Raw genomic sequence first — 72,089 nt, 5'->3', positions numbered from 1 at the left:
ATCACTAACTTACCAAAGCCAGTTGGGCACTAGTACTGGGGCAGGCGGGCAGGCGGGCAGGCAGAAGCTGGTGGGCTGGTGCGGTGGTGGCTCCAGTCCAGTCCCGCTCTTCAACATTCAAACTAGGCGGCTGCGTAGCGTAACGTGCCGTCACTCACTACGTCACGTCGCACGCTCCTCCCTCTTTATTAATGAAGGCGGAGCAGGCGCGTGACGTCTGAGTGACGTTACGCTGCCGGCCGCCGGAAGATGGAGTCACAGAGGCCGGGCACAGGAGGCGGAGCAGTGGGGGTGGACTCACACAGTGAGTAAGTATGAGTGTGCGGCCGGGGCTGGCAGGAGGCGGAGCACAGGGAGGGGTGTGATTAGGCCATACCGGCACACCCACTCGAGCCCTGAGGCGGCCCGGCCCTGATCAGACAGATTATTAAGATGTGCGGCCGGGACTGAGCAGGAGGCGGAGCACAGACAGACAGGGGTGTGATTAGGCACACCCACTCGAGCCCTGAGGCGGCCCGGCCCACCGGGCAAATGCCCGGTCTGCCCTATGGCCAGTCCGGCCCTGCACAGGACATTTCTTGAAATAACTGTGCTTTCTAGAAGGTCAGGTACAACATCTTCACTTTACCTGTCTGCTAATTTGGAATACCTTCAGACCATCTCTTCTTCACCAAAGTGGCAATTGTGTTATCTGCAGCCCTAAGATTAACAGAAATATTTGTAACTCCATACATCGAAGAATAGCTGGCCTGAACTCCATCCTTTGAAATTCTACAGGCTCATCGTCAGGTTTTCCTCGCTCTGTTGATTTAGGGATACCGGGGTAGGACCCCGTCACACCATCTTATCAGCATTATACTGTGTTATAACCTCACAGACACCATCTTATCAGCATTATACTGTGTTATGACCTCACAGACACCATCTTATCAGCATTACACTGTGTTATTACCTCACAGACGCCATCTTATCAGCATTACACTGTGTTATTACCTCACAGACGCCATCTTATCAGCATTATACTATGTTATTACCTCACAGACACCATCTTATCAGCATTACACTGTGTTATTACCTCACAGACGCCATCTTATCAGCATTATACTATGTTATTACCTCACAGGCACCATCCTATCAGCATTATACTGTGCTATTACCTCACAGACGCCATCTTATCAGCATTATACTATGTTATTACCTCACAGACACCATCTTATCAGCATTATACTATGTTATTACCTCACAGACACCATCTTATCAGCATTATACTGTGTTATTACCTCACAGGCACCATCTTATCAGCATTACACTGTGTTATTTCCTCACAGACACCATCTTATCAGCATTATACTATGTTATTACCTCACAGACACCATCTTATCAGCATTATACTGTGTTATAACCTCACAGACACCATCTTATCAGCATTATACTGTTATTACCTCACAGACACCATCTTATCAGCATTATACTGTGTTATTACCTCACAGACACCATCTTATCAGCATTATACTATGTTATAACCTCACTGACACCATCTTATCAGCATTATACTGTGTTATTACCTCACAGACACCATCTTATCAGCATTATACTGTGATATTACCTCACAGACGCCATCTTATCGGCATTATACTGTGTTATTACCTCACAGATGCCATCTTATCAGCATTATACTGTGTTATAACCTCACAGACGCCATCTTATCAGCATTATACTGTGTTATAACCTCACAGACACCATCTTATCGGCATTATACTGTGTTATAACCTCACAGACGCCATCTTATCAGCATTATACTGTGTTACTACCTCACAGACACCATCTTATCAGCATTATACTGTGTTATTACCTCACAGACACCATCTTATCAGCATTACACTGTTATTACCTCACAGACACCATCTTATCAGCATTATACTATGTTATTACCTCACAGACACCATCTTATCAGCATTATACTGTGTTATAACCTCACAGACGCCATCTTATCGGCATTATACTGTGATATTACCTCACAGACGCCATCTTATCAGCATTATACTGTGTTATTACCTCACAGACAACATCTTATCAGCATTACACTGTGTTACTACCTCATAGACACCATGTTATCAGCATTAGGCCTCATGCACACGACCATTGTTTTATTCCGAGTCCGTTGCGCCGTTTTTCGTGATTTTCAGCGGACCCATTGATTTTCAATAGGTCCGTTGAAAACTCGGCTAATGCACCGTTTGCCATCCGCGTCCGTGATCCGTGGTTCCAGTCCGTCAAAAAAATATAACATGTTCTATTATTTTTGCGGAAAACAGTTCGCGGACCCATTTAAGTCAATGGGACTGTGAAAAAACGCGGAGGCACACCCGACTGACATCCGTGTCCGTTTTATTTCTATCTTTTGCCATGGCAAAACTGTCTGCCAAAACTTGTGCCAATAAAATGAAAAATATATATATATATATACAGGAAGTTTGAGGTCACAGGTTATGCTAATTGCTAGCCACCTGTGCAGAAAATCAGTAGTGCGGTGTTGCAGTCAGTGCTGATCGTTAACATTCAAAATGCCACGCTGGAATGTTGAGAAATTAATAAATTTGGTTCAGGAGAGGCCCGAACTGTGGGACACCCGGTCCAATTCCTATCAGGACCGAGCCCGTATGGAGGCTGCGTGGGAACAAGTGGCCCGTGGCATGAGGCGGGCCGAATGGGCCAAAGCAGATAGCCGAGGCCGGGCAGATTTAGGTAAGTGCTAGCAATGTAGTTGTACTGTCCTTGCCCCGTGTGTGCCAAAATGATGTAGCTATAAATTCCATGAGGTCAGAATACTGCATATTTTGTGGGCCAGCTTCATTTTGCATAAGGCCTGTACATGGTTTTTAACCCCCTCAGCCCCCCTAGCTGAAACCCCCTTAATGACCAGACCACTTTTTACACTTCTGCACTACACTACTTTCACCGTTTATTGCTCGGTCATGCAACTCACCACCCAAATGAATTTTACCTCCTTTTCTTCTCACTAATAGAGCTTTCATTTGGTGGTATTTCATTGCTGCTGACAGTTTTACTTTTTTTGTTATTAATCGAAATTTAATAACATTTTTGCAAAAAAATTAAATTTTTCACTTTCAGTTGTAAAATTTTTCAAAAAAAACAACACCCATATATAAAATTTCCGCTAAATTTATTGTTCTACATGTCCTTGATAAAAAAAAAATGTTTGGGTAAAAAAAAAAAAAATGGTTTGGGTACAAAAATGTAAATTTCTGCTTTTTGAAGCAGCTCTGACTTTCTGAGCACCTGTCATGTTTCCTGAGGTTCTACAATGCCCAGACAGTAGAAACACCCCACAAATGACCCCATTTCGGAAAGGAGACACCCTAAGGTATTCGCTGATGGGTATAGTGAGTTCATAGAACTTTTTATTTTTTGTCACAAGTTAGCGGAAAATGATGATTTAAAAAAAAAAAAATTTCTCCTTACAAAGTCTTATATTCCACTAACTTGTGACAAAATATAAAAACTTCCATGAACTCACTATGCCCATCATGAAATACCTTGGGGAGTCTTTTTTCCAAAATGGGGTCACTTGTGGGGTAGTTATACTGCCCTGGCATTTTAGGGGCCCATATGCGTGCAAAGTAGTTTGAAATCAAAATCTGTAAAAAATGGCCTGTGAAATCCGAAAGGTGCTCTTTGGAATGTGTGCCCCTTTGCCCACCTAGTCTGCAAAAAGTGTCACACATCTGGTATCGCCGTACTCAGGAGAAGTTGAGGAATGTGTTTTGGGGTGTCATTTTACATATACCCATGCTAGGTGAGATGAATATCTTGGTCAAATGCCAACTTTGTATAAAAAAAAAGGGAAAAGTTATCTTTTGCCGAGATATTTCTCTCACCCAGCATGGGTATATGTAAAATGACACCCCAAAACACATTCCCCAACTTCTCCTGAGTACGGCGATACCACATGTGTGACACTTTTTTGCAGCCTAGATGCGCAAAGGGGCCCAAATTCCTTTTAGGAGGGCATTTTTAGACATTTGGATCCCAGACTTCTTCTCACGCTTTAGGGCCCCTAAAAAGCCAGGGCAGTATAAATACCCCACATGTGACCCCATTTTGGAAAGAAGACACCCCAAGGTATTGAATGAGGGGCATGCCGAGTTCATAGAAAAAATAATAATTTGACACAAGTTAGCGGAAATTGATTTTTATTTTTTTTTTCTCACAAAGTCTCACTTTCCGCTAACTTGAGACAAAAATTTCAATCTTTCATGGACTCAATATGCCCCTCAGCGAATACATTGGGGTGTCTTCTTTCCAAAATGGGGTCAGTTGTGGGGTGTTTGTACTGCCCTGGCATTTGAGGATCTCCACAGTCATTACATGTATGGCCAGCATTAGGAGTTTCTGCTATTCTCCTTATATTGAGCATACGGGTAATGAGATTTTTTTTTCCGATCAGCCTCTGGGCTGAAAGAAAAAATGAACGGCACAGATTTCTTCATTCGCATCGATCAATGTGGATGAAAAAATCTCTGCCCAAAAAAAAAAAAAAAGGAGGGGAAAGGCGTCTGCCAGGACATAGGATCTCCGCCCAACATCCATACCCACTTAGCTCGTATGCCCTGGCAAACCCGATTGCTCCATTCTCATCAATCGATGTGGAAGAATAAATCATTGCCGGGATTTTTTTTTTCCATATATATACAAAGTGTTTGCCATGAAAACCGCCACCTCCTCAGCTCATATGCCTCGGCAAACGTATCTTTTACTGCAGAGGAGAAATCTCGTCTTGCAGCGCCGCATACACCGCCTTCTGTCTAATCTGACAGCAGCGCAATGCTTCTGTCAGAATGCACATCAGTGCTGCAGCTAGTCGATCGGTTGGTCCACCTGGAAGGTAAAAAAACAAAACAAAAAAGAAAAAACCAGGCCGCAACGCAATAAATTTATTAACTTTATAATAGCTTTTGAACAGAACATATAAACTTTAACTTTTTGAACTGAACGTTATCTTTTTTGCTTACTGGTGATTTTTTTTTTTTTTTTTTACCTTTATAGAACAAACCTCTCCTTCCCCATGGGACAATGTGCAAAGCGCAAATCGCCCAAAGATGTGGCGAAGTACATTATGCACTTTGTTCCAGGTAAAAGGAGAGGTTTGCAGCAGCTGTGTGTGAATGGGCCCTAATAGCCCTGTGTGCCTGTCCTGTGTAACGCAATCCCTATACTAAGTGTACCTGTGTGTGGTACTTCCGGAAACACTCTCCAAAGCATAGGGCAGGGTGGTCAGGACAGTCAGGACAGAAATAGCAGGTGTCACACCTTATTCCACTCCTGCTACAGACACAACATCTTTTTCTTCTTATACCAGCGTCTGGTGCGTCAGGAAACTAAATACGGAGCCAACATCTGGTCATTGAAGTCCACCCCTCCCATGTGAAGGTTATAGTCGTGGACTGAGAGGGGCTTTTCAATGACACGGGTTGCTCGCTCAATTTGTATTGTCGTGTCTGCGTGCATGGAGGAGAGCATGTAAACGTCACGCTTGTCTCTCCATTTCACCGCGAGCAGTTCTTCGTTACACAAGGCAGCCCTCTCCCCCCTTGCAAGACGGGTGGTAACGAGCCGTTGGGGGAAGCCCGCGCGGTGCCACAGCAGCCAATCTGTTCTAGAAACAAATGCCTGAAGAGGGGCACACTTGTGTAGAAATTGTCCACATAAAGATAGTACCCCTTGCCAAATAAGGGTGACACCAAGTCCCAGACTGTCTTCCCACTGCTCCCCAGGTAGTCAGGGCAACCGACCTTGATCTTTTCCCTCATAGATCCGAAATTTGTGGGTATAGCCTGTGGCCCTTTCACAGAGCTTATACAATTTGACCCCATACCGGGCACGCTTGCTTGGGATGTATTGTTTGAAGCCAAGGCGCCCGGTAAAATGTATTAGGGACTCGTCTACGCAGATGTTTTGCTCTGGGGTATACAAATCTGCAAATTTCTGGTTGAAGTGGTCTATGAGGGGCCGAATTTTGTGGAGACGGTCAAAAGCTGGGTGGCCTCTGGGACGGGAGGTGGTGTTGTCGCTAAAGTGCAGGAAACGCAGGATGGCCTCAAATCGTGCCCTGGACATGGCAGCAGAGAACATGGGCATGTGATGAATTGGGTTCGTGGACCAATATGACCGCAATTCATGCTTTTTGGTTAGACCCATGTTGAGGAGAAGGCCCAGAATTTTTTTTAATTCAGAAACTTGGACTGGTTTCCACCGGAAAGGCTGGGCATAATAGCTTCCCGGGTTGGCGGTTATAAATTGTGTGGCATAACGCTTTGTTTCTGCCACGACTATGTCCAAGAGCTCCGCAGTCAAGAACAGCTCAAAAAATCCCAGGGCCGAACCGATCTGAGCTGTCTCAACCCGAACTCCAGACTGGGCGGTGAAAGGGGGAACTAATGGTGCGGCTGAAGTTGGGGACTGCCAATCAGGGCTTGCCAGCACCTCTGGGATTCTAGGGGCTCTACGGGCACGTCTTTGCGGTGGCTGCGACGGGGTCACTACTGCACGTGCCACCGTACCAGCTTCAACTGCCCTTCTGGTGCTCGCCACTTCACCATGTTGTACGGCAGTGCTGGTACTAGGTCCAGGATGGGCTGCGCTGCTGGTGTATGCCTCACCACGTAATCCGACAGCACCAGCCCCACTCTGCTGCCCTTGAAGCGGATCCTGCGCAACCTGCGATCTAGCGACACGGGGCCGGGTACGCCTGGTGCTATCAGGGACCTCAGCCTCCTCGTCCGAACTTTGGGTCAGAGAGCCACTGCTTTCTACAGGTTCGTATTCTGACCCGCTAGATTCGTCAGACGAGGGTTCCCACTCCTCATCCGACTGGGTCAGAAGCCTGTAGGCCTCTTCAGAAGAATACCCCCTGTTTGACATTTGGGCAACTAAATTTAGGGGTATTCCCTGAGACTACCCAAGAAAAAAAGCAAGCCTGTCTTACAAAGGGGAGGCTAGCGAAGTACCGGAGGCCGCTGCGGTTGATAAAAAATATCAAAACTGATTTCTTTTTTATCGCTGCAGCGCTTGGAAAGTGATTGTGCAGTGATCAAAAAAAATAAAAAAATTGTCACTGCGGCGGGGCGGGCGTGGGTGAACGCACGTGTGGGCGACCGATCAGGCCTGATCGGGCAAACACTGCGTTTTGGGTGGAGGGCGAACTAAAGTGACACTAATACTATTATAGATCTGACTGTGATCAGTTTTGATCACTTACAGATACTATAAAAATGCAAATGCTGATTAGCGATACGCTAATCAGCGAATCAGTGACTGCGGTGCGGTGGGCTGGGCGCTAACCGATCCCTAAACTACCTAACCAAGGGGCCTAAACTATCCTAAAACCTAACGGTCAATACCAGTGAAAAAAAAAAGTGACAGTTTACACTGATCACTTTTTTCCTTTCACTAGGTGATTGACAGGGGCGATCAAGGGGTTAATTGGGGTGCAGGGGGGTGATCTGGGGCTATGTGTGGTGTTTGGTGCTACTCACTGTGATGCCTACTCCTCTGCTGAGACCAACCGACCAAAAGGACCAGCAGAGGAGCAGGCAGCCATATAACACCTTATATTTACTAATATGATCTGCTATCTGGCTTCTGATTCGTTTTTTTTAAATCATCAGCCTGCCAGCCGCGATCATTGGCTGGCAAGCTGGTGACGTGACCCCCCTCAAACTTTTGCCGGCCCGCGATGCGCATGCGCGGGCCGGCTAAGCGCGTCATCTCGCGTCTCGCGAGATGACGCATATATGCGTGACTCTGCCTGGGACTGCCGCCTCCGGACCGCGATCCTGCGTTAGGCGGTCCCGAGGCGGTTAAATGAGTCGTGCACTAAATACCATACCCCACCATTTCTAACTTTAAATGGCTGTCCCTCCCTTCTTCTACAGCATACAGTAGTCATGTATAATAACATGTATGCGCACTTTTTATTTGGTGACACGTGCCGCTGTTGTAATTGAGCATCTTATAGTTGTCACCCTCAGATATTCTAAAGTATTTTAGTACAAATGGCTTGCACGACTAGTCTCCTCCTTCCTGAACTTGCACATTAGTGTCCACACACCTGCAGTACTGTACCATGTGCTGTATGATCCGGCCAATTCAGACATTTAGGAGATTTGTCTCCTTGATCTAGGTTAACATTTGCACCTTGTTATTTGTCTAGATTTTTAATTTTGTTTTTGATTCAATATAATTTTTAGTCATTTGTATATTATGTCATTTATTTACAGTCAAACAGACTAAAACCCGGTGGTCTAGTTGCCGGGATCAATTCCGCCGGGAGCTTACGAATAAAGGCCGGAGTGGGGAAGGAACCTCCCAAAAAAGGCCCTATCTCTACACTGCCCAGTAAGAGTTTTTGCGACCAGTTATGGATTTGAGGCCGTAAGTATTTTTGATGTTTTTTTTTTTTTTTTAAATGATTGTTAAAAAATTTTCAACATACCTGCTGTCTGAGGGTACTTACACACTTGCGGCAGGACGGATCCGACAGGCTGTTCACCATGTCGGATCCGTCCTGCGGCTATTTCGCCGCTCCGTCCCCATTGACTATAATGGGGACGGGGGCGGAGCTCCGGCGCAGCACGTCGGTGCACGGAGAAAGGCCACCGGACTAAAATTACTGCATGTCAGGCTTTTTAGTCCGGTGGCTTTCTCCGTGCTGCGCCGGAGCTCCGCCCCCGTCCCCATTATAGTCAATGGGGACAGAGCGGCAGTCTGCGGGCACGGCGAAATAGCCGCAGGACGGATCCGACATGGTGAACAGCCTGTCGGATCCGTCCTGCCGCAAGTGTGAAACTAGCCTTACTTTTGTCTGCTTTAGAATTTGATACCCGTTCTGTACTGTCATTGTCATTTACATAGGTTAAATGTTATATTACAAACCACAAGATGGATTCCTAAAAGTTCCCATATAAAATGACAATTACCTAATCCGATGATAATCGAGTATAATGATGCTCCAACTACGTCCGACCAGCTGATTTTAAACTACTACTCCCACCATGGGCAAGTGTTGCCTGGTACATGTTGTTTCTCAGGTTTACTTTACATAAAGGATGTTTTGATGGTGGAAGCAGGCCACATACAGACGAGATGGACTAAATATCAGCACTGGTTTTGGTCCTTGAATGAGTAAACCTCTTTTGGTGACTCAGAGACGGCGGGAAGTGAGACACCGGCAGTTTTTTCTCCCGCAACAAGTCCTGCCCTAACGCCAGCAGAGGAGCCTGAAGAGCCATCACTGGCCCAGCCCACCCTAGCAATGGCGACCCCAGAGAGAGGCCAGCAGCCCAGGCCTCGCCGCCATGTCCCTCCTTTTTCCTCTGGGCAAGTGAATCGTGAAATGATTGATGCACGAGTCATAGAATTCCTTGCCCAGAGGAGGAGTGATGGCATGGAGGAGGCAATGTTAAATACCCACCCACCGAGGTACAGTCCTGATCAAAAGTTTAAGACCACTTGAAAAATGGCAAAAAATCTTATTTTAAATTGTTGGATCTTAACAAGGTTCCAAGTGGAGCTTCAACCTGCAACAAGAAGACATGGGAGTGAGACAGGACATTTTTTGAGCATTCAATTAATTAAAAATAACGATTAAACTGAAACAGGCTGTTTTTCAGCTGATCCAAAGTTTAGGACCACATGTCTTTAGGCCTCTTTCACACGGGCGTTGCGGGAACATGCGCGATTTTTCCGCGCGAGTGCAAAACATTGTAATGCGTTTTGCACACACGTGAGAAAAATCGGCATGTTTGGTACCCAATGGTTTCGGATCGGTGTTCTGTAGATTGTATTATTTTCCCTTATAACAATGTTATAAGGGAAATAATACATTCTTAATACAGAACACATAGTACAATAGCGCTGGAGGGGTTCAAAAAAATAATTTAACTCACCTTAACCCACTCGTTCGCGCAGCCCGGCTTCTATTCCGTCTTCTTTTTTACTGTGTGCAGGAAAAGGACCTGTGGTGACGTCACTGCGGTCATCACATGGTCCGTCACATGATCTTTTACCATGGTGATGGATCATGTGATGACCGGAGTGAAGTCACCACAGGTCCTTTTCCTGCACACAGCAAAGAAGACAGACGAGAAGCCGCGCTGCGCGATCAAGTGGATTAAGGTGAGTAATTTTTTTTTCGTTTTTTAACCCCTCCAGCCCTATTGTACTATGCATTCTGTATTCAGAATGCTATTATTTTCCCTTATAACCATGGTATAAGGGAAAATAATAATGATCGGGTCTCCATCCCGATCGTCTCCTAGCAACCGTGCGTGAAAATCGCACCGCATCCGCACCTGCTTGCGATTTTCACGCAGCCCCATTCACTTCTATGGGGCCTGCGTTGCGTGGAAAACGCACAATATAGAGCATGCTGCGATTTTCACGCAACGCACAAGTGATGCGTGAAAATCACTGTTCGTGTGCACAGCCCCATAGAAATGAATGGGTCAGGATTCAGTGCGTGAGGTGAACGTATTGCACCCGGGCGGAAATCTCACCCGTGTGAAAGGGGCCTTAAAAGGCTAAATCTGTGCAGAGATGTGGATTCATTGTCATTTTCTGTCAGGTAGTCACACGTTGTGATGGCAAAAACACTCTCCCTTTTTGAATGTGGTCGGGTTGTTGAGCTGCATAAGCAGGGTCTCTCACAGCGCGCCATCGCTGCTGAGGTGGGACGCAGTAAGACAGTCATTTGGAATTTTTTTAAATGATCCTGAGGGTTATGGAGCAAAAAAGTCAAGTGTTAGACCCAAAAGTATTTCATCAGCACTGAGCCGGAAGATTCAATTTGCTGTCCGTCAAGACACTGGACGATCCTCGACCCAAATTAAGGCCCTTACTGGTGCTGACTGCAGCCCCATAACCATCAGACGGCATCTGAGACTGAAGGGCTTCAAAAACAAAAAACATCCTCAAAGACCTCGTCTCCTTGAACGCCACAGAACTGCTCGTTTGGACTTTGCAAGAGAGCGCCAAACATGGGACATTCAAAGGTGGAAGAAAGTTTATTCTCTGATGAGAAAAATGTAACCTTGATGGTCCTGATGGTTTCCAACGTTACTGGCATGACCAGCAGATCCCACCGAGATGTTTTCTACGCGCCACAGTGGAGGGGGCGCCATAATGGTCTGGGGGGCTTTTTCCTTCAGTGGAACAATGGAGCTTCAGGAAGTGCAGGGGCGTCAAACGGCCGCTGGCTATGTCCAGATGTTGTAGGGAGCATTCCTCATGACTGAGGGCCCTCGTCTGTGTGGTAATGACTGGGTTTTTGAACAGGACAAGGCTACAGTACACAATGCCCGCAGGACAAGGGACTTCTTCCAGGAGAATAACATCACTCTTTTGCCCCATCCTGCGTGTTCCCCTGATCTAAATCCAATTGAGAACCTTTGGGGATGGATGGCAAGGGAAGTTTACAAAAATGGACAACAGTTCCAGACAGTAGATGGCCTTCGTGCGGCCGTCTTCACCACTTGGAGAAATGTCCCCACTCACCTCATGGAAATGCTCGCATCAAGCATGCCGAAACAAATTTTAAAAATGATAAACAATAACGGCGGAGCTACTCATTACTGAGTTCATGTTTGGAAGTTGGATTTCCGTTTTAGTTTTTTTTTTTTTTTTTGGAGGTGTGGTCCTAAACTTTTAATCAGCTGAAAAACAGCCCGTTTCAGTTTATTCGTTGTTTTCATTAAATTGAATGCTCAAAAAATGTTTTGTCTCACTCCCATCTCTTCTTGTTGCATGTTGGAGCTCTACTTGGAACCTTGGTAAGATCCAGCCATGCTACATATGATTTTTTGCCATTTTTCAAGTGGTCTTAAACTTTTGATCAGTACTGTATACTTACGTTAGGTGGTCAGAAAGGGGTTAAAGTGTTGTACAGGGAGTCCCCTTGTAGCGGTAAATGCTGCTCCTCACAGATCCGCGGGGTGGTGTAATGTGCGAGTCCGTTAGGCCATTGTCGGTGTCAAGCACAGTGAGTGTTGGAGGCTTCATCCGAAGGCGCTTCGTTTAAAACTTCGGATTAATACTGTACAGTGATTAGACTACATACAGTCTTAGAATGTATGGGCTCCGAGGAGCCGAAGTCAGTTATTCACGAAGTTGCGCGAGACTCCATTGAATAACTCAGGTAGTTGATTTTTAAAGTGGAAAAACACTTGAAACCGAACTCGGCTTCGGTCCCGTCTAGGACCTCTGAACCGAAGCAGAGTTCTGTTTAAAGTTTTAAAGTGTTTTTCCACTTTAAAAATCCACTACCCGAGTTATTCAATGGGGTCTCGCGCAACTTCGTGAATAACTTACTTCGGCTCCTCGGAGCCCATACATTCTAAGACTGTACAGAGACGAATCTCTGTACAGTGTTACTCTCATCTGAAGCTTCACTCAACACTGACCATTACAGACGTCTGCGCCCGTCTCTAGGCACAGCTACAAGCGCCGAGACACAGAAGAGCGCCAATAAAATATAGAGAAAGGAACATCAATATATAGAATACATTTTTTGGGGTTCAACAATAAGTTTTTATTAAAAACCGTAAAACCTGCAGCTTTCACTTCGACTTGTACAGTAGAAAATATATAAGAATAAATATCGGGTGCGGAGAAGATGGAAACCTGTTCTATTCAGTAAAACATGTGACATACACCGTGGCCCCCCAGAGAGCAGCCCGCAAACAGAATCACACAGCGCCCCCCCCCCTCTGCGCAATATTACAATGCCCCCCCCGCATACAATATTAAAGGCCGCCTCCCCCCCCCGCATACAATTTTAAAGGCCCCCTCCCCCCCGCATACAATATTAAAGGCCCCCTCTCCCCCCGCATACAATATTAAAGGCCCCCTCCCCCCCGCATACAATATTATACGGGGCCCCCCCCGCATACAATATTAAAGGCCGCCCCTCCCCCCCCCCGCATACAATATTAAAGGCCGCCTCCCCCCCGCATACAATATTAAAGGCCCCCTCCCCCCCGCATACAATATTAAAGGCCCCCTCTCCCCCCCGCATACAATATTAAAGGCCCCCTCTCCCCCCCGCATACAATATTAAAGGCCCCCTCTCCCCCCCGCATACAATATTAAAGGCCCCCTCCCCCCCGCATACAATATTAAAGGCCCCCTCCCCCCCGCATACAATATTAAAGGCCCCCCCCCCCCGCATACAATATTATACGGGGCCCCCCCCGCATACAATATTAAAGGCCCCCTCCCCCCGCATACAATATTAAACGCGCCCCCCGCATATAATATTATATATTAAACGCGCCCCCCGCATACAATATTATATATTAAACGCGCCCCCCCGCATACAACATTACACAACCCCTCCGCATACAATATTACACAACCCCCCCATCATATAATCCCACACGGCAGCGCCCCCATCATATAATCCCACACGGCAGCGCCCCCATCATACAATCCCACATGGCAGACCCCCCATCATACAATCCCACACCATAGTCCCCCCATCATACAATCCCACCCCATAGTCCCCCCCATCATACAATCCCACACCATAGTCCCCCCATCATACAATCCCACACCATAGTCCCCCCATCATACAATCCCACACCATAGTCCCCCCATCATACAATCCCACACCATAGTCCCCCCATCATACAATCCCACACCATAGTCCCCCCATCATACAATCCCACACCATAGTCCCCCCATCATACAATCCCACACCATAGTCCCCCCATCATACAATCCCACACCATAGTCCCCCCATCATACAATCCCACACCATAGTCCCCCCATCATACAATCCCACACCATAGTCCCCCCATCATACAATCCCACACCATAGTCCCCCCATCATACAATCCCACACCATAGTCCCCCCATCATACAATCCCACACCATAGTCCCCCCATCATACAATCCCACACCATAGTCCCCCATCATACAATCCCACACCATAGTCCCCCCATCATACAATCCCACACCATAGTCCCCCCCATCAAACAATCCCACACTGTAGTCCCCCCCATCCCACATGGCAGCCCCCCCATATGGCAGCCCCCCCCCTCATCATACAATCCCACACCATAGTCCCCCCATCATACAATCCCACACCATAGTCCCCCCCATCCCACATGGCAGCCCCCCCATCATACAATCCCACACCGTAGTCCCCCCCATCCCACATGGCAGCCCCCCCATCATACAATCCCACACCATAGTCCCCCCATCATACAATCCCACACCATAGTCCCCCCATTATACAATCCCACACCATAGTCCCCCCATTATACAATCCCACACCATAGTCCCCCATTATACAATCCCACACCATAGTCCCCCTGATTATACAATCCCACACCATAGTCCCCACATTATACAAGCGTTTGTGAGGTAATAACCAGTACATAATACAGATAATACAGTGTCTGTGAGGTAATAACCAGTACATAATACAGGATCTGTGAGGTAATAACCAGTACATAATACAGTGTCTGTGAGGTACTAACCAGTACATAATACAGATAATACAGCGTCTTTGAGGTAATAACCAGTACATAATACAGATAATACAGCGTATGTGAGGTAATAACCAGTACATAATACAGTATCTGTGAGGTAATAACCGGTACATAATACAGATAATGCAGTGTCTGTGAGGTAATAACCGGTAGATAATACAGATAATGCAGGGTCTGTGAGGTAATAACCAGTACATAATACAGTGTCTGTGAGGTAATAACCAGTACATAATACAGTGTCTGTGAGGTAATAACCAGTACATAATACAGTATCTGTGAGGTAATAACCAGTACATAATACAGCGTCTGTGAGGTAATAACCAGTACATAATACAGCGTCTGTGAGGTAATAACCAGTACATAATACAGCGTCTGTAAGGTAATAACCGGTAGATAATACAGCGTCTGTGAGGTAATAACCAGTACATAATACAGATAATACAGCGTCTGTGAGGTAATAACCAGTACATAATACAGATAATGCAGTGTCTGTGAGGTAATAAGCGGTACATAATACAGATAATACAGCGTCTGTGAGGTAAAAACCATTACATAATACAGATAATACAGCGTCTGTGAGGTAATAACCAGTACATAATACAGATAATACAGTGTCTATGAGGTAATAACCAGTACATAATACAGGATCTATGAGGTAGTAACCAGTACATAATACAGATAATACAGCGTCTGTGAGGTAATAACCAGTACATAATACAGATAATACAGTGTCTGTGAGGTAATAACTAGTACATAATACAGATAATAGTGTCTGTGAGGTAATAACAAGTACATAATACAGATAATACAGCGTCTGTGAGGTAATAACCAGTACATAATACAGTATCTGTGAGGTAATAACCAGTACATAATACAGTATCTGTGAGGTAATAACCGGTACATAATACAGATAATGCAGGGTCTGTGAGGTAAAAACCGGTACATAATACAGGATCTGTGAGGTAATAACCAGTACATAATACAGATAATGCAGTGTCTGTGAGGTAATAACCGGTAGATAATACAGATAATGCAGGGTCTATGAGGTAAAAACCGGTACATAATACAGATAATACAGTGTCTGTGAGGTAATAACCAGTACATAATACAGTGTCTGTGAGGTAATAACCAGTACATAATACAGATAATGCAGTGTCTGTGAGGTAATAACCGGTAGATAATACAGATAATGCAGTGTCTGTGAGGTAAAAACCGGTACATAATACAGATAATACAGCATCTGTGAGGTAATAACCAGTACATAATACAGCGTCTGTGAGGTAATAACCAGTACATAATACAGTATCTGTGAGGTAATAACCAGTACATAATACAGTGTCTGTGAGGTAATAACCAGTACATAATACAGTGTCTGTGAGGTAATAACCAGTACATAATACAGATAATACAGCGTCTGTGAGGTAATAACCAGTACATAATACAGATAATACAGTGTCTGTGAGGAAATAACAAGTACATAATACAGATAATACAGCGTCTGTGAGGTAATAACAGTACATAATACAGCGTCTGTGAGGTAATAACCAGTACATAATACAGCATCTGTGAGGTAATAACCAGTACATAATACAGCGTCTGTGAGGTAATAACCAGTACATAATACAGATAATACAGCGTCTGTGAGGTAATAACCAGTACATAATACAGATAATGCAGTGTCTGTGAGGTAATAAGCGGTACATAATACAGATAATACAGCGTCTGTGAGGTAAAAACCAGTACATAATAGAGTATCTGTGAGGTAATAACCGGTAGATACTACAGCGTCTGTGAGGTAATAACCAGTACATAATACAGATAATACAGTTTCTGTGAGGTAATAACCAGTACATAATACAGGATTTGTGAGGTAGTAACCAGTACATAATACAAATAATACAGCGTCTGTGAGGTAATAACCAGTACATAATACAGATAATACAGTGTCTGTGAGGTAATAACCAGTACATAATACAGCGTCTGTGAGGTAATAACAAGTACATAATACAGATAATACAGCGTCTGTGAGGTAATAACCAGTACATAATACAGCGTCTGTGAGGTAATAACCAGTACATAATACAGCGTCTGTGAGGTAATAACCAGTACATAATACAGCGTCTGTGAGATAATAACCAGTACATAATACAGATAATACAGCGTCTGTGAGGTAATAACCAGTACATAATACAGATAATGCAGCGTCTGTGAGGTAATAACCAGTACATAATACAGCGTCTGTGAGGTAATAACCAGTACATAATACAGCGTCTGTGAGATAATAACCAGTACATAATATAGATAATACAGCGTCTGTGAGGTAATAACCAGTACATAATACAGATAATGCAGCGTCTGTGAGGTAAAAACCAGTACATAATAGAGTATCTGTGAGGTAATAACCGGTAGATACTACAGCGTCTGTGAGGTAATAACCAGTACATAATACAGATAATACAGTGTCTGTGAGGTAATAACCAGTACATAATACAGGATTTGTGAGGTAGTAACCAGTAAATAATACAAATAATACAGCGTCTGTGAGGTAATAACCAGTACATAATACAGATAATACAGTGTCTGTGAGGTAATAACCAGTACATAATACAGGATCTGTGAGGTAATAACCAGTACATAATACAGGATCTGTGAGGTAATAACCAGTACATAATACAGATAATACAGCGTTTGTGAGGTACTAACCAGTACATAATACAGATAATACAGTGTCTGTAAGGTAATAACCAGTACATAATACAGATAATGCAGTGTCTGTGAGGTAATAACAAGTACATAATAGAGTATCTGTGAGGTAATAACCAGTACATAATACAGTGTCTGTGAGGTAATAACCAGTACATAATACAGCGTCTGTGAGGTAATAACCAGTACATAATACAGTATCTGTGAGGTAATAACCGGTACATAATGGTCCATAAGTTAATGAGATTTAAGTATTTATTCAATTATTTATATTTTATGGTTGGATTATTTATTGATATTTATTAATTCAGTATTTTGATAAATTGGTAAAACCCCAAATAAAGCAACACGGCCTATTTATTCCACACTGAATTGTCTCGTGTTTTAATTATCTATTAAGTAAGGTTATACGGTTTCAAGAAATGTGTCCTCTGCCACCCATGCTGATAAGATGGTGTCTGTGAGGTAATAACACAGTATAATGCTGATAAGATGGTGTCTATGAGGTTATAACACAGTATAATGCTGATAAGATGGTGTCTGTGAGGTTATAACACAGTATAATGCTGATAAGATGGTGTCTGTGAGGTAATAACACAGTATAATGCTGATAAGATGGTGTCTGTGAGGTAATAACATAGTATAATGCTGATAAGATGGTGTCTGTGATGTAATAACACAGTATAATGCTGATAAGATGGTGTCTGTGAGGTAATAACACATTATAATGCTGATTAGATGGTGTCTGTGAGGTAATAACATAGTATAATGCTGATATGATGGTGTCTGTGAGGTAATAACAGTATAATGCTGATAAGATGGTGTCTGTGAGATTATAACACAGTATAATGCTGATAAGATGGTGTATGTGAGGTAATAACAGTATAATGCTGATAAGATGGTGTCTGTGAGGTTATAACACAGTATAATGCTGATAAGATGACGTCTGTGAGGTAATAACAGTATAATGCTGATAAGATGGTGTCTGTGAGTGTAATGACCGGCGTCACGCACAGGGAGGAAAAAGGGAAAGCCCTGCCCAAGGGAGAGGGAAAGGTGGTGACCCCTGACTCACCTTGCGGCTGACACCTGACTGCCCTGACGTCCCTAGACGGGTTCCTCACCCGTGCGGCGATCACGTGCCTAAACCCTGGCTTTCCCTGAAATGAGCCCTAGATAATGAACGGGCCGGTGGGATTGCTAGTCCTCACCACTGCACTAAGAGGGAAACACCAGGGAGAGGACAGACAAACACAAACACCCAGGTGGACGACAACAACTGTCCACAAAGGTCCAACAGGGATCCGGAGGGTAGCGTTCTAAAGCAACAATCATAGAACGCAGCAACACAGCTCCAGTGGGTCAGAATAGATGTCCAGGCAGGAAGCTCTATATCTGGCAACCAGAGAAGTGTGAGAGGGGAATATAAGGAGGATTGGGAGTGCTGGACAAGGAACAGCTGAGAGAAGGAGCTACGGATCCCTGAGTGAGCCAAAAAGGGTTTGCAAAGCAAACCCAGAAAGCTACAATAAGGAAACATCCCTATCTTACATAGAGCGTGCAGCCAACCGCTGCGACCCCCTGACCCCGGGTACAACGGAGTCAGGCGTGGCTCTTGACACCCTCGTGACAGTACCCCCCTCTCTACGAGGGGCCTCTGGACACTCAGGACCAGGTCTCTCAGGATGAGAAGCATGAAAAATCCGAACTAGCCTGTCGGCGTTTACCTCAGACGCAGGAACCCACATTCTTTCCTCGGGACCGTAACCTCTCCAGTGCACCAGATATTGGAGAGAGCGGCGGACCCGACGAGAATTAATAATTTTGGATATCTGAAATTCTAAATTACCATCCACGACAACAGGAGGGGGTGGCAGCGGTGACGGTTCTAGAGGTGGAACATATTTTAAAAGTCTGAGGTAACTCCAGGCGAAAAGCCACGGGGTTGATGATGGCTACAATCTTGTAAGGACCAATAAACCTAGGACCCAGTTTCCAAGAGGGAACCTTCAATTTGATATTCCTAGTAGACAACCACACATAGTCATTCACTCCTAGGTCCGGACCTGGCGACCGTCTCTTATCAGCCATGCATTTGTATTTACCTCCCATATTTTTCAAGTTAGCTTGCACCTTCTGCCATACCGATGAAAGAGATGACGAAAACCGTTCCTCTTCGGGAACCCCAGAAGACCCCCCCTCTTTGAAAGTACAGAATTGGGGATGAAAACCATATGCACCAAGAAATGGTGACTTGCCAGTGGATTCCTGACGGTGATTATTTATGGCAAACTCAGCTACGGGTAAATATGACGACCACAACTCTTGGTTTTCAGACACAAAACATCTTAGATATGTCTCCAGGTTTTGGTTGGTACGCTCAGTCTGTCCATTCGACTGAGGATGGAAAGCTGAGGAAAAGGACAAGTGAACCCCCAAACGGGAACAAAAAGCTTTCCAAAATTTAGAAATAAACTGGGTTCCCCGATCCGAAACAACATCGGAGGGGACCCCGTGAAGCTTCACGATCTCACTGACGAATACCTGAGCAAGAGTTTTAGCATTAGGTAGTGCGGGTAACGCAATGAAGTGTGCCATTTTGCTAAACCTGTCGACTACTACCAAAATAACAGTTTTACCCGCAGACAAAGGTAAGTCAGTGATAAAATCCATAGACAGATGTGTCCATGGTCTATTGGGAATGACGAGTGGTAATAGAGACCCTGCAGGACGTGTATGTGAAACTTTTGCGCGCGCACAGGTAGAACAAGAAGACACAAAATCGAATACATCCTGACGCAACCTTGGCCACCAAAAACGACGAGACAATAGCTCCAAGGTTGCTTTACCACCCGGGTGCCCAGCAAGTGCCGAATTATGATGTTCCTTTAATAATTCGAGACGTAGGTTCAACGGTACAAACAATTTCTCTGAGGGGCAGGAGACCGGGGCGTCCCCCTGGGCCTCTAACACCTTCCCCTCCAAAGCAGAGTGTACTGCAGAGACAACCACTCCTCTTTGAAGAATGGGCACCGGATCACTCACATTACCCCCTCCAGGGAAACTACGAGATAGTGCATCAGCCTTGGTATTTTTTGCCCCAGGACGATAGGTAATCACAAAGTTAAACCTGGTAAAAAATAGCGACCACCTAGCCTGTCTAGGGGTGAGACGCTTAGCTGATTCGAGGTACAGCAGATTTTTGTGGTCCGTAAACACAGTGACGGGGTGGACTGCCCCCTCTAAGAAGTGACGCCACTAACAGTTCCCTATTGCCAATATCGTAGTTCTGTTCTGCTGCAGATAGTTTTTTAGAAAAGAAAGCACAAGGACGCCATTTGCCAGGAGACGGACCCTGAGACAGTACAGCCCCCACTCCCACCTCTGATGCATCGACTTCAACAATAAAAGGCTGGGAGACATCAGGTTGGACTAGTACAGGTGCTGAGGTAAACCTCTCTTTTAGAGAGGAAAAAGCAACTTTAGCGGCGTCAGACCATTTAGAAAAATCAGTCCCCTTCCTAGTCATGTCAGTAAGGGGTTTTACGATCACCGAATAATTTTTAATGAATTTCCTATAGAAATTCGCGAAGCACAAGAACCGTTGTAGTGCTTTGAGGTTCTCAGGAAGATCCCAATCCAAAATTGCCTGGACCTTCCTGGGATCCATACGGAAACCTGACGCCGATAAATAATAACCTAGGAATTGTATCTCCTGAATGGCAAAAACACATTTTTCAATTTTAGCATATAATTCATTCGTCCGTAGGACCTGTAGTACTTGTCTGACATGCTCCTCATGTGTTCTCAGATCAGACGAATAAATTAAGATATCATCTAGGTATATTACCACAAACCTGCCGATTAGATGACTAAAAATGTCATTAACGAAATGTTGAAAGACGGCAGGAGCATTGGTCAGGCCGAAAGGCATAACTAGATTTTCATAATGCCCCTCAGGGGTGTTAAAAGCTGTTTTCCACTCATCCCCCTCTCTAATACGAATCAGATTGTAGGCCCCCCTAAGATCGAGTTTGGAGAACCACCTAGCACCCGCAATCTGGTTAAACAGGTCAGGAATGAGAGGAAGAGGGTATGGGTCTCGGATGGTTATCCGATTTAATTCACGAAAATCTAGGCAAGGACGCAGGCCCCCATCTTTCTTTTTATCGAAGAAAAACCCTGCAGCCACGGGTGAAGAAGAGGGTCTGATGTGTCCCTTAGCCAAACTCTCAGAGATATAATCCTTCATGGCTTGTCTCTCTGGACCAGAAAGATTATATAACCTGGTCTTGGGTAATCTTGCGCCGGGAATAAGGTTAACCGGGCAATCATAAGGACGATGAGGTGGTAACTTCTGACAACCCTTTTCAGAAAAAACGTCCTCAAAGTCCGAAACAAATGTAGGTAGGGTAGCTATGGAGGCGACTAAGCAATTGCTATTTAAGCAACTTTCTCTGCACGGCTCACTCCACTCCAATACCTCCCTGGCCTGCCAATCCACTACTGGATTGTGCGCTACCAACCAGGGAAGACCCAGCACTACCGGAGCGGGAAGCCCCTCCAGAACATAACATGAGAGCATCTCGTTATGGTGATCCCCTACCCGAAGGTGTAAATTATGGACAATGTGGGTGAGATTTCTCTGAGACAAAGGAGCAGAATCAATAGCAAATATGGGAATAGGTCTCTGTAGTGTACAGAGACAAACCCATAGTGCGGGCAAAATGGGCATCTATCAAATTTACCCCTGCTCCACTGTCTAGAAAGAAAGAAATAGTCTCTGTCTTATCACCAAAAACAATAACCGCTGGCAACACAAATTGTGATGTACGTATGGAGGAAACGTATACCCCCCGGCTGACATCCTCCACACAGCCTGGGGTTAGTAGTTTTCCGACGGTTTTTTGTTTCTGAGGAAAGAAGGACAGACATTAATGAAATGACCCCTCTCCCCACAAAAAAAACAAACCCCACGCCTACGGCGAACCACAGGAGGACGGACCTGACGAGTAGTTCCTCCTAGCTGCATAGGCTCGTCTAGGTCCGTACAGACTAACTGCTGCTTGAGAGGGGTTACCAATGGCTCCGGTTTTTTCAACCTGTCCCTAAGGAGTCTATCTATACGGATAGAAAGGGACATAACTGCATCAAGGGAAAAGGGGGTCTCATACAATGCAAGCGCAGTTCCTGAGAGCCGGGTCGTTCCATTGGGTATCCGTAGCCCACCTACGGAAGTCAGCGCAATACTCCTCTACCGGCCGCTCTCCTTGTAGGAGTCTCCGTAATTTTGATTCAGCCAGTGCGACTCGGTCAGGGTCGTCATATATGAGACCCAAGGCCCCGAAAAACTCATCCACTGACCGAAGCGCCTGAGAATCAGTAGGTAAAGAGAACGCCCAGGACTGCGGGTCCCCCTGCAGCAGGGAAATAACCACACCCTCCCGCTGTTCTTCATTACCAGAGGAGTAAGGGCGCAGTTTAAAGTATAACTTACAGGCCTCACGGAAAGTCAAAAACTTGTCCCTTCCCCCAGAAAATCTGTCAGGGAGAGGGACCTTGGGTTCTGCAACAACCTGGTTACCAGTAGCAACCGCTGGGCTTGCGGTCTGTTGTAATTGCTGCTGTTGCTGGAGGACCGACGCCTTCAATCCTGCCACCTCCAAAGACAGGCCATGAAATTGTTCGGACAGAGCAGCAATTTGATCCATACTGGATTCTAAGTAGGTAAAAAAAAATATATATTTTTTTTTACCTACACAAAAATAAGGGCCAGATATAATGTAATGACCGGCAACACGTACAGGGAGGTAAAAGGGAAAGCCCTGCCCAAGGGAGAGGGAAAGGTGGTGACCCCTGACTCACCTTGCGGCTGGCACCTGACTGCCCTGACGTCCCTAGACGGGTTCCTCACCCGTACGCCGATCACGTTCCTAAACCCTGGCTTTCCCTGAAATGAACCCTAGATAATGAACGGGCCGGTGGGATCGCTAGTCCGCACCACTGACACTAAGAGGGAAAACACCCGGGAAAGGACAGACAAATACAGACAAACACAAACACCCAGGTGGACGACAACAACTGTCCACAAAGGTCCAACAGGGATCCGGAGGGTAGCGTTCTGGACCAACAACCAGAGAACGCAGCAACACAGCTCCAGTGGGTCAGTATAGAAGTCCAGGCAGGAAGCTCTATCTCTGGCAACCAGAGAAGTGTGAGAGGGGAATATAAGGAGGATTGGGAGTGCTGGACAAGGAACAGCTGAGAGAAGGAGCTACGGATCCCTGAGTGAGACAAAAAGGGTTTGCAAAGCAAACCCAGAAAGCTACCATAAGGAAAACAGCCCTATCTTACATAGAGCGTGCAGCCAACCGCTGCGACCTCCTGACCCCGGGTACAACGGAGTCAGGCGTGGCTCTTGACACCCTCGTGACAGTGAGGTAGTAACAGTATAATGCTGATAAGATGGTGTCTGTGAGGTAATAACACAGTATAATGCTGATAAGATGGTGTCTGTGAGGTAATAACACAGTATAATGCTGATAAGATGTTGTCTGTGAGGTAATAACAGTATAATGCTGATAAGATGGCGTCTGTGAGGTTATAACACAGTATAATGCTGATAAGATGGTGTCTGTGAGGTAATAACAGTATAATGCTGATAAGATGCTGTCTGTGAGGTAATAACAGTATAATGCTGATAAGATAGTGTCTGTGAGGTAATAACAGTATAATGCTGATAAGATGGTGTCTGTGAGGTAATAACAGTATAATGTTGATAAGATGGTGTCTTCGAGGTAATAACACAGTGTAATGCTGATAAGATGGTGTCTGTGAGGTAATAACAGTATAATGTTGATAAGATGGTGTCTGTGAGGTAATAACACAGTATAATGCTGATAAGATGGCGTCTGTGAGGTAATAACAGTATAATGCTGATAAGATGGTGTCTGTGAGGTAATAACAGTATAATGCTGATAAGATGGCGTCTGTGAGGTAATAACAGTATAATGCTGATTAGATGGTGTCTGTGAGGTAATAACACAGTATAATGCTGATAAGATGGCGTCTGTGAGGTAATAACAGTATAATGCTGATAAGATGGTGTCTGTGAGGTAATAACAGTATAATGCTGATTAGATGGTGTCTGTGAGGTAATAACACAGTATAATGCTGATAAGATGGTGTCTGTGAGGTAATAACAGTATAATGCTGATTAGATGGTGTCTGTGAGGTAATAACACAGTATAATGCTGATAAGATGGCGTCTGTGAGGTAATAACAGTATAATGCTGATAAGATGGTGTCTGTGAGGTAATAACAGTATAATGCTGATAAGATGGCGTCTGTGAGGTAATATCACAGTATAATGCTGATAAGATGGCGTCTGTGAGGTAATAACATAGTATAATGCTGATAAGATGGTGTCTGTGAGGTAATAACACAGTATAATGTTGATAAGATGGTGTCTGTGAGGTAATAACAGTATAATGCTGATAAGATGGCGTCTGTGAGGTAATATCACAGTATAATGCTGATAAGATGGAGTCTGTGAGGTAATAACAGTATAATGTTGATAAGATGGTGTCTGTGAGGTAATAACACAGTGTAATGCTGATAAGATGGCGTCTGTGAGGTAATAACACAGTATAATGCTGATAAGATGGCGTCTGTGAGGTAATAACAGTATAATGCTGATAAGATGTTGTCTGTGAGGTAATAACAGTATAATGCTGATAAGATGGTGTCTGTGAGGTAATAACAGTATAATGCTGATAAGATGCTGTCTGTGAGGTAATAACAGTATAATGCTGATAAGATGGTGTCTGTGAGGTAATAACAGTATAATGCTGATAAGATGGTGTCTGTGAGGTAATAACAGTATAATGTTGATAAGATGGTGTCTGTGAGGTAATAACACAGTGTAATGCTGATAAGATGGTGTCTGTGAGGTAATAACAGTATAATGTTGATAAGATGGTGTCTGTGAGGTTATAACACAGTATAATGCTGATAAGATGGTGTCTGTGAGGTAATAACAGTATAATGCTGATTAGATGGTGTCTGTGAGGTAATAACACAGTATAATGCTGATAAGATGGCGTCTGTGAGGTAATAACAGTATAATGCTGATAAGATGGTGTCTGTGAGGTAATAACAGTATAATGCTGATAAGATGGCGTCTGTGAGGTAATATCACAGTATAATGCTGATAAGATGGCGTCTGTGAGGTAATAACAGTATAATGCTGATTAGATGGTGTCTGTGAGGTAATAACACATTATAATGCTGATAAGATGGTGTCTGTGAGGTAATAACAGTATAATGCTGATAAGATGGCGTCTGTGAGGTAATATCACAGTATAATGCTGATAAGATGGCGTCTGTGAGGTAATAACAGTATAATGTTGATAAGATGGTGTCTGTGAGGTAATAACACAGTGTAATGCTGATAAGATGGCGTCTGTGAGGTAATAACACAGTATAATGCTGATAAGATGGCGTCTGTGAGGTAATAACAGTATAATGTTGATAAGATGGTGTCTGTGAGGTAATAACAGTATAATGCTGATAAGATGGCGTCTGTGAGGTAATATCACAGTATAATGCTGATAAGATGGCGTCTGTGAGGTAATAACAGTATAATGTTGATAAGATGGTGTCTGTGAGGTAATATCACAGTATAATGCTGATAAGATGGTGTCTGTGAGGTAATAACAGTATAATGAAGGGGCCCCCCAGAGCGTACAGCTTGGGGGACACATGGTGGCAGGGGCACTGACTTTATTGGAGTTAATTATATGGGTTTTTGGTTAATGGTGTTGGTTTGTAGGATTTCTCTCCCCCTCCCTCCCTTTTTTTTCTTAATTCAATTCTAGGGTTTTTGCTGACAGGAATCTGGTTTTGGCTGGTTCCCCTAGTGATCTGCCTGGAAACGGGACGCTCTGATCAGCTGTCAGGATTGGCCAGCTGTTTCTGAAGCGGGAAATGCTGGACAGCTGATTGGCAGCTGTCATTTTGAGCGGGAATCCTGGTGAATAAAGGTGTCAGCGCACAGGTGCCCAGCTGTCAGTTCCAGTGGAGCACCCTTCAAGGAGCAGCGCCTGTCAAGACCAAGATGGAAGACTTACTGCGGAGCCTGATCCTGAGAGCGGAGTCATCGGGAGGAGAAGAGTGGCTGAGGCGCTGCCTCGCTCAGCCCGTACCCGGCGGCGGAGAAGCGGCGGCGGATCCGGAGGAGGAAGAAGCGCTGGAGCCAGGAGAAGAGGAGGAAGCCGTCTTTCAAGTGGCCAGTGGGGAAGCGGTGGTGGCGGCGCCGCGCAGCAAAAGAGCTAAGAGACATGCGTGCGCCGACACCCCGCCCCCTGAAGACGTCACCGCTGCTGCATCATCCCCATGCGCCGGGCCGGCAAGGCGACGTCATCAAAAAGCGCCGGCCGGCAAGGCTCTTAGGAATAGCCGGCGGCGCTCCACCGCAGCAACAGGCAGCTATGGCGCCGAGTGCCCCCTTGCAGCAGGGCATGAAGAGGGCGACGGGGGACAGGCTGGCACATCCGTGCAGCATCCATTTGCGGTATCCGGCCAATATCCTGGGAAGATCCGGATGAAGATTCCTCAGTCCGGTTCTGAGCAGGAGGTCCATTCCAGTGGTGAGCATGCAAACATTGATGTCATGTTTAACAATGAGAAGTTAAACATGAGGGCAATCATCCTTTATTGCGTTGTTTTAAGAAAAACCAGCCTTCCTTTCTTGCTACCAAGGAGAAATTATCAAAAAGCATGGACGCCAGTGAGATTAATAGAATTGGTGCCGTGGCTAAACAAGTACCCAGACAGGGAGAGAGCTAGTTTGCTTTTTAACGTTTTTTTATCTGGTTTTGATATTCCGCAGTTTAAGGGTTCTGGTTGTATATTTGTTGATAATTTGAAGTCTGTTTATGTTTTTCCTGATGTAGTAAATGTAGTGATGTAAAGAATTAGATTATGGTAGGTTGGCGGGTCCATTTCAGCACCCACCTTTTAAAAATTTCAGATTATCCCCTCTGGGTGTAGTCCCAAAGAAGAATCCGGGGGAATTTAGGTTGATACACCACTTATCGTACCCCAAGGATTCTTCTTTGAATGACGAAATTGCCAAGGAAGAGGCGGCTGTTTTGTATGCTTCCTTTGATGAAGCGGTAGAGTTATTAAGGAGGTACGGTCATAGAGCATTGTTACCTAAGGCAGATATTAAAGCTCCGTTTAGATTGCTCCCCGTAAAACCGTCTGGTTTTAATTCGCTTGGTTTTAGCTTTGAAGGAGAATTTTTCTTTGATAAATGCCTACCTATGGGTTTTTCTAAATCGGGTCTATTTTGAAGCCTTTTCTTCCTTTTTACATTGGGTGATTCAAGAATCTTTTCCTGATGGTGGAATTTTGCACTATTTAGATGACTTTTTGTTTCTAGGTTTTGCGGATTCAGTGGGTTGTGAGCAGTTATTGCAGGGTTTTCTAAGCATGTGTTTGAAATTTGGCATTCCAATAGCTCAAGAGAAGACTATATACCCGTGCTGTTGTTTGGAATTTTTGGGTATTGAGTTGGACAGCATCAGGATGGAATTTCGTTTGCCTGAGAAGAAGTTGCTTGATCTCAGATTGTATATTTCAAGGTTATTGGCAAAAGATAAATGTACGTTGAGGGAGCTTCAGTCTCTTTTGGGTTCTTTAAACTTTGCTTGTAGGATCATTCCTATGGGGAGAGTATTTTCAAAGCGGTTATACTTTGCCACAAGAGGTTTGAAGTCCCCTAAGGCACATATTAGACTCTCTAGACCTTTAAAGGACGACTTATTGTTGTGGTTAGAATTCCTGGAAAAATTTAATGCTATAATTTGTTTTCAGGAAGAGTTTGTTGATTCGGATGCGTTACAATTGTTTACAGATGCAGCGGGTAGCGTAGGTTTTGGGGCCTTTTGGAATAATAAGTGGAGCGCTGGGGCATGGCCTGAGTCTTGGATTGTAAATAAGTTTGTATCGAATCTAGTTTTATTGGAGTTATTCCCAGTAGTTGTAGCTATTGTTATCTGGGGTTCATATTTTAGTAATAGGCAGATTCTTTTGTTCACGGATAATCAAGGGGTTGTTTTTGCGGTGAATACGTTATCCTCAAAGTGTGAGAGAACGGTGCGTTTATTGAGACATTTAGTATTATGCTGTATGAAGTTTAATATTTGGTTGAAGGCTAGATACATTCCAGGTAAAAAGAATGACATTGCAGATGCGTTATCTCGATTTCAGTGGAAAAGATTCCGGGAGCTCGCGCCAGAAGCAGACTTGGAAGGCGTTCCGTGCCCGGAGCATCTGTGGGATCTAGTTCTGATCTAATAATTAAAAGTCTCCAAAGGTCTCTGGCACCTAGAACATGGGATGCTTATTCATCAGCTTGGAATAGGTGGCTTTCTTTTAATCAAAGGGAAGGTGGGACTAGGAATATCAACACTGAGAATGAAGGTTTAGCCTTCATTTCATCTATGTTAGAGGATGATTGCTCCTTTTCTCACATTTCAAAGACAGTTGCGGGAGTTTCCTTTTTTCCAAAAGTTGTACGGTCAGCCATGCTTAGCGAATTCTTTTATTATTAAGCAGGTCTTGAAGGGTGTAAAGAGGAGCAATCAAAAGAAGGATAAGCGATGTCCAGTATCTCTAAGCCTTCTATTAAAACTAGTCAATGTGCTAAGTATGGTTACAAAGAATATGTTTGAATCATCATTATTTAAAACTGCGTTCACTCTTGCCTTTTTTGGAGCTTTTAGGATAGGTGAGTTAGTGGCTGACTCAAGAATAGCGGATCCGAGTCTTCTCTTTTCTGATGTATCCTTGGGTCAAGAGAATGTTAGAATTAGAATTAGTAAGTCAAAAACCGATCAAATGGGCTGTGGTCAGATAATCACATTAAACAAATGGTTCAATTCTCCGCTTTGTCCTGTCGGTGCAGTGTCTTCATGGTTGGAAGTCCGGCCAAAAGTTAATGGGGCTTTCTTATTCCATGAAGACCACAGTCCATTGACAAAATTTCAATTTAATTCCATTTTTAAGAAATGCTTGAAGGCAATCAAGATGGATCATTTGCATCTATCCTCGCATTCATTCCGTATCGGGGCTGCCACTGAGGCTGCAAATTTTGGCCTTGAAGATGCAGTCATAAAAAGAATTGGCAGATGGGCTTCTAATAGGTTTAGATTATATGTTAGACCACAGTTATTATCGTTCTAAAAATATCTTGTTTTTCAGGTTCCCGTACGGTTATTTGGTTAGTGGGACATTCTTTTATTTATTGGGCTCGGAAGAGAGCTTTGAAGAGGCAATATACGGAAAATCTCTCATTTGATGTTAAAAAATGTTTAGTTTTATGGTTTGGTGTACGGGGCTTACAGTGGAATGACTTACTTACTGTAACGCAGAAGTTATGTTCAAGGTGGCCTTTGCCTAACGTCATTGTCTTTCATTTAGGTGGCAATGATGTTGGGAGGGTCAAGACGGTAGATTTATTATCAAGAATGAAGCAGGACTTAGCCTTAATTAAAGGCATATTTCCCGATACATTCTTGATTTTCTCCGAAATTGTTCAAAGGATGGTACTGAACAACGGAAATTAGAAAAAATAAGGATAAGAGTTAATAGAGCTATAAGTAAGTTCATGCCATCAATTGGGGGTCAGAGCTACCGTCACATTGATTTGGAAGGTTTCGTCCCAGGGCTGTTCAGATCTGATAATGTACACCTATCAGATATTGGTCTGGACATTTTCAATCTAGGGCTGCAAAGTAGTATAGAAGTTGGTCTGTGTTGCTTGTTTGGGTGGGGGGGCCATGAATTGTCTATCACAATTTCAGTTAGTGGCAGTTAATTAGATACATACATATATGTCTATCTCAATTTCAGTTAGTGGCAGTTAGTTAGATACATATATATATGTCTATCGCAATTTCAGTTAGTGGCAGTTTAGATTTCAGCACGAACGCACCATCAGCGGACGTGCATTTTGCAACCACTGAGCACCGATCAGTAGTGTCCGTTACTGATCGCGTCTGCTCAGTTTGCGCTGCAAGTAATTTTTTATTTTTTTTTGCAGAAAATTGTTTTTTTTAGAACTTTTCTTCTAAATTTAAATTTCAAATTTATTACAAGCCCCTTCACGTGTGAAAACACTACATACACTCCCCACACTAAATAAAGGTTTACACGTTTCACACCCCAATAAAATAAAAATGTCCCATCCATCCCAACGACTATACTCAGCTGAAGGGGCACACGCCATGCTTGCCTCCGATACAGAGTCTGCCAGTGAGGAAGAAGAGGAGGCCACTTTCCTCTACCCCCTCATCCGCTGATGAGGGACCCTTTAGAACAGGCATGCTCAACCTGCGGCCCTCCAGCTGTTGTAAAACTACAACTCCCACAATGCCCTCCTGTAGGCTGTTTGGGCATGCTGGGAGTTGTAGTTTTGCAACAGCTGGAGGGCTGCAGGTTGAGCATGCCTGCTTTAGAAGGTGCCCCAGGGTAGCAGCGGAGGCAGCCCCCCAGAGTGAGCCCACATGGACCCCACCCCCTGACCATTATCAGCCCCAAATTCCGGAGTTCTTGGGCCACTCAGGAATTCTGATAAGACTGTGCGGACTTCACTGAGCTAGATTTTCTTCTCTGAAGATTTTGTAAATCTAATGGTGACCAAACCAACTTATACGCCCAACAATTCATTGCTCAGAACCCGAGTTCGCCATACGCTAGACCCCTAGGTTGGACCCCAGTAGATGCAGCAGAGATGATGAAGTTTTGGGGACTCGTGCTGCATATGGGCGCAGTAAAGAAGCCAAACGTTAGACAATATTGGAGTTCGGACATCTTCTACCAGACTCCAGTTTACAGTCAGACCATGACCCCGAAGCGGTTTGAATGGCAGCTAAAACCCATGTCTGCCAATTCAGGCCTGCAAAAACCGTATTTTGCACTTTGCCTGTAGAGGCCTGCTGTGCGCCAATACTGCAGACTACGAGCACATATGGGGTGTTCGCAAAATGGGGAACATATACTGGGGTGCATTTTCTCCTTTAACCCCTTGTGTAAGTGAAAAATTGGGGTCTGCTAGTAATTTTTCATTTTTACAAATATGTGCTTTGAAATCCTCTCTCTAGTATTTCTTCCTTCTGTGAGACACCTGTTTGGTAAAAAGTACCCTTTCCACCACTTAAAATGTCCGTACGGGGGTGTAGTTTCTGAAATGGGGTCACTTTTGGGGGTTTCCACTCTAGGGCCACCTCTGGGTGTCTTCAATTTAGCTCCCAATTACCATTCCAGCTAAATCCTCTCTCCTAACCGCCATATGGTGCTCCTTCCCCTCTGAAGCCTGCCGTGCGCCCATACATCATGTGGGTGCATTCTGTCCTGTTACCCCCTTGTGAAAGTGAAAAATGTGGGTGTAAAGCAACTGTTTCCTGAAAAAATTGTGTGTGGTAGACAGAGGTAGATTTGGTTAGCAAATGTTTGGCAAAAGAAAATCATTTCTAGGTTCGTCCACTAGTAACATGTCCGCTCCTGCCGCCACTGCAAACCCACCACAGCCAGACATCATCTCCTGCACCTTGTCCATCATGTTCCACACCGTCACTGCTGCAACCAACTGCTACTACAACTGCAAAGCCAGACATCTTCTGCACCTGTATTACCGTCTGGTGTATGGGAAATAGACAGTTCACTGTGAGCAGGCTAAACTCCATGCCTGAAGAGGACCTCACCAGCAGGAGAACCTCTCTGTATATAACACATAGAAAAGGTCCATCTGGTGTATGGGAAATAGACAGTTCTCTGTGAGCAGGCTAAACTCCATGTCTGAAGAGGACCTCAGGAGCAGGAGAACCTCTCTGTATATAACACATAGAAAAGGTCCGTCTGGTGTATGGGAAATAGACAGTTCACTGTGAGCAGGCTAAACTCCATGTCTGAAGAGGACCTCACCAGCAGGAGAACCTCTCTGTATATCACACATAGAAAAGGTGCGTCTGGTGTATGGGAAATAGACAGTTCACTGTGAGCAGGCTAAACTCCATGTCTGAAGAGGACCTCACCAGCAGGAGAACCTCTCTGTATATAACACATAGAAAAGGTCCGTCTGGTGTATGGGAAATAGACAGTTCACTGTGAGCAGGCTAAACTCCATGTCTGAAGAGGACCTCACCAGCAGGAGAACCTCTCTGTATATCACACATAGAAAAGGTGCGTCTGGTGTATGGGAAATAGACAGTTCACTGTGAGCAGGCTAAACTCCATGTCTGAAGAGGACCTCACCAGCAGGAGAACCTCTCTGTATATAACACATAGAAAAGGTCAGTCTGGTGTATGGGAAATAGACAGTTCACTGTGACCAGGCTAAACTCTATACCTGAAGAGGACCTCACCAGCAGGAGAACCTCTCTGTATATAACACATAGAAAAGGTCCGTCTGGTTTATGGGAAATAGACAGTTCACTGTGAGCAGGCTAAACTCCATGTCTGAAGAGGACCTCACCAGCAGGAGGTCCTCTCTGTATATAACACATAGAAAAGGTCCGTCTGGTTTATGGGAAATAGACATTACACTGTGAGCAGGCTAAACTCCATGCCTGAAGAGGACCTCACCAGCAGGAGAACCTCTCTATATATAACACATAGAAAAGGTCCGTCTGGTGTATGGGAAATAGACAGTTCACTGTGAGCAGGCTAAACTCCATGTCTGAAGAGGACCTCACCAGCAGGAGAACCTCTCTGTATATAACACATAGAAAAGGTCTGTCTGGTGTATGGGAAATAGACAGTTCACTGTGAGCAGGCTAAACTCCATGTCTGAAGAGGACCTCACCAGCAGGAGAACCTCTCTGTATATAACACATAGAAAAGGTCCGTCTGGTGTATGGGAAATAGACAGTTCACTGTGAGCAGGATAAACTCCATGTCTGAAGAGGACCTCACCAGCAGGAGAACCTCTCTGTATATAACACATAGAAAAGGTCCGTCTGGTGTATGGTAAATGGACAGTTCACTGTGAGCAGGCTAAACTCCATGTCTGAAGAGGACCTCTCTAGCAGGAGAACCTCTCTGTATATAACACATAGAAAAGGTCCGTCTGGTGTATGGGAAATAGACAGTTCACTGTGATCAGGCTAAACCCCATGTCTGAAGAGGACCTCACCAGCAGGAGAACCTCTCTGTATATAACACACAGAAAAGGTCCGTCTGGTGTATGGGAAATAGACAGTTCACTGTGAGCAGGCTAAACCCCATGTCTGAAGAGGACCTCACTAGCAGGAGAACCTCTCTGTATATAACACATAGAAAAGGTCCGTCTGGTGTATGGGAAATAGACAGTTCACTGTGAGCAGGCTAAACTCCATACCTGAAGAGGACCTCACTAGCAGGAGAACCTCTCTGTATATAACACATAGAAAAGGTCCGTCTGGTGTATGGGAAATAGACAGTTCACTGTGAGCAGGCTAAACTCCATGTCTGAAGAGGACCTCACTAGCAGGAGAACCTCTCTGTATATAACACATAGAAAAGGTACGTCTGGTGTATGGGAAATAGACAGTTCACTGTGAGCAGGCTAAACTCCATGTCTGAAGAGGACCTCACCAGCAGGAGAACCTCTCTGTATATAACACATAGAAAAGGTCCGTCTGGTGTATGGGAAATAGACAGTTCACTGTGAGCAGGCTAAACTCCATGCCTGAAGAGGACCTCAGCAGCAGGAGAACCTCTCTGTATAAAACACATAGAAAAGGTCTGTCTGGTGTATGGGAAATAGACAGTTCACTGTGACCAGGCTAAACTCTATACCTGAAGAGGACCTCACCAGCAGGAGAACCTCTCTGTATATAACACATAGAAAAGGTCCGTCTGGTGTATGGGAAATAGACAGTTCACTGTGAGCAGGCTAAACTCCATGTCTGAAGAGGACCTCACCAGCAGGAGAACCTCTCTGTATATAACACATAGAAAAGGTCCGTCTGGTGTATGGGAAACAGACAGTTCACTGTGAGCAGGCTAAACTCCATGTCTGAAGAGGACCTCACCAGCAGGAGAACCTCTCAGGATATAACACATAGAAAAGGTCCGTCTGGTGTATGGGAAATAGACAGTCACTGTGAGCAGGCTAAACTCCATGTCTGAAGAGGACCTCACCAGCAGGAGAACCTCTCTGTATATAACACATAGAAAAGGTCCGTCTGGTGTATGGGAAATAGACAGTTCACTGTGAGCAGGCTAAACTCCATGTCTGAGGAGGACCTCACCAGCAGGAGAACCTCTCTATATATAACACATAGAAAAGGTCCGTCTGGTGTATGGGAAATAGACAGTTCACTGTGAGCAGGCTAAACCCCATGTCTGAAGAGGACCTCACCAGCAGGAGAACATGCTGAGCTTTCCTTTGACCATGATGGTGGTGAGATCCCAGGTCACCGCCAGAGTCCTGCAATCTGAATGTAGACTTTGATGGGAACATTTCACAGATGACTCTTGATGAATAGAACATTGGCGCGGATCCTTTAGTTTTCTCGGACACTGGAAGGCGGACATTTCTCGGTGATTAGAGGCTCCTCTGCAGCATCATCTGAGCTCACACCCTGTTCTCACAGGACTCGGGGTGACGTGCGTCCATAATACGGATTCAAGGTTTATGGTGATATTACAGTCAGGCCTCCTGCGCACAAACGTTTTTGGTTCCGTTTGGCAGGAAGCGTTTTCAATTCCATATATGGAACCATTCATTTCAATGGGTCCGCAAAAAAACGTTATGTGCTCCGTATGCATTCAGTTTCCGTTTTTCATTTCAGTTCAAAGATAGAACAGGTCATATTATTGCCCGCAAATCGTGTCCCGTGGCTCCATTCAAGTCAATGGGGCTGTATGACCGGATACAGAATGCATCTTTTCCGTATCTGTTCCATTTTTTGCGGAACCGTCTATTGAAAATGTTATGCCCAGCCGAATCTTAGAATGTAATTACTGTATATGGCTTGTCTCCGTCCCTCAAAAAACGGAAACCAAACGGAACGGAAACTGAGACATACGGAAACAAAAAAAATGTAAAAACAGATCCGTTTAAAACGGACCGCAAAACCATCCGGTCTTCTGCAGGAGGCCTTATAATAAAAATAAAAAACTGATTTTCTACCTCTCATCTGTTCAACTTTATTTGGCAAAATTAATTGTAGCTGATCCCATACCACAAAGGGTTAAGAAGGTCCTTACGGAGTATGAATCAGCTAAATCCCATCATAGTTCTGTACCTGACCACCAGGGGGCGAGAGGTCCGTGCCGTGCATGGAGTTTAGCCAAATCAATGTGAGCGGGCTATTTCCCATCATAGTTCTGTACCTCACCACCAGGGGGCGAGAGGTCCGTGCCGTGCATGGAGTTTAGACGGCTCTTAGAGTCCGGGCTATTTCCCATACTGCAAAACGACCGGGTCCGTTTGGTGTCTGGAGTTTAGACACAACCCTCGGTTTAGACGCCGCGTCTCCGCCCACTCTGTCACATGACCCTTGCGCCAAACCGGGTTTTGTGCTCTTCTGACTGGACCGCAATAGTTGCTAGGAGACGGTCCCTCCTCCTACGCCCTGCCCAATCACTTACCTCCCTGTAGACCAACGCCTTCAGTCTGACCAATGAATAAACAGCATGGCGATCCTAGGGGAATTGGGTAGGAGTGTGCTGACGGCGCTGATCAGTGCGACTGCAACCAGGTGAGTGACCGGGGCTGGGGGCCTTCTCTTAGGGGTGAGCGGCTGGAGGGCTCCTCATGCGGTCAGTCCCGGGGGTGAGCGGCTGGAGGGCTCCTCGTGCGGTCAGTCCCGGGGGTGAGCGGCTGGAGGGCTCCTCACGCGGTCAGTCCCGGGGGTGAGCGGCTGGAGGGCTCCTCACGCGGTCAGTCCCGGGGGTGAGCGGCTGGAGGGCTCCTCACGCGGTCAGTCCCGGGGGTGAGCGGCTGGAGGGCTCCTCACGCGGTCAGTCCCGGGGGTGAGCGGCTGGAGGGCTCCTCACGCGGTCAGTCCCGGGGGTGAGCGGCTGGAGGGCTCCTCACGCGGTCAGTCCCGGGGGTGAGCGGCTGGAGGGCTCCTCGTGCGGTCAGTCCCGGGGGTGAGCGGCTGGAGGGCTCCTCGTGCGGTCAGTCCTGGGGGTGAGCGGCTGGAGGGCTCCTCGTGCGGTCAGTCCTGGGGGTGAGCGGCTGGAGGGCTCCTCGTGCGGTCAGTCCTGGGGGTGAGCGGCTGGAGGGCTCCTCGTGCGGTCAGTCCCGGGGGTGAGCGGCTGGAGGGCTCCTCGTGCGGTCAGTCCCGGGGGTGAGCGGCTGGAGGGCTCCTCGTGCGGTCAGTCCCGGGGTGAGCGGCTGGAGGGCTCCTCGTGCGGTCAGTCCCGGGGGTGAGCGGCTGGAGGGCTCCTCGTGCGGTCAGTCCCGGGGGTGAGCGGCTGGAGGGCTCCTCGTGCGGTCAGTCCCGGGGGTGAGCGGCTGGAGGGCTCCTCGTGCGGTCAGTCCCGGGGGTGAGCGGCTGGAGGGCTCCTCGTGCGGTCAGTCCCGGGGGTGAGCGGCTGGAGGGCTCCTCGTGCGGTCAGTCCCGGGGGTGAGCGGCTGGAGGGCTCCTCGTGCGGTCAGTCCCGGGGGTGAGCGGCTGGAGGGCTCCTCGTGCGGTCAGTCCCGGGGGTGAGCGGCTGGAGGGCTCCTCGTGCGGTCAGTCCCGGGGGTGAGCGGCTGGAGGGCTCCTCGTGCGGTCAGTCCCGGGGTGAGCGGCTGGAGGGCTCCTCGTGCGGTCAGTCCCGGGGGTGAGCGGCTGGAGGGCTCCTCGTGCGGTCAGTCCCGGGGGTGAGCGGCTGGAGGGCTCCTCGTGCGGTCAGTCCCGGGGGTGAGCGGCTGGAGGGCTCCTCGTGCGGTCAGTCCCGGGGGTGAGCGGCTGGAGGGCTCCTCGTGCGGTCAGTCCCGGGGGTGAGCGGCTGGAGGGCTCCTCGTGCGGTCAGTCCCGGGGGTGAGCGGCTGGAGGGCTCCTCGTGCGGTCAGTCCCGGGGGTGAGCGGCTGGAGGGCTCCTCGTGCGGTCAGTCCCGGGGGTGAGCGGCTGGAGGGCTCCTCGTGCGGTCAGTCCTGGGGGTGAGCGGCTGGAGGGCTCCTCGTGCGGTCAGTCCCGGGGGTGAGCGGCTGGAGGGCTCCTCGTGCGGTCAGTCCCGGGGGTGAGCGGCTGGAGGGCTCCTCGTGCGGTCAGTCCCGGGGGTGAGCGGCTGGAGGGCTCCTCGTGCGGTCAGTCCCGGGGGTGAGCGGCTGGAGGGCTCCTTCTGGGGGTAAGTGGCCGGGGCTGGAGGGCTCCTCCTTTGGTCAGTCCTGAGGGTGAGCGGCTGGAGGGCTCCTCCTTTGGTCAGTCCTGAGGGTGAGCGGCTGGAGGGCTCCTTCTGGGGGTGAGCGGCCGGGGCTGGAGGGCTCCTCCTTTGGTCAGTCCTGAGGGTGAACGGCTGCTCCTGCAGTTGTTCCTGGGGGTGAAGGGTTGTGGGTTCTGCTCCTGGGGGTGAAGGGTTGTGGGTTCTGCTCCTGGGGGTGAAGGGTTGTGGATATTGATCTTCTAGTGGTCATACTCAGAGGTGAAGGGTTATAGGTAGGGATGAGCGGACCTGTGGATGTTTGGGTTCACGGGGTTCGGCTGAACTTTGGGTCAAAGAACCTGACCCGGAGTCGAACCCCACTGAAGTCAATGGGAACCTGCACTAAAATGGGGGCAAGAGTAGGACAAATTCCCTGCGAACAAATGTGAATCGGGAAATTACTTACAATAACGTAGAATAGAAAAAAAATTAAAAATAATAATCTTGAACTAGGAGGCGGAGGTCAAAGTGGAGTAGGAGGTTAAGGAGGCGGTGTACGTGGCAGCGGCGGAGGAGGTAGCCAACACTGGTTTTGTTATTTTTATTCTTTTATTTTTTTTTTATAAATTTCGGAAGACCCCAAAACATTGGGAAATAGAAAAGAAAATGCAAAGAGAGAGTGCGCTGCAGTATAACAATGGCGGGTGCGGCCGGTCTACAGGTCTATTCTGCACAAGGTCCGGACAAGTCCCGTGGGGTCCCGGCCTGGTTCCTTCTAATGACTGTTAGATTGTGCACGTTACCTGTGATGACGCCCCGCGCTAAGCACACGTCCGGACAATACACTGGCCGCAGGGCAGACGAGTACCTCCAAGTCGTAACGGGCAAGCTCAGGCCAATTTGGAGACCCAGAAGGGGTGTTCGGTGGGATTTCCCTACCCTCGTCACTTCCAGCCGGGCCAGTGCTTTTTCCCTACCCTTACCGCTGGTGAGGCTCCCGATGCATGCGCAGTGTCGGCCGGTGTCCAGCTAACTCTGCTGTGAAATTTCCCTACCCCGTCGTTGTGTGCCTGCGCGGCGCGCCTCCTCACGTCGTGGCCGGAAGTGACGACGGTAGGGAAATCTAACAGAACATGGGCAGACCCGTCAGTACATGCAGTCGTGTGCACACGTAATGTTCCGCCATGTTGCTGAAATGCTGCCTCAGGGCTCCAGATGGCGACCAAAATGCGACTTAGAATTGCTAAAAGACTTTGAAGCCCTGGCTGCCATAGTCGGCTCCCTGCTGCTGTGTGCACAGAGCAGTCACCCTGATATCACCCTGAGCTCTATCGGGGTGACCAGGGCGAGGGATGGAAGATCCCAGGTTCTAGCCCCTAAGGGAGTCTGTCACCTACATAACATGTTTTGAACTGATGATATAGCTCCGTTGAGAGGCAGATCCATAACACTGAGGGTACCCATGTTTAGTTTTTCAGAGCCTCCAAAGTACCTAAAATGAAGTTTTAAAAATATGCAAATTACCTATTGCAAGTGCCCGGGGCAGAGAGGGCGCCGCAAGTGCCCAGGGGCGGAGAGTGTGCTGCAAGTGCCTAGTGCTCTCTGCCTTACTGGCTCCTGACGCCTCCCCTCTGTATCGTCCAGCCAGCTCTGTATCATTGCGGCGTCATTCTCATCTCCATTCACTTCACCGCCGGGTCCGGGCATGCACAGTACATTGCCCACTGTGGGCAGAGGCATACTGATATGCCGTGCGCATGCGCCAGTTACGTACACCGGCGGTAAAGCGCACAGGCTCTGGATTATGAATGGAGACTAAAATGACCCAGCAAGGATTCAGGGCTGGCCGGACGATACAGAGGGGAGGAGTCGGGAGCACTGGGCACTTGCAGCGCGCTCTCCGCCCCTGGGCACTTGCAGCGCGCTCTCCGCCCCTGGGCACTTGCAGCAGGTAATTTGCATATTTTTAAAACTTTATTTTGGGTACTTTGGAGGCTCTGAAAAACTAAACATGGGTACCACCAGTGTTATGGATCTGCCTCTCAACGGAGCTATATCATCAGTTTAATACATGTTAAGTAGGTGACAGACTCCCTATAAATAAATAAAAAAACACCCAAATATTAAGTTTAAATCACCCCCTTGCCAAATTTTACATATAAAATAGCATTTCGCCACGGCCGAAAAAGGGCAAACTATTAAAATATAAAAAAATATCTCCTATGCGGTAAACGCCATAACAGAAAAAAAATATGAAAAATGTCATGTTGTCCCAACAAAAATTAGGTTAGGCCTGCTCTATTATGGTCCGGACGTTCCATAAAATCTGGAATGCACGTGGTTTTTCTTTTTGTGTTAAATTTTTTTCACGTGGTATCGAGTATCGCAATACTTTTTTATGGTACTGAAATCGAATCAAAATGTTGGTATCGTGACAACCCTAGGTAAGACGTGTGTGTTTTGTATTTATTATTATACCGTAATTATATGTATTTTAAATTTGGCGACAAAAAATGTAAATTTGGCTCCTTACTTTTTAAGGTTAGCAGCCAATGGCTCCTTGATATTATTTTTTGGTCTGGAGCCCTGTGCCTCCTGCTAGGACGCTCCATATCAGCCGGTGGTGCTGGTTGTTGTGCTGACAAAGCTTTTCCACATGTCGGCCATGCTAACCCTGCCTTCTGCGGTGCTGGCGGTGCCCCAGCTGCGTTGGCGACCTCTTCCTCGTCCTCTGCCTTCGCCTTGTGCTTCCACTGTGCCCCCGCTGTCAGGTGGGAATGCCACCAGCAGCGCGTCTACCAGCGAGCGCTTGTACTCGCGCATCTTACGGTCACGCTCCAGTGACGGAATGAAGGACAGTACGTTGTCCTTGTAGCGGGGATCCAGCCGCCTGGCCACCCAGTAACCAGCACCAGTTAGAATGTGGGCAACTCGGCGGTCGTTGGGGAGACACTGCAGCTTGTAATCGCTCATGTGTGCCAGGCTGCCCAGAGGCAAAGCTGTCCTCTGTGGGAGGTGTATCGTCTGTGTCCTCTGTATCCCCCCCCCAGCCACGCTCCAGTGATGGCCATGAGCTGGTCTGGGTGCCACCCTGCTGTGAACACTGTTCCTCATCCTCCAGAACTGTGCCCTGGCTGGACATTTATGTACCCGGCCTCTATTGGTGCAGGAACCCACCCTCTGAGCCACTTGTGAATGACTGGCGTGGAAATGACCCCTCTTCCTCCTCCTCCTGGGCCACATCCTCTTCCATCATCGCCCTAAGTGTTTTCTCAAGGAGACATAGAAGTGGTATTGTAACGCTGATAACGGCGTCATCGCCACTGGCCATGTTGGTGGAGTACTCGAAACAGCGCAACAGGGCACACAGGTCTCGCATGGAGGCCCAGTCATTGGTGGTGAAGTGGTGCTGTTCTGTAGTGCGACTGACCCGTGCGTGCTGCAGCTGAAACTCCACTATGGCCTGCTGCTGCTCGCACAGTCTGTCCAGCATGTGCAAGGTGGAGTTCCACCTGGTGGGCACGTCGCATATGAGGCGGTGAGCGGGAAGGCCGAAGTTACGCTGTAGCGCAGACAGGCGAGCAGCGGCAGGATGTGAACGCCGGAAGCGCGAACAGACGGCCCGCACTTTATGCAGCAGCTCTGACATGTCGGGGTAATTTTTCAGGAACCTCTCCATCAGCACCTGCGCCAGGCAAGGGATGTGCATCAAACCGGCTAGTCCCAGAGCTGCTACGAGATTTCGCCCATTATCGCACACCACCAGGCCGGGCTTGAGGCTCATTGGTCTGTTGTTCCATGCCTGTGCCCAGATCCTGCGCGGTGTTGGGTTTTCCCCCAAACAGATGAGTTTCAAAACAGCCTGCTGTCGTTTCCCCCTGGCTGTGCTGATGGTGCAGGTGTTACGCTGACCGGATGAGGAAGCAGAGGAGGAAGCGGAGAAGGAGGCACTGAGGAACGTCCTGCAATCCTTGGTGGCTGTAGGACATGCGCCATACTGTATCTGCCTCGGGCCCAGCCGCCACTGCAGTTACGGGGATATAACGTCCCTGCCTGTGCTTACTTGTCCATGTATTGTGGTTACGTGGAACTTTCCACAGATGGCGTTGTGCAGTGCACACCTGATTTTGTCCACCACTTGGTTGTGCAGGGCAGGGATGGCTTGGGAACCACTTACTGTGGGACAGCCACAGCCTTAAGGTTTTTAAAAGTCTGTCTCCACCAGATGGAATGACAGTATTTCAAAGGCCAGGAATTTTGAAATGCTGGCATTCGGGGTGAGGGATCGTGGGTGGGTAGGGGGGTACTTCTTCTTTTTCTGCTTGGGACATTGTGGAGATGCTTGGTGACCCAGGTGTTGGTGTTGCTGGTAGATCCTCTGTTTGCGGGGTGGCAGGTGCCCCTGTCTCTTCAGAGGGGGAGGAAGAGGCCGAGACTGCAGCAGAAGAGGAAGCAGGAGGAGCCAGAGACCTTTCTTGGTTTTTGAGGTGTCTACTCCGCTGCAGCTCGTGCTTTGCACTTAGGTGCCTGGTCATGCAGGTTGTGCTCAGGTTGAGAACGTTTATGCCTCGCTTCAGGCTCTGATTGCACAGCGTGCAAACCACTCGTGTCCTGTCGTCAGCAAATTTGTCTGAAGAACTGCCACGCCAGGGAACTCCTTGGAGCTGGCTTTGGTGTGCTCAGTCCCTGGGTGCGGCGGGCAGTAGCAGGCGTACTGTCTAGGGGACAGCCACACTGCATTTGCACCCTGCTCCCTCTTCTGCTGTGCTGGTGCCTCTGTGCGACCACCGCCTCTTTCTCCGAACTACACAGGTTACTCACATGACCTTGATTCCATGTGGGGTCTAGGACCTAATCATCTTCCACCCAGTCTTCACCCCTGCCCTCCTTGCCGGTCTGCACACTGTAGAAAGCCCCAGCAGTTGGCACCTGTGTTTCGTCATCATCCGAGACGTGCTGCGATGGTCCTCCCATGTCCACATCCTGAAAGATAAGTGGTTGGGCATCGGTGCCCTTAATCTCTTCCACTTCTGGGGCAGGGCTCGGTGGATGGCCCTGGGAAACCCTGCTAACAGAGTCATCAAAAAGCAGAGGAGACTGCTGCATGACTTGGGGCTCAGACTGCTTGGCTGATGTGCAAGGGGGTGAGGTGAAGGACTGATAGACATCGGCTGCAGGTGCCAACTGTGGTCTTTCAGCAGGAGACTGGGTGGGAGACCATGTGAAGGAACTGGAGCCACTGTCAGCAGCCCAATCTACTATCGCCTGTACGTGTTCAGGCCTCACCATTCGTACACCGGTATTCAGGCCTACAAAATACCGCTGCAGGTTCTGTCGCCTACTCGCACCTGAGGAAGGTGTTTCATTTGGGCGCGTAGCTGGCCCAGATCGACCACGTCCTCTCCCTGCAACAGGAGCTCCAGCAGCAGCACCACGAACACGTCCCTTATTTGATGCTCTCCTGGTTCTTTGAGGTCACCCACCGATGTAACAGATGGCTTAACTATATCAATTTCCCTGTCACGGATGCAGTGCAGGTGGGTATATGTCACCCACCGATCTAACAGCCAGATTATTATATTTCTGTGTCGGGGGTACAAAGCTGGTGTATTGCACCCACAATAAATCACTATAGGTCATCCACAGAATAAATACCCAGCTTCCTAACTCTCCCTCACTTCAGCTGCTTCCTGTCCCTGCACTACTTAGAGCTGATGGGCGGTGCTACACGTGATCCAGCTTGTATAGAGGCTGGGTCACATGATTCAGCGGCCAATCACAGCCATGCCATTACTAGGCATGGCTGTGATGGCTTCTAAGTGCCCACAGCTTAAAAGCTTGTTGATTGGCTGCCCTGCAGCCTTTCAACAAGCTTTATTAACCACCTCCGGACCGCCTAACGCACATGTGCGTTCCGGAGGTGGCAGGCTGGCGCACAGTCACGCATATACGCGTCATCTCGCGAGACGCGAGATTTCCTGTGAACGCGCGCTCACAGGAACGGAAGGTAAGCGAGTGGATCTCCAGCATGCCAGCGGCGATCGTTCGCTGGCAGGCTGGAGATCCGAATTTTTTAACCCCTAACAGGTATATTAGACGCAGTTTTCATAACAGCGTCTAATATACCTCCTACCTGGTCCTCTGGTGGTCCCTTTTGTTAGGATCGACCACCAGAGGACTCAGGTAGGTCAGTACAGTCGCACCAAACACTACACTACACCCCCCCCCCCCCCCCCCGACAGGCGGGTGATCACCCATATAGACTCCCTGATCACCCCCTGTCATTGATCACCCCCCTGTAAGGCTCCATTCAGACGTCCGCATGATTTTTACGGATCCATGAATAGATGGATCGGATCCGCAAAGCACATGCGGACGTCTGAATAGAGCCTTACAAGGGGGTGATCAATGACAGGCGGGTGATCACCCATATACACTCCCTGATCACCCCCCTGTAAGGCTCCATTCAGACATCCGCATGATTTTTTACGGATCCATGGATCCATGGATCGGATCCACAAAACACATGCGGACGTCTGAATGGAGCCTTACAGGGGGGTGATCAGGGAGTGTATATGGGTGATCACCCGCCTGCCATTGATAACCCCCCTGTAAGGCTTCATTCAGACGTCCGCATGTGTTTTGTGGATCCGATCCATGTATCCATGGATCCGTAAAAAATCATGCGGATGTCTGAATGGAGCCTTACAGGGGGGGTGATCACCCATATACACTCCCGGATCACCCCCCTGTCATTGATCACCCCCCTGTAAGGCTCCATTCAGACGTCCGCATGTGTTTTGCGGATCCGATCCATGGATCCGTAAAAATTATACGGACGTCTGAATGGAGCCTTACAGGGGGGTGATCAATGACAGGGGGGTGATCAGGGAGTCTATATGGGTGATCACCCCCCTGTCATTGATCACCCCCCCCCCCTGTAAGGGCTCCATTCAGACATTTTTTTGGCACAAGTTAGCGGAAATTTTTTTTTTTTTTTTTTTTTTTTTGTTTTTTCTTACTAAGTCTCATATTCCACTAACTTGTGTCAAAAAATAAAATCTCCCATGAACTCGCCATACCCCTCACGGAATCCAAATGCGTAAACATTTTTAGACATTTATATTCCAGACTTCTTCTCACGCTTTAGGGCCCCTAAAAAGCCAGGGCAGTATAAATACCCCACATGTGACCCCATTTCGGAAAGAAGACACCCCAAGGTATTCCGTGAGGGGCATATTGAGTCCATGAAAGATTGAAATTTTTGTCCTAAGTTAGCGGAAAGGGAGACTTTGTGAGAAAAAAACCAAAAAAATCAATATCCGCTAACTTATGCAAAAAAAAAAAAAATTTCGATGAACTCGCCAGGCCCCTCATTGAATACCTTGGGGTGTCTTCTTTCCAAAGTGGGGTCACATGTGGGGTATTTATACTGCCCTGGCTTTTTAGGGGCCCGAAAGTGTGAGAAGTCTGGGATCCAAATGTCTAAAAATGCCCTCCTAAAAGGAATTTGGGCCGCTTTGCGCATCTAGGCTGCAAAAAAGTGTCACACATGTGGTATCGCCGTACTCAGGAGAAGTTGGGCAATGTGTTTTGGGGTGTCATTTTACATATACCCATGCTGGGCGAGATAAATATCTTGGTCAAATGCCAACTTTGTATAAAAAAATGGGAAAAGTTGTCTTTTGCCAAGATATTTCTCTCATCCAGCATGGGTATATGTAAAATGACACCCCAAAACACATTCCCCAACTTCTCCTGAGTACAGCGATACCAGATGTGTGACACTTTTTTTGCTGCCAAGGTGGGCAAAGGGGCCCATATTCCAAAGTGCACCTTTCAGATTTTGCAGGCCATTTTTTACAGATTTTGATTGCAAAGTACTTCTCACACATATGGGCCCCTAAATTGCCAGGGCAGTATAACTACCCCACAAGTGACCCCATTTTGGAAAGAAGACACCCCAAGGTATTCCGTGAGGGGCATGGCGAGTTCCTAGAATTTTTTATTTTTTGTCGCAAGTTAGTGGAATATGAGACTTTGTAAGGAAAAAAGAGAGAAAAAAAAAAATCATCATATTCCACTAACTTGTGACAAAAAATAAAAAATTCTAAGAACTCGCCGTGCCCCTCACGGAATACCTTGGGGTGTCTTCTTTCCAAAATGGGGTCACTTGTGGCGTAGTTATACTGCCCTGGCAATTTAGGGGCCCAAATGTGTGAGAAGAACTTTGCAATCAAAATGTGTAAAAAATGACCGGTGAAATCCGAAAGGTGCACTTTGGAATATGGGCCCCTTTGCCCACCTTGGCTGCAAAAAAGTGTGACACATCTGGTATCGCCGTACTCAGGAGAAGTTGGGGAATGTGTTTTGGGGTGTCATTTTACATATACCCATGCTGGATGAGAGAAATATCTTGGCAAAAGACAACTTTTCCCATTTTTTTTTTTTTATAAAGTTGGCATTTGACCAAGATATTTTTCTCACCCAGCATGGGTATATGTAAAATGACACCCCAAAACACATTCCCCAACTTCTCCTGAGTACGGCGATACCAGATGTGTCACACTTTTTTGCAGCCAAGGTGGGCAAAGGGGCACATATTCCAAAGTGCACCTTTCGGATTTCACCGGCCATTTTTTACACATTTTGATTGCAAAGTTCTTCTCACACATTTGGGCCCCTAAAATGCCAGGGCAGTATAACTACCCCACAAGTGACCCCATTTTGGAAAGAAGACACCCCAAGGTATTCCGTGAGGGGCATGGCGAGTTCCTAGAATTTTTTGTCACAAGTTAGTGGAATATGAGACTTTGTAAGAAAAAATAAAAAAAATAAAATCATCATCATTTTCCGCTAACTTGTGACAAAAAATAAAAAGTTCTATGAACTCACTATGCCCATCAGCGAATACCTTAGGGTGTCTACTTTCCGAAATGGGGTCATTTGTGGGGTGTTTCTACTGTCTGGGCATTGTAGAACCTCAGGAAACATGACAGGTGCTCAGAAAGTCAGAGCTGCTTCAAAAAGCGGAAATTCACATTTTTGTACCATAGTTTGTAAACGCTATAACTTTTACCCAAACCATTTTTTTTATTTTTTATCAAAGACATGTAGAACAATAAATTTGGCGAAAAATTTATATATGGATGTCGTTTTTTTTGCAAAATTTTACAGCTGAAAGTGAAAAATGTCATTTTTTTGCAAAAAAATCGTTACATTTTGATTAATAACAAAAAAAGTAAAAATGTCAGCAGCAATGAAATACCCCCAAATGAAAGCTCTATTAGTGAGAAGAAAAGGAGGTAAAATTCATTTGGGTGGCAAGTTGCATGACCGAGCGATAAACGGTGAAAGTAGTGCAGTGCCGAAGTGTAAAAAGTGCTCTGGTCATGAAGGGGGTTTCACCTAGCGGGGCTGAAGTGGTTAAATGCTTGAACACCGAACTTGAACCCGAACTTTTCCAGCAAAGTTGCGGTTTGCTCAACACTTGTTATAGGTACTGCTCTTCCTGTGGTCATACTGGAAGGATCTTGCACTTTTTCGGTCTTAAAGGTGAGATCAAAGATACTACTCGACTCTGGGATGAGGTGAGGCCCCTGAGTTCCTTAACAACCCCACCCCAATGCTTATAGTGCTGGGCTCCTGGTTGTCATGTGTCTCGGTGCCTGGGGTGTCCGATGTTTGCTCGTCGTCTACCTGTCCCAGGTGTGATGTGTGCGTTCAGGTGCTCGGCTCCTGGTTGTCATGTGTCGCAGTGCCTCAGGTGCCTGGGGTGTCAGATGTATGCTCGTCGTCTACCTGTACCAGGTGTGATGTGAGGTTTTTCCCCTGGAGCTGTCAGTGGTGCAGATTTTGTTTTTGAAAAGGGGAGGTCCGTCTTCAGAAATGTGGAGGTGACAAGACACTCCATGCTCTTGGGTGGTCTCGGTATAATGCTGAACGCTAGAGTGAATCTGATGTGAGCCGCGCTGAAGGGGGTTTGGGTCAGAGAACCTCTCTGTTGGGGAGTGGTACGGTAGTAAGTCTGGAGTCCAGAAGGAGGGCATTGCCCAGATCTCCACAGTGGTGTGACTGAGCAGCAGGAGACTGGCCCCAAGGCCCCGGCATGTCTGCAGAGTATCCCCATGGGGTGATCTGAGGTTGTGGCTACAGGAGACAGGTGATCATACTATGTGTCGCCCTGTTGGTGTCCTCCATGTGTTTTCTCAGTGGGGTCCCCCTCCTTCAGCCCTTGATGTCCACATCTCCGCCACCCCTGTGACCCACACACTGTGATAAGGAGCTGCTGGATTAGATATGTGACCTCTGGAGTCTACATCCAGCAGCCACTTCTTCTCATTGTAGGTGGGTCACAACGATCTGTTCTCCTCCGCCATGAAGGTGGAGCTCATATCTTGGCTTTCCATGCTCCGGTGCACCGAGCCGCAGTGTGTAGTCTGGGGTCCTAAATCCTGTCTGTCCTTCAGGTCATCATGCCGTCTGTTCCCCCGCTATCGGAATCTGCCTCTTGTCCTCACCTCACTGACGGTCATGTTACCAATGGCAGTGTGGACGCAGAGCTTAGTGCAGACAGGAAGTGGATCCGCCCGGACCTCCCCAGTAAGTGCTCCTGGAAGCTGGGAATGTCACCAGCGGAGTCCCCACATCACCATGTGACCTTGTGAGTATTATGGGGCAACTATGGGAAATGACTGTTACTTGTGCAGGGACTTATATGATCCTCTCTCTTCCAGAGAGCCCACTCCGTCCATCCTCCCGAGCATCCTGCAGAAGATCGGCCATACGCCCCTCGTCAGGATCAACAAGATTGGGAAGAGGCACGGGCTCAAGTGTGAGCTGTGTGAGTAGCTGCCATCTTGTCTTGTGTAGGGAGTGTCAGCCGCGTACTTTTCAGTCGTCCTGTATGTGTGGTCACCATCTTGTCTCCTCTTCAGGCCCCCCTCCTCTCAGTCGTCCTGTATGCGTGGTCGCCATCTTGTCTCCTCTTCAGGCCCCCCTCCTCTCGGTCGTCCTGTATGCCTGGTCGCCATCTTGTCTCCTCTTCAGGCCCCCTCCTCACAGGACCACAGGACCCCTTCTCTACCATTGCCCCCATCTGGGGTGTTGCCTCTGCCGTATGACTTTTTGATTTCCCCGTTGTCTGCTTCTTTCAGTGGCAAAGTGTGAATTCTTCAATGCTGGAGGAAGTGTGAAGGACCGTATCAGTCTACGGATGGTAGAAGATGCGGAGAGGGAAGGCATTCTGAAGCCAGGAGACACCATTATAGAACCAACCTCAGGAAACACTGGTGAGCACGTACCTCGCCATCTCCTGTCCATTCTCCAGACCTGAGACAAGGCGTGTGGCTGAGATGGTATATGTGCCTAATGTATGGTGTACCGCAATCCTAGTGAACACGTATGAACAGTGAGGATGACTAGCGAGCTCGGCCACCATGCCAGGCGATAATTTAAGTTCTGTGCCGTCATATGACGGTGATGTACCCCCCCCCCCCCCCCTCCCTCCCCATTATGGGCACTGACCTCCCCTCTATACCCTCAGCTGGAGGACCAGCAAGATAAGCTCTAAAGCGGCCATCCCTGCAGCATCATCATCACTGAAATCTCTGACGTGAGAGTTGGGCTTGTGGAGGACTAGGAGGGGGTCAGTTATCCTCTGCTGGATCCCAGCACAGACAGACAGGGACCCCCCCAGCACTGGAGGTGCACTGACTGCACAGGTGTCATACATAGCACCGGTCAGACAGGTTCAGTCTCAGATTAGACGTTATGACCTCCACATCTCACAGACCTTGTTTTCATTCTCATGTGAATGGCACAGATGGTGGAGGGGACGTCCCTCCTGATCCTGAGGCCCCGGATAACATGGTCTCCATGGAATGCCTTGTTTTTCTGGAATAAGCCGCGTATTGTGTGGCTGCGACTCGTTCTGCCTCTGTGCACCGTTCCCCAACCTCTGCTGTCCCCGTCCGCCCGTTACTGTACAATACTATGTAGATAATAGTCTAAACCTTCCTCCTCAGGGATCGGCCTGGCCCTGGCGGCTGCGGTGAAGGGATACCGTTGTATAATTGTGATGCCAGAGAAGATGAGCATGGAGAAAGTAAGTGTGAGCCTGCGGCCGGAGGGTTGTGTAACATGCTCCAGTACATGGACCAGGGGTGAGGGGGGACTAGTGATGTCATACACGGACACACCCGAGGATCAGGAGGACACCAGTCATGTCATACATTATAGACCTAGACACACCTGAGGATCAGGGGGAGATATAAACCAGTGATGTAGTCTAGGCGTGACGCTGACCACAGCTCCTCTGTCTGCACTGACAGCCGCTCTATATCTAACTAAACGTCTCCTCCATGGTCCTCCTCTGACGGTAGTGTACAGTCAGGGCCATAAATATTGGGACATGGACACAATGGTAACATTTTTGGCTCTATACACCACCACAATGGATGTGAGATGAAACGGACACGATGTGCTTTGCCCGCAGACTGTCGGCTTTGCAGACTTTTTGTCACAAGTTAGCGGAAATTATCATTATTTTTTTTATTTTTTTTTTATTTCTTGCAAAGTCTCATATTCCACTAACTTGTGACAAAAAAATAAAATCTCACATGAACTCACCGTACCCCTCACCGAATCCAAATGCGTAAATTTTTTTTTTTACATTTATATTCCAGACTTCTCACGCTTTAGGGCCCCTAAAATGCCAGGGCAGTATAAATACCCCACATGTGACCCCACTTTGGAAAGAAGACACCCCAAGGTATTTCGTGATGGGCATAGTGAGTTCATGGAAGTTTTTTATTTTTTTGTCACAAGTTAGTTGAATATGAGACTTTGTAAAAAAATAAAATAAAAATATTTTCCGCTAACTTGTGACAAAAAATAAAAAGTTCTATGAACTCACTATGCCCATCAGCGAATACCTTAGGGTGTCTACTTTCCGAAATGGGGTCATTTGTGGGGTGTTTCTACTGTCTGGGCATTGTAGAACCTCAGGAAACATGACAGGTGCTCAGAAAATCAGAGCTGTTTCAAAAAGCGGAAATTCACATTTTTGTACCATAGTTTGTAAACGCTATAACTTTTACCCAAACCATTTTTTTTTTTATTTTTTTTTGCCCAAACATTTTTTTTTATCAAAGACATGTAGAACAATAAATTTATATATGGATGTTTTATTTAGAAAAATTTTACAACTGAAAGTGAAAAATGTCATGTCATTTTTTTTTTGCAAACATTTCGATTTAATAATAAAAAAGTAAAAATGTCAGCAGCAATGAAATACCACCAAATGAAAGCTCTATTAGTGAGAAGAAAAGGAGGTAAAATTCATTTGTATGGTAAGTTGTATGACCGAGCGATAAACGGTGAAAGTAGTGTAGTGCAGAAGTGTAAAAAGTGGCCTGGTCATGAAGGGGGTTCAAGCTAGAGGGGCTGAGGGGGTTAATACTTGGTGGCAAATCCTTTGCCGTCAATTACAGCCTGAGGTCTGGAACGCATAGACATCACCAGACGCTGGTCTCATCCCTGGTGACGCTCTGCCCGGCCTCTACTGCTACTGTCTTCAGATCCTGCTTGTTCTTGGGACATTTTCCCTTCAGTTTTGTCTTCAGCAAGTGAAATGCTCAATCGGATTCAGGTCCGGGGATTGACTCGGCCATTGCAGAACATTCCACTTCTTCCCTTAAACTCTTTGGTTGCTTTTGCAGTCTGCTTTGGGTCATTGTCCATCTGCACTGTGAAGCGCCGTCCAATGGGTTCTGAAGCATTGGGCTGAATATGAGCAGATAATATTGCCCGAAACCCTTCAGCATTCATCCGGCTGCTTCTGTCAGCAGTCACATCATCAATAAATACAGGAGAAGCAGTTCCATTGGCCGCCATACATGCCCACGCCATGACACTACGACCACCATGCTTCACTGATGAGGTGGTATGCTTAGGACCATGAGCAGTTCCTTGCCTTCTCCATACTCTTCTCTTCCCATCACTCTGGTACAAGTTGATCTTGGTCTCATCTGTCCATAGGATGTTGTTCCAGAACTGTGAAGGCTTTTTTAGATGTCGTTTGGCAAACTCTAATCCGGCCTTCCTGTTTTTGAGGCTCACCAATGGTTTCCATCTTGTGGTGAACCCTCTGTATTCACTCTGGTGAAGTCTTCTCCTGATGGTTGACTTTGACACACATACACCTACCTCCCGGAGAGTGTTCTTGATCCGGCCAACTGTTGTGAAGGGCGTTTTCTTCACCGGGGAAAGAATTCTTCGCTCATCCACCACAGTTGTTTTCTGTGGTCTTCCGGGTCTTTTGGTGTTGCTGAGCTCACCGGTGCGTTCCTTCTGTGTAAGAATGTTCCAGACAGTTGTTTTGGCCGCACCTGATGTTTCTGCTATCTCTCTGATGGGTTTGTTTTTTTCAGCCTAATGATGGCTTCACTGATGGTGACCGCTCTTCGGATCTCATCTTGAGAGTTGACGGCAACAGATTCCAAATGCAAATAGCAGACTGGAGATGACCTCTGGACCTTGTATCTGCTGATTGTAATTGGGATAATGAGGGAATAACACACACCGGCCATGGGACAGCCGAGAAGACAATTGTCCCATTACTTCTGGTCACTTCACAAGTGGGAGGCACAGGTGCAACTGCTGTAATTCCTGCACCGTTCACCTGATCTGGATGTAAAGACCCTCAAATTAAAGCCGACAGTCTGCAGGGTAAAGCCGACAGTCTGCAGGGTAAAGCCGACAGTCTGCAGGGTAAAGCCGACAGTCTGCAGGGTAAAGCCGACAGTCTGCAGGGTAAAGCCGACAGTCTGCAGGGTAAAGCCGACAGTCTGCAGGGTAAAGCACATCTTGTCCGTTTCATTTCAAATCCATTGTGGTGGTGTATAGAGACAGAAATGTTACATTGTGTCCATGTCCCAATATTTATGGACTTGACTGTATATGCTGCCCACTGTAACTTTCCCCTGACAGCGGTGTATGTACTGAACAGACATTATCAGTCAATGCATTCTGGGCATGACTCCAAAGGTGTGTCACTGAATCCTGGAGTCTTCTGCAGGTGGCCTCTCTGGTTAGTCCATGGGCTGAGTACTGACGACCTGCAGGTGGCCTCTCTGGTTCTAGTCCATGGGCTGAGTACTGACGACCTGCAGGTGGCCTCTCTGGTTCTAGTCCATGGGCTGAGTACTGACGACCTGCAGGTGGCCTCTCTGGTTCTAGTCCATGGGCTGAGTACTGACGACCTGCAGGTGGCCTCTCTGGTTCTAGTCCATGGGCTGAGTACTGACGACCTGCAGGTGGCCTCTCTGGTTATAGTCCATGGGCTGAGTACTGACGACCTGCAGGTGGCCTCTCTGGTTCTAGTCCATGGGCTGAGTACTGACGACCTGCAGGTGGCCTCTCTGGTTCTAGTCCATGGGCTGAGTACTGACGACCTGCAGGTGGCCTCTCTGGTTCTAGTCCATGGGCTGAGTACTGACGACCTGCAGGTGGCCTCTCTGGTTCTAGTCCATGGGCTGAGTACTGACGACCTGCAGGTGGCCTCTCTGGTTATAGTCCATGGGCTGAGTACTGACGACCTGCAGGTGGCCTCTCTGGTTACAGTCCATGGGCTGAGTACTGACGACCTGCAGGTGGCCTCTCTGGTTACAGTCCATGGGCTGAGTACTGACGACCTGCAGGTGGCCTCTCTGGTTCTAGTCCATGGGCTGAGCACTGACGACCTGCAGGTGGCCTCTCTGGTTTATAGTCCATGGGCTGAGTACTGACGACCTGCAGGTGGCCTCTCTGGTTACAGTCCATGGGCTGAGTACTGACGACCTGCAGATGGCCTCTCTGGTTTATAGTCCATGGGCTTTTGGAAATGCTGACTGTCTTCTCACGGGGCTGGGATCTTTTCTCTACAGGTAGACGTCCTCCGCGCTCTGGGAGCAGAGATTGTCCGCACCCCAACCAGTGCCCGCTTTGATTCCCCGGAATCGCATGTCGGGGTTGCTTGGAGACTGAAGAACGAGATCCCCAATTCTCATATTTTGGATCAGGTATGGGGGAAGGGGGACTGAGGGAGGTATGAGGCACAGAGGGTGGTGGCTGTCCCTGTGGTCCTTGGATCATTGTCGCTTATGTTCATCATCTTCTCCTCCTCTTCTAGTACCGGAACGCCAGCAATCCTCTCGCCCACTATGACAGCACCGCAGAGGAAATCTTCCAGCAGTGTGATGGTAGGTGGGCCGCTGTGGGTTATCAGTGACCCTGACTTGCTGTTCTCCTGGTGTCTGGGCCCTGTGTGGTGGTTTATACTAGACCCTGAATATACACAATGTAAAGGCCATGTTCTGTGTATCACAGGGGGCACTCATAGCCTAGAGATCAGGCACAGTCTCTGGGGTATGGGGGGGGGGCAGCAGCCATGATACCTCAGATACATTGACTCCAGGAGGTACTGGGGCCTGGAATAGATGGTAAATGCAGATTCCAATGTCTGATGTCAAGACAGCTGCTGACCGGGTCATTAAAGGGAGATGATCCAGGTGTGACTTGTTTTTTCACAGGACGCGTGGACATGGTGGTGGCTGGAGCTGGCACTGGAGGGACAATTACTGGACTTGCCCGAAAACTGAAGGAAAAGTGTCCAAACTGCAAGGTGAGTAGGTTGGATAACGTCTACATCTACACAGAGAACCAGAGTGTGGCAGTGAGCTGCTGTATAAGGGGGTGGGGGCGAGTGCTAGCCAGGCTTCTCCAGAAGGAGCATTTATGGGGCAGCAGGCTGCTCTGGTGGGGTGAGGTGGTGGCAAGCTGCTCCTCAGTGGACGATACAGTGGGAACTTCTAACTATACTAGTTCTGGTTCACCTAAAGCTTGCAGGGTGAATACAAGTCGTCTTCCTCTTTTTGTTAGATTGTGGGAGTGGATCCGGAAGGTTCTATTCTAGCAGAGCCAGAAGACCTGAACCACACAGACAAGACGGGATATGAGGTGGAAGGGATTGGATATGACTTCATCCCCACTGTACTGGACCTAAAGGTAAGAGCTACTGAACCAGTAATGGGGATGGTTACATATGTCAGGAGGGGTCAGTCATTGTGATCTGTGGCTGGAAGGAGGGTTAGTCATTGTTAACTGTGGCAGGGAAGAGAAGGCATGATGGTGATCTGTGGTGGGGAGGAAGCGGGGTGATCTGTGGTGGGGAGGAGGCGGGGTGATCTGTGGTGGTGGGGAGGAGGCGGGGTGATCTGTGGTGGTGGGGAGGAGGCGGGGTGATCTGTGGTGGTGGGGAGGAGGCGGGGTGATCTGTGGTGGTGGGGAGGAGGCGGGGTGATCTGTGGTGGTGGGGAGGAGGCGGGGTGATCTGTGGTGGTGGGGAGGAGGCGGGGTGATCTGTGGTGGTGGGGAGGAGGCGGGGTGATCTGTGGTGGTGGGGAGGAGGCGGGGTGATCTGTGGTGGTGGGGAGGAGGCGGGGTGATCTGTGGTGGTGGGGAGGAGGCGGGGTGATCTGTGGTGGTGGGGAGGAGGAGGCGTAGCAGTGATCTGCGGTGGGGAGGAGGAGGCGTAGCAGTGATCTGCGGTGGTGGGGAGGAGGAGGCGTAGCAGTGATCTGCGGTGGTGGGGAGGAGGAGGCGTAGCAGTGATCTGCGGTGGTGGGGAGGAGGAGGCGTAGCAGTGATCTGCGGTGGGGAGGAGGAGGCGTAGCAGTGATCTGCGGTGGGGAGGAGGAGGCGTAGCAGTGATCTGCGGTGGTGGGGAGGAGGAGGCGTAGCAGTGATCTGCGGTGGGGAGGAGGAGGCGTAGCAGTGATCTGCGGTGGGGAGGAGGAGGAGGCGTAGCAGTGATCTGCGGTGGGGAGGAGGAGGCGTAGCAGTGATCTGCGGTGGGGAGGAGGAGGCGTAGCAGTGATCTGCGGTGGGGAGGAGGAGGCGTAGCAGTGATCTGCGGTGGGGAGGAGGAGGAGGCGTAGCAGTGATCTGCGGTGGGGAGGAGGAGGCGTAGCAGTGATCTGCGGTGGGGAGGAGGAGGCGTAGCAGTGATCTGCGGTGGGGAGGAGGAGGCGTAGCAGTGATCTGCGGTGGGGAGGCTTGGCTGGGAGGATAAGGTGTAGCGGTGATCTGTGGCAGGGAAGAGGAGGAGGAGTTGTGGCAGTGATCTGTGGCTGATAGGAGGTGTGGTGATCTGTGATGGGGGGGGGGGGGGGGGGAAGAGTGCTAAAAAATAAAGTCTGTCTTTAAAAGCGTTGTTCCCTCTGAGGATCTGTGGCGTTCCCACTCCACATACCATAAATGTCTGTACGTGACCTGAGGCTGGACCCCTCATGCGCTGGTATGAATGGAGAGGAGGCTGCGCATGTGCTGTTCTCTCCATTCTCTGCAGTGGGTTTTCTGAACATGGCTCGGCTATTTTCAGTGAATGGAGAGAACTGCGCATGCGCTGGGAGCCGCAATTATTGGGCAGTTGTGGCATGTCCTGGTGGGAGTGACTATTGTAATGCTGTGTATTGCTGCTTTATCTGGCAGGTGGTTGATAAATGGTATAAATCCAATGATGAGGACTCCTTCTTTATGGCCCGAGCACTGATCAAGGAGGAAGGTCTGCTGTGCGGTGAGTAGCATGCTTCTTCCTCATCATGTGGGGTGATGATAATGCAGTCTTCCTTCTGCTGGCAAGTGACAATAATGAGGTTTGCCCTAGGATGGCGAGCGGCGATTGCCCGGCTCGCCCTCAGTCAGTGAGCGGCGATTGCCCGGGTCGCCCTCAGTCAGTGAGCGGTGATTGCCCGGTTGCCCTAGGACAGCGAGTGAGGATTGCCCGATCGCCCCCTGAGTGAAGGTGTATTTCTCTCTCTGCAGGTGGTAGCTCTGGCAGTGCCATGTCTGTGGCTGTAAAGGCTGCCCAAGAGCTGACAGAAGGACAGAGATGTGTGGTGATCCTGCCGGACTCTGTGCGGAATTACATGTGAGGGTCTGTGCCTGCGAGGTCTCTAGGGCTTGCACCACGTGCGCCAGGTACTTACCATTCTCTTTGTTTTCCTGCAGGTCCAAGTTCCTAAGTGATAAGTGGATGACACAGAAACAGTTCCTGAAGATGGAGGACCTGGAGGAGAGTAAACCCTGGTGAGATGAATGTTTGGAGCGAATCAGTCTCTGGACTGTGGCTCCAGGGTTTGGTGTAGATGTGTATGTGATAATCTCAAGCTGGAGGTGGCTATTCACTCCTCAATGACAAGACAGCATGTCCACTCCTGCTCATGTCCCCAAATACAATGGGTGGACTGACGGTGGCCATGCCTCATCTATATCATTTGTTTAGTGATGTTACCATAAAGTGCACATCGTTCTCGTCCTCAGGTGGTGGAACGTCAAGGTTTCGTCACTGTCTCTTTCTGCCCCACTGACCGTCCTCCCAACTGTGAGCTGCAGCCAGACGATCCAGCTCCTCCGAGAGAAAAGCTTTGACCAGGTTCCCATTGTGTCCGAATCTGGGTGAGTCTCATGAGCCCCCGTCATTTCTGCGCCAGCGAGGTAAAGCAGAGCCTGCGGAAGCTGCTTGTGTGGGTGCCGTCCTCTCCGCTGCGGGGGGCAGCTATATATTGCGTTGTTTCTGTTACTCCGCACGGCGACTTCTCAGGGCCATGTTATCTTGCAGGCTTGTGCTCGGCATGGTGACACTAGGGAACATGCTGTCTTCTGTGCTGGCCGGGAAGGTGAAACCCTCAGATCCTGTCTCCAAGGTCATTTACAAGCAGTTTACACAGGTATGATGGTCGGGGCTGGGAAGATGGCTATGTGAGAAAACTAGCACCTCTCTTGTCCATAGTTGTATGTGATCTAGCCATTCAGCCAGTGGTCAGGAAGGACATTGTATCTGGGAGGGGGTAGCACCATTGAGGAGATTCAGAAATGCTGAGACTCAGGCTATGGAGTTTGTGCATTTATCCACTGTGAACCTGTGTAACCATTAGACTCAATCTCCCTGTTCTAGGTGCATCTCATGGACAACCTGGGGAAACTTTCCCGCATCCTGGAGACGGATCACTTCGCTCTGGTGGTCCATGAGCAAATTCAGTGTAAGCAGCTTGTGTCCCTAAACTGCCACCCCCCCTTCTCCCTAGTTGGTCTTCCTGGTCCCGCCTCTTCTTTGTAGCTCCTTGTCTTTCTGGTCCCCCTAATCTTTTCCATAGCTTCTCTTCTCCCTGGCCCCTCATCTTCTCTCTAGGTCCTCCTCTTTCTGGCCTCCCTACTTCTTCCTGGCCCATCCTCTTCACCTCTTCCTGGCCTCCATACTCCTCTCCGTAGCTTCTGTTCTTGCTGGCCCGCCTCCTTTCTGCCTTGCTCCTCCCCTTTCTGGTCTCTCCTCTTCTCCCTAGCCCCTCCTCTTTATGGCCTACCTACTTTCTGGCCCGCCTCCTCTTTCTCCCTTGCTCCTCCTCATGCTACCTTGGTTTTTGGCTCCAGTAGAAGCGATGTTTGTAAGTTGTGGGCTGTATCTTAGCAGATCACGAAGACGGCTCCTCTAGTAAGAAGCAGATGGTTTTCGGTGTGGTGACTGCCATCGATCTCCTAAATTTTGTGACCCGGGAGCGGGAACGACGCTGCAGTGAATCCAGTGACCGGGACCCAAGTGAAAGGAGCAGACATTTCAGCGCTTCTTAGATGGGAGGGTTGCCGCTGTTTGGTGGGGGTCTGAAGGTCCCTTAATTTCATGTCTGATCGCTTTGTATTTTGTAGAAGAGGTGACAATAAACCAATAAATATTACGATTGCTGATCTGTGCGCCCGCTGCTGGTGGCATTGGGGGGTACGTATGGTTCATAGAAGCCTCATTCATTGGAGTAGTCGTAACTTCCTGCCTGGCTCAGTACATGTGGTCTCCATTACCAGATGCGGCCTGTGATCTGGGCCGATCAGTGTCCTTTTTATTTTTTTTATTACTGGATTAGGCCGCTTGCACACTCACGTATTTTCATTCCGTTTCCGTTCCATTTTTTTATTTATTTTTTTGCGGTCCGTATACGTAACTATTCATTTCAATGGGTCCGCAAAAAAAATGGAAGGTACTCCGCGTGCATTCCATTTCCGTTTTGCAAAAAAATAGAATATGTCGCATTACGGACAAGGAAAGTACTGTTCTATTAGGGACCAGCTGTAAAGTTCCGCAAAATACATACGGTCGTGTGCAAGAGGCCTTATACTTATTTGGAGCTAAAAATAATTTTTTAAATCGGTCTTTATTAAGAATATGGAGCCCTTTTTTCTGTCCAGAGCTGAGATGCTCGAGTAGCTGCCTGTGGATTTTCTGTCTTTTTCGTCATCTGGGGAGCTGAAGGACTCCTTATCTCTGCTCTCTGACATTATAAACCCTCATTATCGCTCAGTTCTTATCTTACTGATACAAACGTGGCTTAAATAAGTGTTTGACTCTCAGTAGTTTAGAGATGAGGATTATTAGATGATGGCACAAAGTGAAAGGACCAGTCGCACAGCTAGACAACAGTTAACCCTTTGTGACAGAATGGCTCAATATTTTTAATAAAGGCCAATTGAAAATATGATTTTTAGCCAAAAATGAGTAAAATGCAATCATAAACAAAAATTGCCTCCAAAGGAGTCCATAGCCTTTAAGTCCCGGATCTGCCTCAGGGAATCTCTATCTTTCTGGGGTTTAGATGTGTGTTCTTTGTAAATGTCCCAGAGGTTCCTCATAATCTAATCTGTAGCGTTGTCTTAAAGGGATCCTCTCACTTCAGTAAGTGGCATTTATCATGTAGAGAAAGTTAAGAGAAGGCACTTCCTAATGTATATTTATTCTCCATGTTGCTTCCTTTGCTGTCTGGATTCATTTTTTCCCTTACGCCCATGACGGCACCCTTGAGAGACCGCCTCCATCCAGGACAGGAAACAGGAACTTTCGCAGAGAGCTCTTAAGGAGGAGCATGGCTCCTAGCCACCAGTTCCTGTTTCCTGTCCTAAGGATAGGACGGCTTGGTGGAGAGCTAAAGGTATTAGGCTGCAGGTCCCCGAATTAATGTGAGGGGGGGGGGGGAAGGTTACCTGCTTCGGCGTAAACCTCCTCTAGGAGCTGCTGAAGAAAGTCTGGTGCTGCCTTCTGGGTCCTGGAAAAGTGTTCGGGCTGGTGTTCTGGTGCAGTCCTGGTCGCACTGGGAGGTGTGGCCGGCGCACTGGTGCTTCCTGGCAGTGCTCCGGGGGTCCGGCCTCTCCTTTCCTTCAGGCTGGGTACAGGCATCGGGGAGGGCCGAAATCCTGTGGCAGGAGAGAACCGGAAGTACATAATACGACTTTCGGTGTTTGGACCGCACGCAGCGTACTTTTCCGCAAAGGAAGTAGATATTGCCCTCGTGGAGTGGGCGGTGACAAAGGATGGAGGAGCCAAGCCTTGGGATAAAAAGGCTTCCCGGATTGCCTCTTTTACCCATCTACTTAGAGAGGGTTTGGAGGCTTTCAGACCTTTGCTTTTACCAGAAAAGGAGAGCAGTAGGTGTTCCGATTTCCTAAAGTTCGCAGTCCTGTCCAGGTAGATTTTTAGATTTCTGGAAATGTCCAAGGAGTGAAGGGCTTCCTCTTCAGGAGATGATGGAGTAGGACATAGGACCGGCATGGAAATCTCAACAGGACAGAGTCCTGGAGAAAGAGGGTATAAGGCTCAGTGGCGGCTAGGGCCTGTAATTCTCCAATCCTTTTGGCCAGTAAAAATTTGACCTTTAAGGATAGAAACCTAAGGTCTACATTCTCTAAGGGTTCAAAGGGGGGAGAGGATAGCCCCTTTAGAACAATGGATAAATCCCAACTTGGGATAGGTCTCAGGATTCTAGGTTTTAGTCTTTCGGCTCCTTTGAGGAACCTCCTGAGTAGGGGGTCTTGAGATAATGGTCTACCTAAAGAGGCAGAGAGACTTAGACCCTTGTCCAGGCCGTCCTGCAGGAATTGTAAAATAGATGAAAGAGGAGGATCTGAGGGTACTACCTCTTTAACAGCACACCACTGAAGAAATATCTTGTGAATTCTTGAGTATTCCTTGTTTGTAGACTCCGCACGGGAGTGTGAAATGGTTCTCAAGACCTCCACAGAAAGCCCTCTAGCTTCTAGTAGGGGCCTGTCAATCTCCAGGCTGTCAGATTAAGTTTTCTCAGATCTAGGCAGGGGCCTGTGTTCTGATACACAAGGTCCTGCATTAGGGGAAGTCTCCAATATGTGCCCTGACTCATCTTCATGAGCAGGGTGAACCAAGACCTCTTCGGCCAGAATGGTATTATTGCAATGACCGGGGTCTGGTCTTGTCTGATTTTCGTCAATACCCGTGGTATCATGGAAAGTGGAGGGAATATGTATGCCAGCCTGAACCACCACTTGTCCACCTTCGCGTTCAACCGGGTCGCCATCAAGTCGATCTCTGGAGTACTCCAATGTAAAGTGATCTGGGAGAAGATGTCTCTGTTCAGTGACCATTCGCCTGGAACTGGTAGACCCCGACTGAGTCGATCTGCAACTATGTTGAGATCTCCCCTGATGTGAACCGTGGATAGGTGGGATAAACTGAGCACTACCCAAGAGAGAATTAGACCAACTTCGTGGAGAAGAGGTTGAGATCTTGTACCTCCCTGTCTGTTGATGTAAGTGTGACGACCACCCGCCAATCCCGTCGTACTATGCCACAGTTGCCATACAGGTCTCCACTAGAGACTCCTGAAGGCGAATCCACTGTGAGCACAGAAGACGTTTAAGATTGGTTGGTGGGCCCAGAAAGGATGCAATCACGATTGTATGTACAATCGGTAAAAATAAAATTACTGATTTCACGCTGGAAATCAAATTAATTTGCTGCCACCACTCTTCGTATTGAATCGGGGCGAAGAGACCCCGGCTAGCTAATCCTAAAGGGACGAAACGGTTATTTGCAACCTAGCTAGTACATTAACAATTTATAAAAATAACACAATTTGGTAGTATGTCTTCTGAGGACAGAGTTCTTAGCATAGATCAGGTCATCAAGTAACAAGGGCAAAACTGGAACGATGAAATCGTTAGTTTTTATTCTAAAACTACACACAAAAATATATATATTAAAGCTGACAGATAAATATACCGGCCAGGTGAACAGATTGGTTTGGATAGAAATAGTTAGAGGTGGAAGGGAATAGAATGTCTGTAAGTTCAGAATTACCGTGGTAGTGTCCAGTAATAGGCAAAGTCTTTGAAATAATAATCCAAGATGGTGGGGTGCCCGTGTCCCTGCGGGCGGTCGAGATGTTAGACGACGTCAGATGGTAGATGAAGGACGCAGGACCTCAGTGTGTCACTGTTTTTACCTACTCTGAAGCGGGGAGTGGTTATGACACGTTCAGGTCCAGCCTTGGGTAATTGGAACAGGGGCAGTCCTTTGCCCCATAGGGAGAAAACCTGGCAGCATCTTTGCTTTGCCCATTTCTCCATATCCCGTAAGTCCAATCAAGAAATATAGTAGATATTGATAATCAGTACAATTTTACGCATCATCTGATAACAAATACGACTAGAAGATAATACAGGGTGCCCGAGAACCTTTATATCTCAGAGCGGGAATCTCTGATTTGTCCGCGGGTTTCCTAGAAGGTGGGTTAGGAGAACCAAAACCATCTCTGAAAAGATGGTTCCTTTCCCATTTCCATAACCCATGAAATATTAGGAAAATATGGGAAGAATATGAAGTTTATGGATTGGAGGTGACTTTCAGGTCATCTTTCCTCCTGTACCAACCAGCTGTGTGATAAGGATCTGTCCTTTTCTTCTGAAGCTCGCTGCCCAGGCTAAAGGTGTGAGACCCCTGCTGGTATTGGAGACACTATGGCTGCAGAGAGAAGTTTTTATGAGGTTCTGTCAAGAGAATACCAGATTGATGGGTACTTAAACCTGGCATGGGGCAGGAAGATTCTTTGGCAAGAAGGTGCTAATTGTACCTCTGATCTGTGAGTTACTCCTTTAGTGAAAGAGAAGATTCTTAGTGAAGGCTCTTTTGTCTTTGTGATTGAGAAATATGGCGCATTTGTGATTTCCTAGTATCGCTGTGGATCGCAAAGCGTCACACCTCCCCCCTTTGGAAGATTGGGGAAGGAGTGGTCAGCAAGACTGGGACTGAAGCAATCCCAACTCCCTATTTGAGCTAGTTACAGCGGGAAAGTCCGTCAGCATTCTGATGGCGACTTCCCGGTTTGTGCTGAATCGTGAAATCGTACTGTTGGAGCGCTAAGCTCCAGCGGAGAAGTTTTCCGTTGGTACCAGAAGTACGTTTCAGCCAGCTGAGAGGGTTGTGATCTGTGATGACCATGAAGGATCGTCCGTATAGGTACGATTGTAGTTTCTGTAGGGCCCATACGATCGCTAGGCACTCTTTCTCAGTGGTGCAGTATGCGGTTTCCCGCGGGAGTAGTTTTCGGCTCAGGTAGAGGACAGGGTGCTCATTCCCGGTTGCGTCCACCTGACTAAGGACGGCTCCCAGACCGTGGTCTGAGGCGTCAGTTTGTACTAGGAACTGACGGGAGAAGTCGGGAGCTTGAAGGACAGGAGCGCTAGCTAGCGCTTCCTTCAGGGCCCGAAATGCCTGTTCTAGTTCCGAGTTCCATGTGACCGTGTTGGGTTGTTTTTTGCCCGTTGCATCGGTCAGCGGTTTAGCCAGAGTACTATAGGATGGAACAAACTTCCTATAGTACCCTGCCGTTCCCAGAAATGCCTGTATTTGTTTTTTGGTGTTAGGCCGTGGCCATGCTACAATGGCATCGACCTTCCCTATCTGAGGTTTCAGGGTCTGGCTGCCTACTCTGTGTCCTAAGTACTGAACCTCTGTCATGGCAATCTGACATTTGTTGGGCTTAACGGTCAGATTGGCAGCGGACAGTCTTCCCAATACCTGTGACAGATGATCAAGGTGATCTTCCCAGGTTGGACTATATATGGCTATATCGTCCAGATAGGCTAGGGCATAACCTTGCATTCCTTCCAACAGTTCATTCATTGCCCGCTGAAAGGTGGCGGGCGCATTCTTCATCCCAAAGGGCATACGAGTAAACTCATAGAGGCCAAAAGGGGTGATGAATGCGGATTTCGCTCTCGCCTCTGGCGCAAGCGGAATCTGCCAGTATCCACGGCTCAAGTCCATGATTGTTAGATAGCTGGCGGACGCCAGCTGATCCAGCAATTCATCAATTCGAGGCATGGGATACGCATCGGTTATGGTGATGTCATTCAGTCTCCGATAGTCGACACAGAACCGGGTTGTCTTGTCCTTTTTGGGGACTAAAACAACCGGGGCGGCCCATGGACTAGAGGATTTCTGGATGACCATTAACTGTAGCATCTCATCAATCTCTCGTTTGATTTCAGCCTGCACTTCGGGTGAGGTGCGATAGGGGCCCTGCCGTAAGGGCTTGTGGGTCCCTGTGTCAACTCGGTGAGCTGCTAGGTTGGTTTGGCCAGGGATGCCTGAGAATGTGGCGCTGTGCGCACTCAGGAGAGTGGTGAGCTGAAGCTTCTGTGGGTACGAGAGGTGGGGGTTGATGTTCCAATCATCTGCCACGTCTCGTAGCTCTGCTAGCAAGTCTATCAGTGGATCTGGCTCTTCGGGTTCTAGCTGGCTACACACTGCTAATACATACTGCTCCCTTTCCTCGTGTGCTTTTAACATGTTCACGTGGAACAGTTTCTGTCGCTTACCCCCGAGACTCACTAGGTAAGTGACTGGGTTCACCTGTTTCAGAATGGTGTATGGCCCGTCCCAGGCAGCCTGCAATTTGTTCTGCCTGACAGGGAGTAGGGCGTATACCTTCTGACCTGCTGCGTATGACCGCTCTCTGGCATGCTGATCATACCAAGCCTTCTGTTTGGCCTGTGCCTTTGCAAGGTTTTCCGTCACTATGGTCATGAGGGACTCCATTTTGTCCCGAAATTTTAGGACATATTCAACCACGGAGACTTCTGAGGGGTCACCTTTTCCCTCCCAGGTCTCCCGAATCAGTTTTAAGGGCCCTCGGACATCTCGTCCATATAGGAGTTCAAAGGGTGAGAACCCAGTGGACTCCTGTGGCACTTCTCTGTAAGCGAACAGCAAATGAGGCAGGTGCCGCTCCCAGTCCTTCCCCTGCGATTCCACGAACGTGGCCAGCATTTGCTTTAACGTTCCGTTGAAACGTTCGCAAAGGCCGTTGGTTTGCGGGTGATACGCACTGGAAGTGGTGTGCTTGATTTGCATCCTCTCACAGAGGGCTTCCATTAGCTCCGACATGAAGCAGGAGCCCTGATCAGAGATCATCTCGGCGGGGAAACCTACACGCGAGAAAATCCCGATCAAGGCGTCTGCCACCGTGGCCGACCTAAGGGAAGACAGTGCTACCGCCTCTGGGTAACGGGTGGCATAGTCCACGACCGTTAAGATGTAGCGCTTGCCAGAACTGCTAGGAATGGGAAGGGGACCAATTATATCCACTGCCACTCTCTGGAAGGGCTCTGTGATCACGGGCAGTGGCTGCAAAGGAGCTTTGCGGGGTCCTCCAGCCTTCTTAACCCTCTGGCAAGTGGTACACGATCGGCAGTACTTCGTTATGTCCGTTCCCATCGTGGGCCAGTAAAAATGGTTCTGAACACGTTTGTGGGTCTTTCTGATACCCAAATGTCCTGCAAGTGGAATGTCGTGGGCTGCTTTGAGCACCTGTGCCCGAAATTCCCTAGGGAGTACCAGCTGTCTCGTGTTCTCACCTGCGCCACCTTTTGTAGGCTGTACAGCTTCACAGTACAGTCGGTCGTTCTCCCAATAGATTTTATATGGAGTGCCCTCACCTGGAGGCTGGCCGGCTCGGGCCCTAAGTGCCTCCAGACTAGGGTCACCCTTTAAGGCCTGCACGAATGCAGCGCCACCGGTCTCCTCCAGCTGACCAGTGACGTATGAGGTCAGCTGTGGAGAGTTACCTTCAATGCTGGGGTCAGAGGTGGGTGGAGGGACGGCTGGTTCTGTCCCCGCAGCCCCATCTGAGCCCAGGTTACTGGCGACACTGGAAGCGTCTACCAGCGCAGTGACACAATCATCATCATCATCACATGAAAAGGTCTTTCTCGCATTGTTATCCACCTGAGGGTCAGAATCGCCCGAGGGGGTCCCTTCGGTCGGTTCTGAGTTCAGGCGGCTGGCCATAGAACGTGTAATGGCCAGAACAGGTACAGCATCATTTATATCACCATTGCTAACACTAACACACGCATTCGGATCAACAATGACAGGTGCAGAAGTAGGCAAATGACATTCGGTTGCTTGTACATTTAAATCTGATACCTCCCTAGGTGCGTTAGGGACAGTAGGAATAGCAGGCAAAGTGTCCCCGTCTCCCTGTTTCCCCAAAGGGCTGTACAGTACCTGGTTTTGGTCAGGGAGTCCTGCTTGGGCCTCCTGCGCGCTTGCAGGGTATTCGTAATGGGAAACAAGGGTGCCCAAATCAGTGCCAAGCACTGTGGCAACAGGAATATCATCCAGGACCCCAACAACTCGCTTTTGCCGTCCCATTCCCCAATCAATGGTGACTTGGGCTTGGGCCACATGAGTGCGAGTGCCCCCAACTCCGGTCAGAGCGAGGTACTTTCCTGGAAGGATATCCTTCTCCGTAACAAGATGTGAACGGACCAAGGTTACATCTGCACCGGTATCACGGAATCCGATGACAGTCTGGCCGTTCACAGTGACAGGCTGGTGATTCTGGGATCCGCGGTGCACCTCGGGTCCTCCGACCAGCAATACAGCAGATGAGGTAGGTGTGGAAACGTTGGCCCCCTTAGGGCTTGGCGTCGTCGCGGTGCTAGGAGGTTGGGCCGGCTTCCCTGCGTAACAGGTTTGCTTGGTGTGACCGGGCCTGCGACACAGCTCACACCAGGGCCTGGTTGTCTCACGGTTCACAGGGCCAGTGGGCCTGCCTTCTCTCCAGTTCTGGGACATGGCTCTGTCCTGGTTGGGTACTGGAGTTTTGCGGCTGTCAGGTACCAGGGGTTTGCGGATGTCTGATACCACCGGCCTGCGGATGTCCGTCATCACAGGTTTGCGAATGTCCGGTACCCGGGTTGCGACAAACATGTCTGCCAGCTCAGCAGCTTCTTTCACAGACTGGGGCTTGCGCTCCAGCACAAACTGTCTCACATCTGTAGGGCATATTGCAAGGAGTTGGTCATGGATCATCAAATCCTCAAGGGTAGCATAAGTCTTTTCTTTAAGAATTCTAGTCCATTGGCGGAATGTGGTGCATAAGCGGCTAGCCACATCCGCGTAAGAGTCTGTGGATCCTTTCTGGATGGCACGGAACTTTCTCCGGTAAACCTCAGGGGTTAACTGGAACTTAGCAATTATGGCATCCTTGATAGTCTGATAATCGCAATCTTGGTCTGTGGGTAGTTCCGCAAAAGCATCCAGCGCTTTACCAGTCAGCTGAGGCGTCAGGTGTAGAGCCCACTGATCCTCAGGGATGCAGAACTGGCGGCACGCTCTCTCAAACGAGCGTAAATATAAATCAATGTCCCCGTTTTTCTCCATAACTGGAAACCTTGCTTTGGGGACCCCGGGTAGAGGAATGCCTCCTGCAGCAGGAGTGTTAGGAGAGGAAGACCGCTCGGCCTGTCTCACTTGGGCCAGTTCTAGTGCACGCTGGTGCTGCAGCGCTTCTCTCTGAAGCTGGAACTGCTGCTGTCGCTCCTCTCTTTCGAGCTGCATCTGAAGCTGGAACTGCCGCTCCTCTCTTTGCTGCTGTTGCTGCATCTCCAGGTATAAACGTAAATCCGCGCCAGTCAGGCCCGGTAACAACTGCTGGCTCATAGGGCCCAAGGCAGTGAAGTTCAGTCCAGAGCTGCTTGTTCCTTGCTGAGGGTTAGCAGGGGCTGTGGACATGCTGATATCCAGGGTACCTGCATCACCCGGAGCTGAAGTAGCAACATCAGCACTCCCATAGCTGGCGATGCTGGGTGACGTTGAACGAAGGGGCAGCGAAGCCTCCCGCACGGGATTGGAATCCTCCATCGCTTGGCCGTCTCTCTCCGTCAAAGCTTTGATCAGCTGTGATCGATTTTTGTTCAGAATGGCAATGCCTTGCGACTCACACACGGCTTGTAAGTCGGCGACAGACCAACTTTGGTAATTTGGAACTGAATCAGACATTCAGAAAAGAAGAGGAAAAGAATAGGATATAGCAAAGAAAAGGTGGGAAAATGTAAACCAATCTATTCCTATCAATGTGTACCGTTTTGCGCCCGGAACACAAGTTCCAGCAGGACAGGATACTAAGTAACCGCTGTCCTATTGTTATGATTGCGCAAAAAGCTGCACTTGTCAGTTCTTTGTGCTCTGATCTCCCAAAAGCTGACTTCTGCCTGGTTTTGGGTTCTGCTATCCCACTAGCTGCCAACAATGTGACGACCACCCGCCAATCCCGTCGTACTATGCCACAGTTGCCATACAGGTCTCCACTAGAGACTCCTGGAGGCGAATCCACTGTGAGCACAGAAGACGTGTAAGATTGGTTGGTGGGCCCAGACAGGATGCAATCACGATTGTATGTACAATCGGTAAAAATAAAATTACTGATTTCACGCTGGAAATCAAATTAATTTGCTGCCACCACTCTTCGTATTGAATCGGGGCGAAGAGACCCCGGCTAGCTAATCCTAAAGGGACGAAACGGTTATTTGCAACCTAGCTAGTACATTAACAATTTATAAAAATAACACAATTTGGTAGTATGTCTTCTGAGGACAGAGTTCTTAGCATAGATCAGGTCATCAAGTAACAAGGGCAAAACTGGAACGATGAAATCGTTAGTTTTTATTCTAAAACTACACACAAAAATATATATATTAAAGCTGACAGATAAATATACCGGCCAGGTGAACAGATTGGTTTGGATAGAAATAGTTAGAGGTGGAAGGGAATAGAATGTCTGTAAGTTCAGAATTACCGTGGTAGAGTCCAGTAATAGGCAAAGTCTTTGAAATAATAATCCAAGATGGTGGGGTGCCCGTGTCCCTGCGGGCGGTCGAGATGTTAGACGACGTCAGATGGTAGGTGAAGGACGCAGGACCTCAGTGTGTCACTGTTTTTACCTACTCTGAAGCGGGGAGTGGTTATGACACGTTCAGGTCCAGCCTTGGGTAATTGGAACAGGGGCAGTCCTTTGCCCCATAGGGAGAAAACCTGGCAGCATCTTTGCTTTGCCCATTTCTCCATATCCCGTAAGTCCAATCAAGAAATATAGTAGATATTGATAATCAGTACAATTTTACGCATCATCTGATAACAAATACGACTAGAAGATAATACAGGGTGCCTGAGAACCTTTATATCTCAGAGCGGGAATCTCTGATTTGTCCGCGGGTTTCCTAGAAGGTGGGTTAGGAGAACCAAAACCATCTCTGAAAAGATGGTTCCTTTCCCATTTCCATAACCCATGAAATATTAGGAAAATATGGGAAGAATATGAAGTTTATGGATTGGAGGTGACTTTCAGGTCATCTTCCTCCTGTACCAACCAGCTGTGTGATAAGGATCTGTCCTTTTCTTCTGAAGCTCGCTGCCCAGGCTAAAGGTGTGAGACCCCTGCTGGTATTGGAGACACTATGGCTGCAGAAGAGAAGTTTTTATGAGGTTCTGTCAAGAGAATACCAGATTGATGGGTACTTAAACCTGGCATGGGGCAGGAAGATTCTTTGGCAAGAAGGTGCTAATTGTACCTCTGATCTGTGAGTTACTCCTTTAGTGAAAGAGAAGATTCTTAGTGAAGGCTCTTTTGTCTTTGTGATTGAGAAATATGGCGCATTTGTGATTTCCTATTATCGCTGTGGATCGCAAAGCGTCACAGTAAGCGATTACAGTGGTGCTGTCCAAACGGACTCTCACCGCCTTCCTGCGGATGAGAGGAGAAAAGTGATAAAGAGCTAGATGTACAGCTCTTAGTTCTCTCATATTGGACGAGAGAAGTCTCTCCTGTGGAGTCCAGATACCTTGTACTGGACTGTCTTACAGATGGGCTCCCCAACCTAGAAGGGAGGCGTCTGTGGTCAATGTGATCCAACGAGGTTGAATCAAGGACCTCCCATCTGATAGGTTCCTCCACCATTTGAGTGAGGAGCTTACTTTGACAGACAGGGAGAGAGTCTTGTCCAACCCCTTTGGGTTGTGATTCCAGACAGCTAACACTTCCTCTTGAAGTGGACGGAGGTGCCAAAGGGCCCAAGGAACTGCCTCTGCAGATGCTGACATGTGGCCCAACATCTTCATAAGTGTTCTGATGGATACTCGACGAGGTGCCATGAGAAACTGAGCGGCTCTTGTGACCATATCTTTCCTTTCTGGGGAGAGAAAAAGAGTCATCCTTTGAGAATCCACTATAAACCCGAGGAACACCCTGGAAGTGGAAGGTATGATTTGGGATTTTTCCCAATTTATCAGCCAGCCCAACCGCTGGAGAGTCTGAAGATCCAGATGAAGATGGGACTGAAGAACGTCTATAGACGCAGCTTTTAAGAGCCACTCGTCTAGATATGGCACGATTTCTAGTCCTTGAAGCCTGAGCTTGGCAACAACCGGAGCCTCAACCTTGGTAAAGGTGTGGGGTGCGGAAGAGATGCCAAAGGGTAGAACAGCAAACTGGTAATGCTTTACCACACTTTTTATGGAGACTGCAACTCTTAGGAACTTTCGGTGAGTTGGATGAATAGGGACATGAAGATAAGCGTCCTTTAGGTCTATGGTGACCATGAGGTCTCCGGGATCTAGAATGTTGATTAAGGAACGGATGGTCTCCATTCTGAAGCGCTTCTGTCTTATGAAGCGATTTAGGTAGCGCAGATCTATTATCATGCGCCAGTCTCCAGAAGGCTTTGGGACTAGAAATATGGGGGAATACACCCCTCGCCCTCGTTCGTGGGAGGGAACCTCCTCTAGGGCTTTTTTGTGGATATAAAGGAGGACTGCGTCCTCCAGAATCTTTTGTTTGATTTGGGGTAAAGGTCGGGTTAACACAAATTTCTCCTGAGGGGGAGACGCGAAATCTATCGTGTAACCGAACAAAATTATATTGAGCACCCACTGGTCCGTGATCTCTTGCAGCCAGGTCTGCCGCAAAAAACTTAAACGACCTCTGACCGGAGGATTGCACGGAGGGTCTGGAAGGGAAGGGAGAAGGTAAGCGGGAGAGTCATGGGTCCGCCTTACGTTCACTGCCTCTACCACGACCGCGTCTGGAGGAAGCCTGGCGCCTCTGGGATCTCGAGGGGCCCTGAGGTCTTGTGTATGTGGACCTACTGCGACCCTGAAAGGACTGTTGAGGGAGATTTTTACCTTTCTTATCTGCCAAGCTTTCCATGAGCTTATCTAGCTCGGAACCAAAAAGCCTTCCTGGCTCATAGGGAAGGCCACATGAGTTGAACTTGGAGGTGTTATCGGCGACCCATGGTCGTAACCAAAAGGGCCTACGGCTGGCAGAAGAAAGCGCCATACTTTTCGCAGCCAGCTTCAAATATTGCGCAGAGGCGTCACATAGAAAATCCGCTCCTAATAGGAGGGTCTTAACCCCTTAGGGACGCATGATGTACCGGTACGGCATGTTTCCCGAGTCCTTAAGGACCCATGACGTACCGATACGTCATGAGTTTAAAATAAGATTGCGGCGCCCCGGGGGTTAATCCGAACTGGATGTGACCCCCCAGTATCGGCGATCGCAGCAAACCGCAGGTCAATTCAGACCTGCGGTTTGTTGCGCTTTCAGCCGATTCTGACCGCGGGGAACAAACTTAAAAATGCCCCAAATAAAGTTTTATTAACCCCCCTGCACCCCTGAATGATATTATGTGGGCGGGGGGTGTCGCAAGTGGTGCGGGCGAATAATCGTTGGTGGACAGTGGGTATACCAGGGTGTCAGCACATTGCTGACACCCTGGTATAAACGGCTGACATCTGTGATGCGATGTCAGCCGTTTAACCCTTTCCATACCGCGGTCCATACGGACCGCTGTATGGAAAAGGTTAACAGCTCAGGGAGCACCCTCCCTCTCCCATCGGAGAGGGAGAGCCCCCAGACAGCCTCCCGACAGCCCCGTCCTTACCCTTCCCCGTCTGCGCAGTTGTGGCTACAACTGAGCAGACGGGGAAGGTTCCCATGGCAACAGGAGGCCTTCTCAGGCATCCTGCTGTCCATGGTGCTGAACAGATCTGTGCTAAAGGCATAGATCTGTTCAGACAAAGTGTAAGTAAAATACAGTACAGTACCCTATATAGTGTACTGTACTGTATTATACAGACATCAGACCCACTGGATCATCAAGAACCAAGTGGGTCTGGGTCAAAAAAATATTTAAAAAAAGTTAAGATAAAAAAACATTTTGTCACTGAATTAAAAAAATAAAAAATAAATATACTACACATATTAGGTATTGCCGCGTCC

The 72,089-nt window shown here is 48.0% G+C and overlaps 1 protein-coding gene across 2 annotated transcripts; it reads left to right on the top strand.

Moving 5' to 3' along the window:
* Positions 1-35,890: 35,890 nt before the first annotated feature.
* On the top strand, positions 35,891-58,397 carry LOC122932865 (cystathionine beta-synthase-like). Of its 2 annotated transcripts, none has more exons than XM_044287514.1 (16): positions 35,891-36,031; positions 48,096-48,289; positions 48,363-48,469; positions 48,783-48,917; positions 49,653-49,732; positions 53,553-53,687; positions 53,798-53,867; positions 54,198-54,289; positions 54,547-54,672; positions 56,158-56,242; positions 56,491-56,596; positions 56,677-56,754; positions 56,989-57,123; positions 57,287-57,395; positions 57,623-57,707; positions 58,136-58,397. In XM_044287514.1, exons 2-16 carry the CDS (start codon positions 48,102-48,104, stop codon positions 58,291-58,293), a joined length of 1,689 nt encoding a protein of 562 aa, XP_044143449.1. In that variant the 5' UTR covers positions 35,891-36,031; positions 48,096-48,101; the 3' UTR covers positions 58,294-58,397. The 2 variants fall into 2 exon arrangements, with proteins under 2 accessions (XP_044143449.1, XP_044143448.1); XM_044287513.1 differs by having other exon boundaries at positions 58,133-58,397.
* Positions 58,398-72,089: the final 13,692 nt, after the last annotated feature.

Source organism: Bufo gargarizans, chromosome 3 (assembly GCF_014858855.1).
Source record: "Bufo gargarizans isolate SCDJY-AF-19 chromosome 3, ASM1485885v1, whole genome shotgun sequence".
Taxonomy (NCBI): Eukaryota; Metazoa; Chordata; class Amphibia; order Anura; family Bufonidae; genus Bufo; species Bufo gargarizans.
The sequence above is the reverse complement of the archived record's forward strand: the minus strand, read 5'-3'. Positions and strand labels throughout refer to the sequence as shown.

Coding starts and splice junctions, on each gene's coding strand:
- LOC122932865 (XM_044287513.1), top strand. CDS start 48,102: ATGCCGTCTGTTCCCCCGCTATCGGAATCTGCCTCTTGTCCTCACCTC. Junction 54,673..56,157: donor CCACTGTACTGGACCTAAAG/GTAAGAGCTACT, acceptor TTTATCTGGCAG/GTGGTTGATAAATGGTATAA. Junction 57,396..57,622: donor TTTACAAGCAGTTTACACAG/GTATGATGGTCG, acceptor TCCCTGTTCTAG/GTGCATCTCATGGACAACCT.